This window comes from Cebus imitator, unplaced genomic scaffold (genome assembly GCF_001604975.1).
Source record: "Cebus imitator isolate Cc_AM_T3 unplaced genomic scaffold, Cebus_imitator-1.0 Scaffold120, whole genome shotgun sequence".
NCBI lineage: Eukaryota > Metazoa > Chordata > Mammalia > Primates > Cebidae > Cebus > Cebus imitator.
In genome coordinates, this window is record NW_016107435.1 from 3,534,621 (window position 1) to 3,598,201 (window position 63,581).

A 63,581-nucleotide genomic window follows, 5' to 3' on the forward strand; every position below is an offset into this window, starting at 1 on the left:
AAAGCAGATATACCGAGGGTGTAATTAATCTCCCTGAAAACGAACCATTACAAATCATGTCAGTGGACACAAGGATAAAAAAGAACCCAAACAAAAGAACTAGAAAAATATAAACCTAACGCCAAAGGGTGTTACACATTTGGTTCCCTTTACAGAGTAATATGAAACGATTTTTCAATAGACTCAAAATTTCTACAGCTGGAATCTAAGAGGCCCAGGCAAGTGTGGCTTATTCAGAAACCAGTCAGAGTGGGGAAACGCTTCATTGGGCCAAAATCACTAATACAAAGAAATAAAACTTTCCTGGTGAACGCACCAAAGAGCAAAGAATATGACTTCATAGAATAAATCATTCTAAATGGAATCTGTTTTCAACAGCCACGTGTAAAGTGAAATTGATTCTACCACAAGTAACTCAAAAAAACAAAGATTTGGAGTAATGGTAACTATATTACAGAGCTGCATTAGTATGTCATATCACAAAGCTTTTGCATGTATGTAGCTTTCTAAAACATGTTGCTTACAATCAACCACATACATCACACCAATATTTGCAGAGTGGAAATTTAAGGAGCTATAGATTGCTATTAGTTGGGTTAGGTATTTGCCTAGATTCAAGTTAGCTCTACTTGACACAACTGAAAATTTTAATAAATTTCATTAAATTTGAAAGCATAAAAAAAAAACAAGAATCCTGTTTTCTACTCTTTTTCCCTCTGACTCTCCACATTGCCCAGCACAGATGAATGATTTATCTTTTACTGAATAAATAAACCAGCTGGGAAAATGTCAGAGATATCAGTTAGCAATTGAAAAAGATATACCCTCAGATTCAAGCAATTAACAGATAAAGTAAGCAGTATTATTTTTTGGGTGGGCCAGCTTCCAAAAACTTTTAATTTTTTAAGTTAAAAGAAAAACTCGAGTCATCCTAAGAACAATACTATTTGAGTTACTCTCTACACAGGAAGGGAAAAAATGAGTTTAATTATAGACCCTGTTTTTCATATTCAAAAATAAAGTTTTTAGTTATTTTTCTTATTTCAAAAACAAATTGTAATACAAAAATTAGCCAGGAGTGGTGGCACATGTCTGTAATTCCAACTACCCAGGACGCTGAGGCAGGAGGATCCCTTGAACCCAGGAGGCGGAGGTTGCAATGAGCCAAGATCATGCCACTGCACTCCACCCTAGGCGGCAAAGAGAGACTCTGTCTCAAAAAACAAAACAAACAAACAAACAAAAAAAGTGCTCATTGGCCTCCCCTCTTAAGGAGAAGGAGGGGGAGGATGACAAAGAGAAGAAAAGAAAATTGAGTCAAGAAAAAGTGGAAAGAAAGTACACCTAAGACCTAGTTTCCCAGAGATAGCCGCTGGGGATAATGTTAGCATAGGCTTGTCCAGATTATTTTATTTGCTTGTACAGATTTTCCTCCAAATATATTAGTATGACCTTTTTTCACTCAAAAATGTAAATGGTGCCTTCCTTTATACTTTTATTTTCCTCTTTTCCTTCTCCTTTTTCTTCTTGAAAACTTGAGTTCAAGATCATTAAATTATTGAATGGAACCAAGCGAGGGAGGGTCCCTGTGGCTGAGTGTGAGGGTAGGGTGGGGAGGGCAGGATGTGGCAGCCCAGAGTAGGGTACATCAGAGGCAGCACGGAGAGGAGTGTGAGAAGGGTGGAAAGTGTCATTGGCAGGCTGGTGCAAAATGTCAGAACCCAAAAGGAGCCAGGCATGGTGGCTCATGTCTGTAATCCCAGTACTTTGGGAGGCAAAAGTAGGATAACCACTTTAGCCCAGGAGTTCGAGATCAGCTTGGACAGTATAGTGAGACCACTGTCCTTACAAAAAACTAAAAATTGAAAAAAAAATTACCCAGATGTGATGGCACATACCTGTAGTCCCAGCCACGTGGGAGGATCACTAGAGCCTGGAAGGCGGAGTGAGCTGAGATCCAAGATCATTCCACTGCACTATAGCCTGGGCAACAGAGCGAGATCTTGCCAAAAAAAAAAAAAAAAAAAAAAAAAAAAAAAAAAAAAAAAAAAAAAAAAAAAAAAAAAAAAAAACTTACTAAAAAATTAGACAAATTTTACAAAAGAATCCGAGTGAGGAGGGCACCAGCATGAGGGACAGCCTGCTGCACGGTGGCTCTAAAACAAAGGTTTAGAAAGTAGGTAGGATGAGGAGAGCATTTGTGAGGGGCTGGGGCACCGCTGGTGATGGTGAAGCAGGAGAATAGTTTCTAGGGGCAGGGAACCCACGGCCAATTCACACCGACTTCCTAGAACTAAATAAAAAGGAAAACCCTAACTTTCCATGCCCAAGTAACAAAAGGACCAGAGGCTACTCCCTTTGCAAACCACCCCTTTTCTGTGTGGCAGATAAAAACTTTAAAGTACCTGTGATTGGTCCCCTCTCACAACCAATCAGGTGGGTCACAGGCCAAGTCTTCATTTACATAGGAGTATAACTTTGTAACTTTACTTCAGCCTCTGATTGGTCACTTTCTGCAACCAATCATATATTTTCATAGCACGTAACTTTGTGACTTCAGCCTCTGATTGATCCCCTCCAACAACCAATCAGACTGATCAAGGGCCACTATTTCATTTATATAGGGTGTATACCAAGTAACCAATGGAAAATCTCTAGAGTATTTAAACCCCAGAAAATTCTATAATCAGGCTCTTGAGCTTCTTGCTCAATCCACTTTTACCCTGCGGAGTGTAGTTTTGTTTTCAATAAATCTCTGCTTTTGTTGCCTCATTCTTGCCTTGCTTTGTTTGTGGGTTTTGTCCAATTCTTTGTTCATGACACCAAGAACATGGACACTCTCCACCGGTGGGGAGGGTGTCCATGTACTCCACAATGGGAACTAATTTACATACATATGAGAGATTCAACTAATAATACATTGAGAACCAGGTGGTTTCTCACTGTTAGAGAAGAAAGGTATTAATACGGAAAAAAAAGAAGACAGGTGTGAAAATTGTGGTTGTAGATAGAAACTGGAGAGATCAGTGTGAATTCATAGATATACATATATATTATATATATTATACATTCTATAGTCTCAAGTAACCAGGGCTCCTTGAGAAATAGCTAATACTAGGGCTAGAGCAAGGAAAGGACATTATATTTATTTATTGAAGCTACTGTAACAAATATCACAAGCTTCATGGTTTAAAACAACAGAAATGTTTTCTCTCCAGCTCTAGAGGCCAGAAGTCCAAAAATCAATGTGTCAGCAGGGCTGAGCTCCCTCTGGTGGCTCTAGGGGAGAATCCTTTCTTGTCTCTTCCATCCTGGATTACACTAATACAAATATCAATGTTAATTTCTTGATGTTTAGGGTTATATGTTGATTATGTAGAAGAATGACCTATACCTAACCATAGAACACAAGTATCCAGGGCCATCAGGACATCATGTTGGCAACTTACTTTAAAATGGTTAAATAAAACAAATCTTTACTGTTTCTGCAATTTTTCTGTAAGATTATTTCAAAATAAAGTTGTTGTTTTTTTTTTTTTTTTNAAAAAAAAAAAAAGTATACGGTGGCCAGGCATGGTGGTTCACACCTGTAATCCCAACAATTTGTGAGGCCAAGGTGGGTAGACCTCTTGAGCGCAAACGTTCCAGACCAGCTTGGGCAACATGAGGAAACCCAATCTCTACCAAATAATACAAAAAATTAGCAGGGTGTGGTAGCACATGCTTGTAGTCCCAGCTACTCGGGAGACTGAGGGGGATGCTCACCTGCGACTGGGAAGTCAAGGCTGCAATGAGCTGTGATTGCACCTCTGCGCTTCAGCCTGGGTGATGGAGGGAGACCCTTGTCTCTAAATAAATACTTACATCTATCATTTAAAAGTACATTGTAAACACTTTTCGCATCAGCAGTTACATTCATGTCATATTTCAAATGTTTTTATACACTTGTATAGATCATAGCCTCTTGAACCAAATCTTCTATTGTTAGACATTTACCTTCTTTCCAACTTTGCATTATTTCAAACAGCAGTTTGTTGAACATTATTATAGTACCATAGCTAAGTATACTCTTAATTATTTTCTTCACATAAATTTCTAGAAGTACAAATGCAGGATCAGAAGGCGTTCTTTTGACACTTTGCCTACATATATTGCCAAACTACCTACTGAAATGCTAAATTCCTTTGCCATCAACAAACTTAGATCCTTGCTTTAAGTATAATGATAGGTCACTGCTCAGCCAGAATTCACAGCTTCTTAAATGCCCTGGCCAAGCACTCAAATTGTCCAGATTCCAGTCCCAACTTCTCATTCCCGCCTTAAATGCTTCTCCTGGTTAACATGGAGTCTCTATGCCAACCCGACAGTACTGCCCTTCAAAGTGTAAACCACGTGTGTGAGCTGAGAATGGGCTTTTGAGTTAGACCAAAAGCTAGTATTTGATGACTGGCTCAACTACTTATTAGCTCTTCTACTTTGGAGAAACTACTTATTGGTACAACATTTTAACCATATGACATGTTTTTATTAAACTCTAAGAGTAAAATAATTTTAAAATACGAAATTGCAAAGTAATGTGTATCAGTCCAGGTCCTCTAAGAAGGCGATACGAACGTGGTATTAAACATACAAGAATTCTATGAGAGAAACCTGTGGGAGAAAATGGCTGGGGAGCCAAAAAGGCCTGGAGATCCACCAGACTGACAGATTGACACAAGGAAGGAGGACCCAAGTGAAGAAAATAGGGAAGAAAAATTGAGTGGAAACATCCCAAACAGCCATGGCCATGCAATCTAAGGCAATCTCAGCAAAGATTTTGTGAAGTCCTCACACTAAAGTCAGCTGTCAGAAGAGTCTGTCTCCTGGGAATGAGTCTGCCTCAGCATCTCAGCCACACCCAATCACTGGCTTGGCGCAACCTCTGGGAAAAACGTCCTGGTGCAAGTGCAGCAGTGCACATCAGAGCACCGCAGGTCTGGACCTTACGCAGTTATGCTCCCTGCAGTTAGAGAGATGCAATTCATATGCTCACAATGGCCATACTTCATCTATTCCCTGTCTCTGCAGGTTTCCAGCCGGGAGCAATGCAACATTTAATCCCACTTGGGGAATCAACAGCTCAGACTCTGGAACCAATTCTGCCTCTCGGAAGAAGGAGATAATGGATTATATTTTTCTATTTATGAAGAGATTTGGAGGACTTATAGGAATAAATTGATGCAATTTTACCAAGGACCATAAGAGAAGGCTAGAATAAATGAAGAAATATACTACTTCCCTGAATGGAAAAATTCTAATGTTATGAAAACATTATTTCTCTTTAAATTATTTGCCATTCCAGTCAAAATAACCATGGGATTGATGGAATTTTTCAGCTATACATCTTAAAGAATAAATGGAAAGGAATGGTTCTAAAATGTGAGAAAGGACTAATAAAAGACAGGTTCTTGCAATTACCAGACATTGAAAATTATAATGTTTGGTCATTAAAACTGTGTGGAAGATGGACTGATGGAAATGATTAGAGAGCTTAAAAACAGAACTAACTACAAAAAGTGTTCAGTCTATATTAAATTAGGCTTTTAAAATCAGCTCTGAGATACTCGAATGAATAATTTTGGAAAAGCCTACTTGGAAAAACAAAATCAGATCCCTAAATCTCACCAAACACCAAAATAAATTACAGAAGGATTATAGGATTATATTTTTAATGTACAATAAAACTCAATAAAGTACTTAAAAATGTATGAGAGATTACTCATCTGAGTTTAGAGTGGAGAAAGCCTTTCTAAGCATACAAGCAGAAGCATACAACCATAACATTAAAGATTGATAAAGCTGACTACATTAAAATTTAAGACTTCTGCAAGTCAAAAACACCACAAAAGATTCTGGGAACATGGCGGTGGTAGATATGACATAGTTGTTGGTTCTTTCTGAATTGCCATGTAACAATAGACAGAGAAACTATTTAGCAATGTCAAAATCATGGCTAACATTAACAACAAACCTGGTTGAGAGGGTATGCCCACAAACCCCAAAATTCAAGCAGACAAAGAAAAACCACCAATAGCTACAATACCTGTATGGTTATTGACATCTTTGCAGGAAGAAGCAGAGAGAAGCCACCGGGCATCTGACAGTCTGAGAACAGCCAATAGATATCCACAGCAAAGAACAGCAGAACAACTTGAGAGCAGACACTGGAAGAGATTTCCCATGAAAATACTAAATGATACAAAAAGAAAAAAAAGCAAAAAAGGCATCTTTAAGAAATGGCTAACAGGTCTAAAAGAGAAGCAGTAGAAGATGACCCTGGAACATTTTGTTATACCAGTAGATATGGGTTGGCTGTGTCCCCACCCAAATCTCATCTTGAATTGTAGCTGCTATAATCCCCATGTGTTGTGGGAGGGATCTGGTGGGAGATAAGTGAATCATGGGGGTGGTCTTTTCCATACTGTTCTTGTGGTAGTGAATAAGTCTCACGATGGTTTTATAAGTCTCATCTGATGGTTTTATAAGGGGAAACCCCTTCTGCTTGGTTTTCATTCTCTCTTGCATGCCACCATGTAAGACATGCCTTTTGCCTTCTTCCATGATGGTGATGCCTTCCCAGTCAGGTGGAGCTGTGAGTCCATTAAGCCTCTTTTTCTTTATAAATTACCCAGTCTTAAGTATATGTTTGTCAGCAGCACGAAAATGGGCCAATACACCAGGTAAAAAGGAAGCTGTCAAAGACTACCAGGGTCTTGGCAAAATAACTCTGTGCAGCCAACTCAATGAGGACCCTACTGGCCAAAGATAAGAAAACTGGTTCTCAAGAAGGTTAATCATTGGAATGATTTGAAATCCATCAAATAAATTAAAACCCAAGAGTTCATAAGAATACTAACTAATTGGCCCAGGTGCAGTGGCTTATGCCCTAATCCCAGCATTTTGGGAGGCCAAGGTGGGTGGATCACCTGAGGTCAGAAGTTCAAGACCAGCCTGGCCAACAGAGTGAAACCCTATCTCTACTAAAAATACAAAAAAAGTACCTGGCTGGCACCTGTAATCCCAGCTACTAAGGAGGATGAGGCAGGAGAATTGCTTGAAACCAGGAAGTGGGGATTGCAGTGAGCCGAGATCACACCATTGCACTGCAGCCTGAGCAACAAGAGCAAAACTCCATCTCAAAAAAAAAAAAAAAAGAATACTAATTTATCTTTTTAAAACCCAAATTAATCACTTTTAGAGGTTGATAGGAAACCAATTAATTATCTTGGAGATCTAGTTAATAAGGAAAATGAATCAAGCATGCATTTTTCCTGTGCCGTATGAGCTGCATCCTATATGAATTATAGTGCTAGGGTAACCAAAATTATATTTATGAGAATATTTTAGCCAACAAGTGAAAGAGAAATGATAGAATTTGAATAACACCATTTTGTAACCCCCAAAGAATTATTAAATCTAGGCACAAAGCATTTGCAGCTGCTAACATCACCATCAGAGAGACTGTCAGACATCACGTGCCTCTTGATAAAAACCATCCAGTCTTGCCAAATACATCAAACCTAGTCTGACCCAGTCTCTGAATACAGCTGCCAATTTGCAGAAATGAGATGACATTTTAAATTTCACCATGAGTATGCACTCAGTAAAACCCAAATCATAAGAAGCTCTACAGATCAAATAGTCTGGTTTCTTCAATAACTAAATTGTTATGAAAAGAATGGGATGGGGCGGGAAACAGTATAGAATAAAAGAACCTTAAACAACATACTAATATAACAAGCACTGGCAGGGAAATTAGAATCCTTGTAGATTGCTAGTGGGAATACAAAATAGTGCAGCTGCTGTTGGAAAAAAGTTGAACAGTTACTCCAAAAGTTAACTGCAGAGTTACCATAAGATCTAGCAATTCCATTTGTAAGTATATATCCAAGAGTATTAAAAACACAAGTTCACACAAACACTTGCACGCAAATGTTCATAGGAGCGTTATCCATACTAGACAAAGACTGGAAACAATGCCAATGTCCAATAACTGATGAATGGGTAAACTAAGTGTGGGATATACATGCCATGGATATTATTTGGCCATAGAAAGGAATGAAGTACTAATTATATTATAACACAAATAAGCCTTGAAAAATGTATGCTAAGTGAAAGAAGCCAGATACAAAAAGCCACATGTTATATGATTCCATTAATATGAAAGGTCCAGAATAAACACATCCTTAGGGACAGAGGATTAGTGGTTGTTAAGGCCAGGGTGAAATGGGAATAAGAAGTGACTGCTAATGGGTATAGAGTTTCTCTAGGGAGTGATGAAAACGTTCTGGAGTTAGGTATTGGTTGTGGTTGCACAACTGTGAGAATGTGCTAAGAAACACTGAATTGTATGTTTTAAAAGGATGAATTTTATGGTATGCAAATTATATTCCAATTTTAAAATAACAAAGGGGACACATCTATTTTTAATGGATGATACCAAACCACAGTGTTTATGGATGCACGCTTGGGTGTTCAAACTATAAAAGAAGTTATTTTATAAATGCCAGTTAGTGGTTAATTGTTGGGGAAGGAGGGAGATAAAGATGAGCATACAGGGACTTTGGGGGAAACAAAACTTTTCTTTCTTCACCTGAGAAGTAATTACAAAGATGTTTGCTTTAGTACAATTCACTAAGCTATGTTTTCATTTTGTTTGGTCATCTATATCCGTATTTTACAACAAAAATATTATTTGTAAAACATCATAAGATTAAAAGGCATACTATGAAAAGTCCACCTATGACAGCAGATGATTAATAATCTTATTTTATAATAATCTTCAAAATTAATAGGGAAAAACTTAGTTCACTTTAAAAACAAGCAAAGTTCTTTCACAGAAGACCTACATTGACCAATAAACACATTTTTTAATGCTCAAACTTGCTTATTGTCAAGGAAATGCAAATTCAAGTAAAAATAAGAGTGTGATTGATAATATTGGAAAAGATAAAAATAAAATGGCAAACCTAATGTCGTTGAACATGGAGAGAATTGGCATTCTCCCACAATGCTGATGGGATTCTGGTTCATCATAACTTGTTTGGAGAATGATTTGGCAATATTCAATATTTTTTTTTCAAAAATCCTTTTTTAAAAACCTTTACTTAAATGACTTCACTTTTAAGAAGGTAGTCCAAAGAAACTATCATGAAAGTTTGAAAGGGTATATAAACAAAGATGTTTAGCAAACTATTATATAGTTTTAAAAAACTAGAAATAATTAAATGTCTAAAAATAAGGAGCTTGTTAAATTATCAACTCAAGGGAATAATATGAGGCCATAAAAATGTAGAACACTTAATAATGTCAAAAATGTTAGTAAGATGGTTTTGAAAAGAGCAAATTTAAAAGCAATGTCTAGTGCAATACTATTGTTTCCTTTCAAACATTTCTACCATTCCATGTAAAACACATAAATAACTGTGTGTAGAAGAAATGGGGATAGCTGATCTATCACAAAGTGAATATCTGTGTTACCGCCACCCACGCCTAGAAACAGAATCATTCACGCATCCCCAAAGTGCCCTCCTTCCATCTCCCAATCTCTACGCCCTTTCTTCTGTGCAAATGAACCCCATTCCTGATATGATTGTAATCATTTCCTTATTTTTCTTTATAGTTTCATTGCTTGCATATATATCAGTAAATGCTTTAGTTTTGTCTGATTTTAAACATTAGGTAAGTGGAATCATATAGTGTATATTCTTTTGTTCCTGGAATCTTTCATGTAACATTTTGGTTGTGAAGCTCATCCCTCTTGTTGCACATAGTAATTGTTTTTCATTGATGTGTACATATTGGAATGGAAAACCCTTTCTAAAGAGTTGAATGAATGGACCACAATTTATTCATTCATTCTGCTTGTGAAGGACATTTATTTTCCAGTTTGGAAATAATGCTACTACAAACATTCTTATTTTCTTATTTGAGCTTTTCCGTACTTTTCTAATTTCCTATACTGATTATATATTATTTTCAGAAAGTTTAAGTTTTACATAATTATAATGAATAAAAACGATCAGTTTTAGCAAAAGACACTGTCCAGGGAATAAAGTTTGAATGGTGACCTGTTAAATTTATGGTATACAGATAGAGTATCATTTATCTGAAATGCCTGGGACCACAGTTGTTTCAAATTTAAGATTTTTTTTTAATTTGGGGATATTTGCATATACATACTAACAGATCTCAGGAATAAGACCCAGGTCTAAATACAAAATTCACTTATGTTTCATATACACCTTAAACACATGGCCTGAAGGTAATTTGATATATTCTGAATAGTTTTGTGCACTAAACAAGGTTTTGGCTGTGACCCATCACATGAGGTCAGGTGTAGAATTTTCCACTCTGGTGTCATGTTGGTACTCAAAGAAATTTTGGATTTTGGAAAATTTTGGATTTCAGATTTTTGGATTAGGGATTCTCAACCTGTATTTGGATGATTTATGGAAGTAATTCTCAAACTATTACAAGGTGTTCCACAGCTAAAATTGAATAATAGTGCCCTTTTCCCATTTTCAGTGGTTTCATTTATTTTGTTTAATGCTTTAGTACTAAATTTGAAACACCAAGCTATTGACTTATATATATGTCAGTGAATTATTTATATGTCCAACAGGAACAAGTAGAGACAAAAGCTAAGAGAGAACTTTGAGCCATAATTAGGAAATAATTCTCTATATAAAGAATGTCTTCTTTGACTCTCATCAGAACTCATACTAATATAGCAGCTTCTTAAATAAACGTATCTCTGTTCTGATAAATCACAAGTTTCAAGGTATTAGATTTCTTGTATCTCAAATAATTGTCAAACATTAATTAAATAACTGTTCCCAGTAGTGTATAGCATAAAAAAATTAAAACAATGATGGATCTCAAAGAAATGCCATCTCATTGGAGAAATAAATCAAACTCATGGAAATAACAAAAATACGATACTGTATAAGTAATGCGGGGAGTCAAAGAAAACATTTAAAAGTAAGATGAAGCCATAAAAGAAGCCTAATAGAAGAGGAACATAAACTTCCAGAAAGTAATTTTTCCTCATTACGGGACTCTGCCTGATAATGCTATCACAATAGATGCTGCTATACAACAGTTACAATTTTTAATCTAAATTAATGCTATCTTCTTATTTTTATTATAATGACAAGTTGATGGTTTTAGAATGGTCTCAAAAGCTTTAATTCCCGAGGATCCCAATCCTTTCTCTACTAGATTTTGTGATCTATGTATTTCTTATTTATACACGCAGACACACCTTCTTTTGTCCTAGCCTAACCTGGAGTATAACTTGAAGAAGCCCTTAAAATGTTATTAAAAATTAATTTCCAACTATGACTCTCAACACTTCTAAATTCCACACAGCAACTTAGAGTCAGATTTCATAAATGTTAAATTAGAATTTTGACACATAATTTAAACGAAACTATACGAGAATGTAAGATTAAATAAACTTGGAATGTCAGGGGAGGTGGCAGATTAGGAAGCATCAGGGATCTGTCTCTTGATGGAGACAACCATTGTATTGGCAGAATCTGATGTAACTATTTGGGAATTCTATACTCCACTGAAAGACTTGCAGTTTCCAGAGGAAGCTGTGGTTAATTTTGATCAATTTCAGCCTAGTGCAGTAGCAACAATGAATCCTCCCACCTCCGGCCCTGTGGCAGGCAGCTGTGTTAGTGTGCCTAGAGTGGCTTTTAGGATACAGAGTGGACAATAAGGACTTTGTTCTCCAAATGTTGGAGATCTGTGTTCTGATCATGACTGGTGCTTCCAGTCACAGAGCAGCAGACACAGAGGCAGGCAGCCACTGTTGCAACTCCCACTGTCATTGTTTAACACCACTCCAGCCAAAGTGGCTACCAGCGGATTTAAAGAGACATTAAAAGACAAAAACTACAGTGTTAAAGATCCAATTGGCTTATATTTGTGACTCTAGAATCAGGAAGCATTTCATTCTACAAAATAGAATAAATGTTCTGATGAGTTGAGCGGAGGAACTAGGTTTTATAAGCAGAAAAGGGCTGAAAGCAAAAACAAGGAACAAAAAGCAGATTGGGCCAGGCATGGTGGCTCATGCCTGTACTCCCAGCACGCTGGAAGTCCGAGACGTGTGGACCATGTAAGGCCAGGAGTTTGAGACTACCCTGACAAGGTGGCATAACCCCGTCTCTACTAAAAATGCAAAAATGCACACACCTGTCATCCTAGCTACTTGGGAGGCCAAGACACAAGAATCACTTTAACCCAGGAGGCAGAGGTTGCAGTGAACAAATATCATGCCACTGCACTACAGCCTGGGTGACAGGGTGAGACTCTGTCTCAAAAAAAAAAGCAGACTGGTGAGTTTGGTAGAGGCAGAAAGCAGAGAAGTTCTAGGACGACAAGGGCAGATCCCCGGTGAAACTCCACCTCTGGCCAAAAAGCCTGAAACCTGTGGCCCAAAGTGAAAACTTCTGTCACCATCTGCCTGCTCTCTCCTCATTGGTTCTTTCTAAATAGTGTCTTTTTACCAATTGAATGTTGCCTTTCCCAAAATTACCTATGGCCCACCTCACCCCTGCCCAACCTGTGGCTATAAAGAACCCAGACTCAGCCAGTAAAGAGGAAAAGTGGCTGGATGTCAGGGAGAGGCAGCTTGCCTTCAGAGAAGTGGCTGAACATCAATGAGAGTCAACTTGACTTCAGCAGAGAGAGAGGCAGAAAGGCAACTTGACTTCAGGGGACAGCGACCCACCCTTTCCATTCTCTTTCCAGCTTCCCTCTCTGCTGAGAGCCACTTTCATTGCTCAATAAAAATCTCCACATCCACCTGACCTCATTTTTCTTGGACACTGGACAAGAGTTTGGGGCCCACCAAGTGCAGATACCCAAAATGGCTGTCATACTGGCTCTTTGCTCTCACTAGGGGAGGGCAGCTGCCTCATCATGCAATGAGGCCAAGGGGCTGCTGAGCTGGTAACACTCAGAGTTATCATATAGCATCAGAGCCAGATGTCCTCAGATGGTGGAGCTAAGAGAGCACTATGACATAACCTCTGGGGTTTTGGAGTCACAGGCACCCCCACCAGGATGCTGCTGCAGGACTGCATGGAGTTTGCTCCTGCCAGTGCCAAAGAAGCCAGCTGGTTCCCATGCTCATTCACTTGTGTGCTTCTTCTTGCAAGGTGTTGAGCATGGCAGCCTGAGTAAATGGGCCACTCCTGTTGCAAGTTCTGCAAAGGGGTCAAGGAAAAATTCTGCATTCATTTCCAAATTACTTTCCTTATAGGGTTCAGAAAGAAGTTTCTTATCGTGCTGACTCAGCACAACTGATTGCTGTGAATCTTCTGTTTCTTGGGAAAATGGCCTTTTTCAAAGTTCCGTTTAATTATATGGCACTTAGCATGAGTGACTCCATTTTGGTTCAGTCAGGTCTGCTGGGAACTAGAGCAGAAGTTTAATCCAAATAATGGCCTTCCATAAATTTTGTTTGACAAAGACAGTGCCTTTTTTTCTCCCTTATTTCTCCTTTTTTCTACATTTGGAAGCCAGGAATTTAAGAATGGACATTCAAAAGCAACTGCATATTTATGGCAATAGAGAAAGTTACCATAAATGCCTGAGACAGGCTCGGAAAAGATGTGAGAAGATCCTGAGTTTACATCTCAGGCTGATCTCACACAGAGGGTGATACCCCACCAAAAACAAAATTTTAAAAACAGCAAACAAAAACAAAAGAAAACCAAGAAGGAGAAAAATCTGTTTTCCAGAGTTATCATATTATAAAATCCAAATATGTAGTTTTCAATGAAAACATTAAAAGACATAAAATGAAACTAGCAAGTGTAGCCTATTCAAAGGGAAAACAAATAGACTGAAAGCATCCCTGAGGAAGTTCATATGGTTGACCAGAAAAACACTTTAAAGCAGCTGTCTTAAAGATGCTCAAAGAGCTAAAGGAAGATGTGGACGAAGTCAGAAATAACTATGGAAATATCAGTGAAGAGATAAAAAACAAAAAACAAAGCATAACTGAAAAGAAATTCTGGAACTGAAAATTATAACTGGAATAGAACATTCACTAGGGGAATTTAAAAGCTGACTAGAGCAGGCAGAAGAAAGAATCAACAAATGTGAATGTAGGAGATTGAATTATTGCCTCTGAGGAAAAGAAAGAAAAAAAATGGAAGAAAATTGAACAGAGCCCAAGGAACTTGAGGGACTACATCAGGTGGACAAGCACATGCGTTGTGGAAGTTGCAGAAGTAGAAGAGAGAACAGAGAAAGGGGCAGAGAGATTATTTGAAGAAATAATGGCCAAACACTTTGATGTAACATGTAAATCCACAAATCTAAAAAGTTCAACAAGTAGGATAAACTCAGAGATCTATATAAAAATGAATTATATTCAGTCAAAAGCCAAAGACAAAGAATCTTAAAAGCAGCAAAAAACAAATAATTCATCCAATACAAGTAATTCTCAATAAAATGACCAATAGATTTGTCATTAGAAATCTTGGAAACCAGAAAGTAGTGGGTTTGTATATTCAAAGTGTTGAAAGAAAGAATTCTATGTCAAGCAAAACTGTCCTTTAAAAATGAGGGAAAAATTAAGACATTCCTAGATAAACAAAAACTGAGGACATTCATTACCATTAGACACATCCTGAAATAAATGCCAAAGGTAATACTTCAAGTTAAAGTTAAAGAACAAAAGACAGTAACTTGAAGCCACATAAAGAAATAGAGATCTCTGGAAAAGATAAATATCTGGTTAATTGTAAGGCCAGTATTATTCTAATTTTAGTTTGCAATTCCATTTTTATTTCCACATGATTTAAAAGACAAATGCATAAAATATCATTAGTCTATGTTTTGGAGTATACAATGTATAAAGACACAGTTAGTGAAATTAAAGATATAATTAGTGAAAGGTGGTGGAGCAGGAGCTGTATAAGAGCAGTGTTTCCATGTGATTAAATAGGCATAATTTCAAATTATGGCCTGCCATGGCATGAAATGGAGTATAGTGGGGAGAAAAGACTTGGGAAATCTTATTTGATCACTATGACAATAAGTAGATTGGCAGTTTCGAAAAAGCTAAGGTTGGTGTTTTGAACTTTCAACTCAAGGCATGGGTTGAAATCAGAATGCTTCTATCATAGTCTCCAAGGAATTCCTTATCTCTGCTGCTAGGCTGTAAGTGGCTGAGGGTTGGTTGGGATACCTAGTCTGCAAGACGCACCTCATTATCCCTCATTGTCTCCAAGCAGGCATATAAAAAGAGTTAAATTCCAGGACAGAGTGTTTGTATGTACTTACAATGTATTCTCGTAGTTCACTTAGTGTTGCAAGGGAAAAAAACAGTAATTGCACGATGGAGAAATCAGACAGCACCTTGAACAAGTGAACAAAATAAACCTTGTCAATGATGGGCAAATACATTGTGTGCTTTCAGATATGATACCCTGAGAAGGACATGTCAAGTATGTGGTATTTCAGCCAGGAAGGAATGCACAAAGGAACCTAACAGTGAGGAAGGATTAAACAAGCTCAGAATGAGGAACATTCTATTTAAAAGAAAATGAGTTGAAACTACATTCTTAAAAAAAATCAAAAAAAAAAAAAAAAAAAGGCTGTGGAAATGTTCTAGACTAAAAAACACTAAAGGAAAAGTAAATGCAATACCTGACCCCAGAATGGACTCTACTAGAGGAGGAAATGCTGTAAAAGACATTATTGGTCAATTCAACTATTGGGATAGAGATGGTAGATTGGTGAAACCATTTTATTAAGGTTAAATTTACTGAAATTGATAATTATATTGTGGTTATGTAGAAGAATATCCATTTTCGTCTGGGTGCAGTTGTTCATGCCTGTAATACCAGCACTTTGGGAGGCTGAGGCAGTTGGGTCACTGGAGGCCAGGAGTTTGAGACCAACCTGACCAACATGGTGAAATCCCATCTCCATAAAATACAAAAATTAGGTGGGTGTGGTGGTGAGTGCCTGTACTCCCAGCTATTCAAGAGGCTGAGGCAGGAGAATAGCATTAACTGGTAGACGGAGGTTGCAGTGAGCCAAGATTTTGCCACTGCACTCCGGCCTGGGGGACAGAGTGAGATCTGTCTACAAAAATAAATAAATAAATAAATAAATATCCATTTCCTTTTATTATTATTATTATATTTTAATTCCTGGGGTACACGTGCAGATTATGCAGGTTTGTGCCATGGTTTCCATTACAGGGTATATAGCCAAAGGATTATAAATCATTCTACTATAAAGACACATGCACACGTATGTTTACTGCAGCACTGTTCACACGAATATCCATTTTCTTATAAAGTATATCCTGAAAGGTTTACAACAGCCATGATGTATCAGATTTATTCTCCAATTGTTCAGTAAAAATAGTTATTATACATACATATATATTTATAGAGAAAGAGAGCATCTGCACAAATAATAAAGCATATGAAATTAAATGGTAATAATAAGTGAATCCAGGTAAAGGATATGTATTTGTTTGTTTGCTAGGGCTGCCATAACAAAACACTATGAACTCGGTGGCTTAAACAACAGAAATGTATTATCTCAGTTCTGCAGGGTAGAAATCTGAGATCCAGGCACTGGCAGGGAAGATTCCTTCTGAAGGCTGTGAGAGAGAATCTGTTCCATGCTTTTTTCCTACCTTCCGGGTGATTTGCTAGCAGTCTTTGGGATTCCATGACTTATAGACATGTCACATTGATCTCTGCCTTTATGTTCACATGACACTTTCCCTGTCTCTTTGTCCAAATTTCCCCTTTGAAAAAGGGCACATCAGATTAGGGCCCACACTAATGACTTCAAGTCAAACATCTGATTAATTCTCTAAAGACCCTATTTCCAAATAAGGTTACATTTTGAGATTCTAGAGGTTCAGACTTCTACCTGTGTGCTTTGATGGAGACATGATTAAATTCATAACAAGTATATAAATAATTTTCATACAGTTTTTGTTCATGTAGATTTTCTGTAAATTTGAAATTATTTCCACGTAATTTAAAAAAAAAAAAAAAAGGAAAAGAAATTCCTGTATAGCCCAGCGAGTGAACTATGAAACCTATTCCAAGAAGAGATATGGTATATACCAAATAAGTTACAGGATTCTACTAATTTGTATTAATGGGGCCCTTGGAATTGACAATAAGGGTATTGGTCAAATGGGACAAATTATAAAATTAGGGCCAAATTTATCAATATAAGTGCATTTTCCAGCAATTCCAGATTCAATATGTCCAGTAGCAATCTAGGAACTGTTTTTTGTTTGTTTGAGACAAGGTATCGTTCTGTTGTCCAGGCTAGAGTGCCGTTGCATGATTATAGCTCATTGCAACCTTGAACCCCTGGGCTCAAGCAATCCTCCTACCTCAGCCTCCCAAGTAATCAGCCTTACAAGTGCATGCTACTGCATCTAGCTAATTTAATTTTTTTTTTTTTTTTTGCATAGATGGGCCTTGCTATGTTGCTCAGGCTGCTTTCAAACCCCTGGCCTCGAGCAATCCTTCCACCTTGGTCTCCCAGAGTGCTGAGATTATAGGCATGAGACACCATGCCCAGCCATGAAACTGCTTTTCAAATGGTCATGCTTTTGTTCCCAAACACTATGGGCTTACTCTGTGATTCTCCTGTTAGACCTTTTAAGAGGTTCCACACAGCATCCCTATTTGTCACAAACGCTATGAATTCTATTGAATGTGTAGTATTAGTTGCAGATCTCTCTCTTTCTTTGGTCCTGAAATGAGTATTTTTTAAAAAAGGAAAAGAAATTCCTGTATAGCCCAGCAAGCAAAGTATAAAACCTATTCCAGGAATAGGTACAGTACATGCCAAAGAGGTTTAATTGACTCACAGGTCAGCATGGCTGGGGAGCCCTCAAGAAACTTACAATTTGGAGGACCAAATGGCTCCAAGCCTGGCTGAAACATGGCCCAGACCAAGATGCTGGAATTTTTCTAGCATACTTTAGAGAAGGGAGTATGGTGACTGTATTAGTCAGTTCTTACACTGCTATAAAGAAATGCTGAAGACTGGGTAATTTATAAAAGAAAGAGGTTTGACTCACAGTTCTCCATGACTGGGGAGGCCTCAGAAAACTTAGAATCATGGAGGAAGGAGAAGCAGGCATGTCTTACAATGTGGCAGGAGAGAGAGTGAGTGTGTAGGAGGAACTGTCAAACTCCTATAAAAGCATCAGATCTCTTGAGAACTCACTCATCATGAGAACAGCATGGGGGAGACTGCCGCCATGATCCAGTCACCTCCTGCCAGGTCCTTCCCTTCACACATGGGGTTTATGGAAATTACAATTGGCCATAAGGTTTGGGTAAGGACACAGAACCAAATCCTATCAGTGGCTTAATGAGATGGAAATGTTGGAGTGAATTCATTATCTGCAGCTCACCCCACCCCTACCATACACGCCAGGAGGGCCCAGAAGTGTATTAGTGAAGGAATCATCAACATCCATAAAAATCTCTGTGCTGGGTATCATCTATGGGCCAGAGATGCTGGCATGAGATACTGCTATAGAACTGGGCTTCCTGATTTCAAATGAGATTAATGGGATTCCTGTAGAGTAGAAGTCAGGTGGCAGCACTTGACTATCAGAGGCAATAACCCTAATAGGTCACAGGAATACAGTGGCAAACAGAGCAATTTCACTGTCAGAGTTGGTAGCAGTAGCTAACAGATCATAAAGTTCCTAGGAATACAGTAGATGAGCAGCCTACAGATGTATGACTTGATTTATAACATCAGAGGTAGTCAAAGCCAAGTGAGCAGAAATCTGACGTGAGTAACCACCGTGGGAAGAACCCAATTCCCAGACTTCAGCCGTTTCATACATCCAGAGTTTCTTTGCTGAGGTGGAGGCCAGATCCCTTTTAGGAAGTCCTCTGCAACTCAATCACAATTTCATACCATACATCTTCCTCAAAGCCTTCCACAGGGGACCTCCAACCATTTAACAGGGTGACTGGCCATGAAAGGAATGGAAAACCCAGGCGTCCTGGTGCTATCACATACTGACTCTGAATTAATATTGACCACATTAGTCTACTGGTCAGGTGGTAAGTGTGTTTTGGTCCAGCACATCTCACCATGGGTCCGATGATGCTCACGGGAAATGATCCTGTGATTATTTCCCTATAGATACATTTCATAGCTAGCAAAAAGAATCCTCACATCCATTCCCTGACTAATAAAATAGGAGCTTGTATTAGTCCATTTTTACACTGCTATAAAGAGCTGCCTGAGACCGGGTAATTTATAAAAGAAAGAGGTTTAATTGACTCACAGTTCAGCATGGCTGGGGGGCCCTCAAGAAACTTACAATCATGGTAGAAGGTGAAGAGTAAGCAAGACACCCTCTTCACAGGGCAGCAGAAAGGAGAACAAACGGAGAAAGAACTACCCAACACTTACAAAACCATCAGATCTCGTGAGAACTCATTTACTATCAAGAGAGCAGCCTGGGGAAACTGCCCCCATGATTCAATTACCTCCATCTGGTCTCTCCCTTGACACGTGGGGATTATGCAGATTACAATTCAAGATGAGATTGTGGGCAGCTCCAAACCATATGAGAAGTATTATATAGTAAGGGTAGAACTATTATGTAAGAAGAGCAGAAACACTGTTGACAAAATAGTAAAGCAAAAGCAACACCTTATCCTCAAGGTGAATTGCGGAGATTAATGCCACCATCAGATCCTTGAAAGGTGGATGGTAAGTGGTTCCCATTATATCCCAGTTAACACACCAGATCATTCATCTTGAAAAACCTAGCTGGATCTTGGAGAACGGCTATGTCATAACTTCAATCAGGCAACGAAGCCAGCTAGAGATGCTGTTTTAGGTGTGTATCTTCCTTTTTAAATTTTTTGTTATTTTTTTTCAGACAGGGTCTCACTCTGTCACCCAGGCTGGAATGCAGTGGTACAATCACAGCTCACTGCAGCATCAACTTCCTGGGTTCAATCCTCCTACCTCAGCCTCCCAAGTAGCTGAGCACAAGCGTATGCCACCCTACCTGTCTACTTTTATATTATTATTATTATTATTGTTATTATTTGAGACAGAGTCTCGCTCTATTGCCCAGGCTGGAGTGCAGTGGCATAACCTCAGCTCACTGTAAACTCCACCTTTCAGGTTGAAGCGACCCTTCTGTCTCAGCCTTCCAAGTAGCTGGGACTGCAAGCATGTGACACTACACCCAGCTAATTTTTCTATTTTTAGTAGAAACAGGGTTTCACCATATCGGCCAGACTGGTCTTGAACTCCTGACCTCGTGATCCGCCTGCCTCAGCCTCCCAAAGTGCTGGGATTACAGGCATGAGCCACCGTGCCTGGCCTATATTATTTTTTATAGAGATGGGGGTCTCCTTATGTTGCCTAAGCTGGTCTCAAACTCCTGAGCTCAAGTCAGGTATGTATCTTTATACTAAAACAATTAAAACTGGGTGTGGTGGCTTTTGCCTGTAATACCAGCAATTCGGGAGGCTAAGGCAGGAAGACTGCTTGAGCCCAGAAGTTTGAGACTAGCTTGGGCAACATAGCAAGACTCTAATTTCTACAAAATAATTTTTTTTTTTTTTAATTAGCCAGGCATGGTGACGTGTGCCTGAAGTCCAGGCTACTCGGGAGGGTGGGATGGGAGGATTGCGCAAGCCCAGGATTTCAAGGCTGCAATCAGCCATGAATGTGCTACTGCACTTCAACCTGGATGACAGAGTGAGAAATTTAAAATTAAAAAAAATAAAATTAATATAGCTCCTGATACTTGGTATGTAACTTTTCCCTTGGCAAATGCCAGTTGAATGGGGCTCAAAGCAGGATAGTCTTCTAAAAGTACCAGACCAGATGTGATAGAATTCAAACTGCTTGTGGCAGACAGGGATGCTGTTTGGAGCTCTGATGTGGCGAACAGGAGAATCACAGTGCAAGCCCAAAACATGCCCATTTGAACAGCAGAACCTAGATTGTTATTGGAGCCTGGTGGAGACTGAACCCCTGATCATAGGCTATCAACTGATATGTGATCTGAGCTGCCCATCATGAGTTTGATATTATCTTAAATATCATTTATGATCCCACCATGAAGTTGGAAATATGTTTTCGACTATGCTATAGTACTATCATTCTATTACTTAGTGGAAATACAATATATATAAAAGGGCCTCATGAGGTCCGAACAGCACAAGATTTCATCAATATGGCTCAGAATCCCACGTGACTACAGCTACTGCTTTATCACCTTTCCCTGAACTCACATCTGTAGCCTCATGGGAGGACTGGTATACAGAAGGGTGTGCATGGCATACAGTCGTCTGGAAGCAGGCAGCCCATGAATGACAGCCATCTTCAGCGGTAACCCTAAAACACAATGAAGGGAAATATCTCCAGTAGGCAGGACTTTGGGCAGTTCATCTGGGTGGTCCACTGTGGAAAGACAGCCTGAACTATGGCTCTCCATTGGCGAGGACAGTGGCTGACAGACTGTCTGACAGGTCAGGGACTTAGAAAGAACAAAATTGGAATACTGGTGTCAAAGAGGTCTAGGAGAGAGTATGTGGACTCTTAGAAAGGGCACAAAGTGTGAAGACAGGTGCATTCTCTGTAAAAGCTCCACAGAGGATATCAATAGCAAAGAAGTATCTCACAAATCAGGTGGAAACAAGATGGCCCACCCTATGATGTCAGACTTTCACCAGCCATTTGGGGTTTGCTCAGTGTGTCCATGGAAAAAACAGCCATGGCATGAGGAATGCTATGTATGGGCTCAGCATGACACCTCACCAAGGGTGACATGCTTAAAACTACCATTGAGTGCCCAGTCAATGGAAGAAGCCAGAACAAGACCTTCAATATGGCACCATTCCCCAGAAAGACTAGATAAGTCACTTGGTGGAAAGCTGATTACATTGGACCTTTTTCATCATGGAGGAGGGAGTGATTTGTCCTCATGGGAATTCATACTATTATGGATTCTGATTTGTCTCCATAACACTTCTGTCTGTTCCACCATTCATCCATGTACAGAGCACCTTATTCATTACCACTGTGTCTTAATATGTTTTCAGTTAATCATACCTTGTGTCTTAGTCTGTTTTCTGTTGCTTATAATAGAATATCAGAAACTGGGTAATTTATTATGAACTTCATTGCTTACAGTTCTGGAGACAGGGAAGTCTAAGGTTGAGGGGGCACTTCTGGCAAGAGCCTACTTGCTGGTGGAGACTTCCTGAAGGGTCCCAAGGCAGTGCAGGGTATCACATAGTGAGGGGGCTGAGCATGCTAGCTTGAGTCTCTCTTCTTTTTATAAAGCCACTCGTTCCATTCCCATGATAACCCATTAATCCATTAACCAATAAATCCATGAATGGATTTGTCCATTCATAAGGGTAGAGCCCTCATGTCCCAGTCACCTGTTATAGACCTCACCTCTCAACATTGCCTCACCATGAGATTTGGAGGGGACATTCAAACCATAGCCCATTGTATCCCATGCAAGATCACCTCAGACCTAAGAACTCATTTTATGGCAAAAGAAATATAGCAAAGGGAACAGACTTAATCCATTTACTTGGTAAGACCAAGTAAACTGGCCTGAGAGAATGGTGGGATATGGTCTCCTGGAGGCTTAGTTGTGGTGTCAGCTAAGCCATATCCTTTAAGACTGAGTACCATCCTGTAGAGAAGTATATGCTTTAAATCAGCCAAAGGTAGAAGGAGCTAGTAGCCTCTCAAAAGATACTAATAATAATCCACTAATGGAATTTTCCCCAATTGCGTGCTCTAAGGACTTGGAAAAACCTCTAATTCCCAAGGGAGGAGGGTTTTCACAGGAAACATAGTCCTGCTTCCACTGAATTGGAAGTGAAACTGCCTCCTGAGCATCTGGGCTTCTTATACTTTGGAACTAACAGGCGCAAAAGAAAGGTGTTACTTTATTGTTCAGATGATTGATCCTGCTAAGAGGAAACAGCTGCTGTTACATGAGCGATACAGGAGGGGCTATACCTGGAACATAGAGGATTCACAGAAGCACCTCACGTCCAGTAACAGCTATTAACTTCGTTTGGGCTTCCTAGAAGTGCCTGAGACAGGGATCTGGAAGCATATGATTTATTGAGAAGGTGCTTTTCAAGAAAAACCTACAAAGCAGGGAAGAGTAGAGAAGAGGAAAGAGCTGAGTATGTGTGTGGTCTCAGACAGATCCAGCCTCGGCCCCATCCACCAGGAAGGGCTTTGAAACACAAAGTATGTCACATATTTGCCCCCTTTGAGGCAGGGTCACTAACGTTTTCACTGTGTATTACCACCTTGGGAGTGGCTAACTCATCCAGTAAGCTAAGGACAGTTCTCCATAGAAGCGAGCAGTTGTGGCAGTTAGCAGCCAATACTGACAGCTGGAGGGAGTGGTTGTACTGCCTGGCAAAGGCGATCGGAGCAGGGCACACAACATGTACTGTAATCACCAGGAAACAGCAGTAATTCAACACAAACACATATTCTACTGGAAGGTACCAGGAGAAACAGACAGAAACTATAGAGTGGGGATAGCCGATAACAGATTCTTTAGGAAAGCTAAGGGATTAGAAACACAGGTGAGGATTCTGGCGTTGAACAAAAGGGACTCTTTATCCCTTGAAACTTCACAGAATGAAATTTGTATAACATTAGAGGCTTTATGTATATTTGTAGGCAAAGGGTCAAGACATTTAAAATTCACCAAAATCTTATTGCTAGCCTACTACCAATAAGTGTCAGGCATATTTTAGGGGCTGGGAAGTCACAGCATAAAAGACAGGTCAGGTCCATGTCCTGATGGAACTTACTGTCTGGTAAACCATCAGTTATGATGACAGTATAAGGACTGGGGAACAGAGGAGGGGGCAGGCAGAATAGATTTCCCTGAGAAGTGTTATCTGAAACTCAATTAGTCCAATAAGGCCGGCAGGGGGCAGTGTTCTAGGCAGAGTGGAGGTGATATCAGCAAATACTACACATGAATGTGTGGAAATGACCAAGAACATAGTACATTGAAGAACGGAAACAATTTCTGGGTGGGAGGCTTCTAGCAAATGATGGGGCAGAGAGCTAGCTGCAAACCCCATGGAAGCACGACTGGAAACCATCAAAGGGTTTTAAGAATACGGATAAGGGCCAGGGGCATTGGCTCACACCTGTAAAACCCTGCACTTTCGGAGGTCAAGGTGAGCGGATCACTTGTGATCAGGAGTTTCAGATCAGCCTGTCCACACGGTGAAACTCCATTTCTACTTAAAATACAAAACTTAGCCGGGTGTGGTGGTGCAAGCCTGCAGTCCCAACTACTCAGGAGGTGGAGGCAGGAGAATCGCTTGAGCCCAGGAGGAAGAGGTTGCAGTGAGCCAAGATCACAACATTGCACTCCAGACAGGTCGACAGAGTGAGACTCCCTCTCAAACAAACAAAAAAGAATACGTATCTGGGCCCAGTGTGCTGGCTCATACCTATAACCCCAGCACTTTGGGAGGTCAAGGCAGGAGGATTGTTGGAGCCTAAGAGTTCAAGACCAGCTTAGGCAACATTGTAAGACCCTATCTCTACAAAAAATTAAAAAATTAGTCAGCTGTGGTGGCACACGTCTGTAATCCCAGCTACTTGGGAGGCTAAGGTGGGAGGATAGCTTGGGCCTGGAGGTTGAGGCTGCAGTGAGCCACAATCATGTCACTGCACTCCAGCCTGAGTGACAGAGAAAGATACTGTTTCAAAAACAAAACACATACACACACACAGACACACATGCACGATCAGATGTACAGTTTTGAAAGTCTCGAAAGATGAAAAGGGCTGCGGAGTTCAAACTTGGAGTTTAAGGGCCTGGGGCAGTGGCTCATACCTGTAATCCCAGCACTTTGGGATGCTGGGGCAGGTGGATGGCTTGAGGCCAGGAGTTTGAGACCAGCCTGGCCAACATGGCAAAAATGTGTCTCTACCACAACCACAATAATTAGCTAGGTGTGGTGACATGTGGTTGTAATCCCAGCTACTCTGTAGGCTGAGGCACAAGAATCACTTGAACCCAGGATGAAGAGGTTGCAATGAGCGGAGATAATGCCACTATACTCCAGCCTGGACGAGAGAATAAGACTTTGCCTCAAAAAAAAGTTAAAAATTAAAAATTATAAAGTGGATATGGTGGCAGGATAAGAAGGCAAAGACATGAACATATTGAATGTCTGAGCACAGGGGTTGGCATGAGTGGGAGAGGAATAAGCCCAAAAGGTGGAAGACACACTCAGAGTAAAATGTAGGTGTCAAGGGGATAGGGGTCCATGTAAGTAAAATCACGGAGAAGAGAAAGGAGGAAATTACTGAAAAGAACCAAGGATAGAGTCAAGGGCAGGGAAGTTAAGAGTTTATGTTAGGAAACTTGGAGTTTGAAGATGTTGAATTGGAAGGGAAAAACCAATGCAGAGTTTAATTCAAATCCCTGAACTGAGCTTGTGGAAACTGAAGCCGGGTGCTAGATGCAGGCCATGTTATGTGACTTAAAAGTTGTCACAGAGAAGAGCATGAGCTGGGTTCCTCGACACTCCGGTGAGTCAAGATCACAGCAACGAGGCTGAAAGACGTAAACTCACTTGGTGTTGTACCTCCCTTCTGTACTTTGAGATGCCAGCATAACACTGTACAAATGTTTAGCTGGGGACCATTCAAAATCAAGAAGCTGATTAGAAAATAACCACAAACCTTATGCTGTATTCTGGCAAAAAATCTAGAGGCCCTCTAAAGGTTAGCATCTAAAAATACATACAGAGGCTGGGTGCGGTGGCTCATGCCTGTAATCCCAGCACTTTGGGAGGCTGAAGCAGTTGGATCACTTAAGCCCAGTTCAAGATCAGCCTGGGCAAAATAGGGAGGCTCTAACTCTACAAAAAAATTAAAAATTAGCCAGATGTGGTGGCACACACCTGTAGTCCCAGCTACTCCAGAGGCTGAGACAGGAGGATGGCTTGATCCTGGGAGGTCAAGGCTACAGTGATCCATGATCAAGCTACCACACTCAGTGTCAGCCTGGATTTCAGAGCGAGACTCTGTCTCAAAAACAAACAAAACCAGAATTCCCTTATTTGGCCCCTACATTTAAAAATTTAATTTACAATTATTATTCCACAGAATACTAGGCTCAGGAACATTGAGTTGCTTTTTTATTCTTGGTAAAGACCAAAACCAGAAAGTTTAATGACCAAATCAGTTGTTTTTACCATTTGAAAATTCTTATACTTCATATGTTAACATCAATGAAACAATTTTAAAAATTCAAGCTAGCAATCTGCTTTTATGCTCTACACTTTATAAGATAAAAAGTAGAGCAGGATAAATCCTGCTCTGTTTAAATCCAATTTTCTACCCTCTTTTATTGCACAAAGCCAAAATAACTGTATCACTGAGTAATCCTGGCCTATAAACTAATCATACAGTTATGCTGTTCTGTGCATAATTAGGAGATATTAAACAGTGCTTCTGAAGCCCAGCGTGGTGGCTCATGCCTGTAATCCAAGCACTTTGGGAGTCGGAGGGAGGAGGAACACTTGAAATCAGGAGTTCCAGACCAGCCCGGCCAACGTGGTGAAACCCCGTCTCTACCAAAAAAACAGAAATAAGTCGGGCGTGCACTTCGTTGCGGATGCCTGTAATCCCTGCTACTCGGGAGGCTGCGGCACGAGAATCTCTTCGATGGAGATTCTCTTAGATGTTTTTAATCTCTCAGATGGAAAACGAACCTGGAGTTTTGATGAAAAGGACACTGATTCTGGCTAGAGGAGAAAATTATAACAGCGTAGTTATCTGTGGGTTGCACGTCCAGAACACATAAAACATTTTAAACCCTTGCTGGGTCAGGGATTTAGTCATCTTCGCAGCTCCCACGGACAGCATCCACCAAAGCGCTTTCCAAGTACTTCATTCCCCAGAAAATGTTTGTTGGAGAAACCGGTGAATACAGGTAAAGTAACAAAATGCGGACGGATTTCGGAAAGAGAAGGAACCGCGGAGCTCACGCTTTGCACGATCACCCCCACCAGCCCCAGGAGTTTTCGCGTAAATCGAAGCCGGGGAGTAAGTCGCAGGCAGCAGCCCCCAGGGAAGGTGTTTCAGGCCGGCCAGGGAGAAAAGACCTTCCCGCCGCCTCCCTGACACTCTCCGCTGTTTCTCGCAAACTTCTTCCGAGCCTTCCAGGCCGGGGACCGCCCGTCTCCCCGCCCCCGGAAAACCTTGCAATACCAAGATTGGATGAAAATGACTAGGTGGCCTAGCGCCTGCCCGCTCCCGCGCATGCTCCCTGACTTCACCAGGGTCATGCCGCAGCCCGCAGGAATAAAAATCCACTTCTCCGCATTTTGGAGATCACCTGGTAGCGGTTCAAACGCTTTGGCTTCTCAGAGAGGAGAGGACCGGGCGATCACGAGGAGCCGAGGGAGAAGGCTGCTCGCAAAGCCCGGAAAAGCTTTCCCGATCCACTTTGCGGGCCTCCGGGCGCCTCCAGACATGCGCAGTAGCCTCCCCAGCGGTGGCGGCGGTGGTGGCGGCGCTGGTGGAGGCTGAGTGTCCAGAGCCGGACGTTCCGGCCGCTTCGGGCTGGCCGCTGGAGAGCGCCCGGGTCATGTCGGCCCAGGGGGACTGCGAGTTCCTGGTGCAGCGAGCCCGGGAGTTGGTGCCGCAAGACCTGTGGGCAGCCAAGGCGTGGCTGATCACGGCCCGCAGCCTCTACCCGACAGACTTTAATATTCAGGTGAGGTCCTGGGCGTGCATGTGGCGGCCCTGCGGGGAGGTGCGCGCTGCTCCGGTCTCCCGGGCTGCGCTGGCCCAGAGCTGCGCCTGCCTTGGGGCAGCCGCCTCCTGCCCGGCCCCCTCCTTTCTCCCCTCCCACTCCTTCTCTCTCCTCCCATCCTACACCTTGCTCCTCCACCTCTCCCTGGCCTTGCTCCTACACCTTCCTGGAGCCCTATTCCCAGCACTTGAGAGACGGGGACTTCCTTGGGTCCCTGGGGCTCTGCGTGCCACCTGGCCTAGACAACATATGATCGCCACTAGCAAAAGGCCATTCGCTCGTTCATTCATCATAATGGCAGCCGTTTGTTCAGTGCCTGCGACTTTGGAAACGTTATCCCACTTAATCCTGGGAGCCAGCGATTGCAAGCGAACCCCAGGGTCACACTGTAAGCCCAGTGGCCAGGCTGCCATGTATGTGGCGCTGTGTCACCAGGTGGAGCTTCACTTTCAGGGCCTCCCTTCCTGCGGGAGGGGCCACCAGTGATGCTGGATGAGCGGAGAGCCTCCCGGGCAGGGGTGAGTGACCAGGGTGCTTGATGTGTGTTGCAGTATGAGATGTACACCATCGAGCGGAATGCAGAGCGGACCGCCACCGCCGGGAGGCTGCTGTACGACATGTGAGTGGGATGCTTGACATCACTTTTACTGCACTGAATCTCTCCATGAGGTTTTGTTTCTGTCTGCAGAAGTGGGAGTTGGGGGAAGAGCTTCAAGTTCCTATACATCTTCGATACCTAAAGCAAGCCTAGTAAGGAGTCCAGGTCTGCCATGAATTGCTGACATGGCTTTTGCAGAAGAGTCTAGTTTTTATTCTTACATTTTATCCTTGTTAAAACTTCTATTCCATAATTTAGTCTAGAAATAATATGTGCTCATTGCAGAAATTCAAACACTACTTGTAACAGAGAATACAAAGTGAAATTGCCTTCTAAACTCAACCAAAGTTTTGTGGGCAGTGTATCTATATGTATATACATAATACATAAATAGGTTTTGGAGGGAAAGGGGTTACAAAAATGAGACCATACTACCCCTGTTCTGCAGCATGCTTTCTTTATCCACTGTAATGGATCCCTTCCCTTATCAGTATGTAGAGATCTACTTCATTATTTTTCATGCCTGTGTAGTATTTCATAGCCACTCTTTTCTTGGTAGACATTTAAATAGATATTTTTAAATTATTTGGAATTATGTTCAGTGTGTGAACAATTTCATAGTCATATTTCGTCCTTTTTCTGTGGAATAGATTCTAAGACCTTTTCATAGTCAAAGGGTATGCAAATTTAAAAATTTGATACGCTACAAAATTAGTCCCTAAAATGTGCGATCCCAATCTGCGTTTCCATTAATGGTGTATAAAGAGTACATTTTCCCATACCCTTCCCAACATTGACTTACTAGTCTCTTTATAGTTCTTGCCACTGTGATAGGAGAAAATGGTCTCTTGCTATTGTTTTTAGATTGTACTACTCGTACTATTAATAAGATTCAGGATTGTTTCAACTATTCTCTTTGGCTATGTGTATTCTGTAATTTGCCTTTGCCTGTTTTTTCTTTCAAATAGTTTGTTTTATTCTTGTTGACTTTTGGGAGTTCTTTCTATATTATGGTTACTTGTCTTTTCACCTATAAAACCCCCTAAAGACTTATGTGAATACTCTGATTTTTATAAATCAAATAATTTTTATTTTTACATTTTTATTTTGGTTTGTTTTGGCACATCTAAGCATTCGCTTGGAATAAAGGAAAGTTTTTCACCAAATGCTACTGTATTTTTTTCTTTTGGATACTGTATAGCCTTTGACATTTTAATTTAATGTATTTATTTTAAAAATAGGTTTGTGAGTTTCCCAGACCAGCCGGTGGTATGGAGAGAAATCAGCATTATTACATCAGCCTTAAGGAATGATTCACAGGACAAACAAACCCAATTTTTAAGAAGTAAGGAAAATGGTGTATAAGTTACCATTTCTGGAATACCAAATCATAGATAGTAATTTCACACACCAAAAGACACACCTGGGATATTGGTAACCATGTGTATGTATTCTTCTCTACCAGAGTCTGTAATAATGTCACTCAGTTCCTTGACTGTTTCCTTAGAACCCCTTAAGCTTCTTTAAAGGATATAGGTTTATCAGTGAGACAGGGAATTAATTGCATATATTTTTAACAGGTTTTACAGTAACCAGATAGCCACTATAGATTAACCAGATCTCCGCAAAATAGGAGAGAAGCTTTTAGTAATTTAGAAGCTTTCTCTTTAAACTTCTCTGTGTTTGTTGCTGTAGCCAATCAAAGATTTCAAATTCTACCTAAAATAGCAAGTAGATGCTGAGGTCATTTACTTAAACAAGCACACGCTCTATCGCAACCTGCAGCAGGCACTCTTGTGACCATTCACATACATTGCTTTTTGAATTTGATCAGTCCTCCAAATATGTCACCATTATTTAGCAAACATCCTGTGCTTGATACTGTTGAGCCCCAGAGCCTGCCAGGTTGCAGGTGAAACTTAACCACAGTGATTTCACATGTATGTTTACTGTTCTGTACATGAAAATTCCTTACTCAGCACTTGTGCTGCAGTCTTTTCTGTCCGCATGAAACTTTTAAAAGTGAAATATGTTTTGTACAGGTTTGTTTGAAACTCTTCCTGGCCGGGTCCAGTGTGAAATGTTACTAAAGGTCACGGAACAATGCTTCAACACGTTAGAACGATCAGAAATGTTGCTTCTACTTTTGAGGCGCTTCCCTGAAACGGTGGTGCAGCATGGGGTGAGACTTGATTCTTCCCCTTCTCTGAATATAAAATATAACGGGTCATCAACAGATTTGTCGGTATGGCAAGGAACTACAAAGCGGAAGTTGCTGAAGAGCACTGGATAAGAGTGAACTGAAATAAAAGGTTCTTTGTTAGTAAAGTGAAAAGGACCTTTTTTCTTTTTACCAAATTTTATAAGTTTCCAGGAGAAGCTGTTTTATCAGGAAAATCACCAAGCTCTGACAGTACTATTTATTTGCAATCTATACGGTAAAAAGTTATGTTTTTCTGTTGTATTCTACAATGTGCTTTTGAATTTAGAGTACGGTTTATAGTTTTAATAGATGCGTTTTTCCTGTGCTTCTGCCCTATGGAGACTGTCTTCATTCTATTCCTGCCCCTTCCTGTCATCTGTAATATTTATCGAATGCCATTGGCAGGCATGGGTAAGTGCTAGGTATCTCTTATCTTCCTAAATCCCCTGAAGTAAATAGTATCCTGCTTTACAGATGATGAAACTGAGCATTTCATGTTTTAGTAACTTCCCATAGCCACTGAGGTGTCAGGATTCAAACCATTCATTTGATTCATTCAAACTCTGTGGCTTATTCTTTCCCATGCTATTTTTCTGGCGTCTGGTCCTGGTTAATCATTTCCATGCTTGCTTGTGTTCGTCTCCTAGGGTTGCCATAACAAAGTACCACAGACTGGGTAGCTTAACACAACAGAAAGATTCTCACAATTCTGGGAGCTAGAAGTCTAAAAGGCAGGTGTTGGCAGAGCCACGTTCCCTCTAAAGGCTCTAGGGAAGAATCTTTCTTTAGCCCTCCCTGGCTTCTGATGGTTGTCAGCAATCTTTGGCATTCCTTGGCAAGTAGCTGCATCACTCCTCCAATTTCTGCTCCATCATCACGTGCTCCTCTTCCTTTTCTGTGTCTTTACATGGCCTTCGGTTTGTTTGTTTGTTTTTGAGGCAGAGTCTCACTCTGTTGCCCAGGCTGGAGTGCAGTGGCATGATCTCGGCTCACTGCAACCTCTGCCTCCCGGGTTCAAGCAATTCTCATGCCTCAGCCTCCCAAGTAGCTGAGATTACAAGTATATGTAAATAGCTGTCTTATAGGGACACTAGTCATTGGATTGAGGGCCTCCCTAATCCAATATGACTTCATCTTTACTAATGATATCTAAAAAGACACTATTTTTTTAAAAAAAGTTAGATATATATGAGGTCACATTCTGAGGCTCTGTGGAGATATGAATTTGGGATGCTGTTCAGCCCAGCATACTTTCTGGTCATGACTCTGACCTTTTACCTTCTGTGTGATGCAATCTTTCACACTTTTCCACTCCTACTGTGGGTCATCCCTATGTGGTCGCAAGGAATTTGATACCAACCTCTTGGTGGAGTTGGGTAAGGGACCATCTACTATGCTAGGACATCAGTAATGGAAAGGTAGCCTCAAAACTCAGACCTTTCTGTCCAGTCCACACCAGACTATGTGACTGGCTACTCCTGAGAGCCTACCTTGAATGTGATAAGTTCTGTCTGTACTGATACACCTTCATGTAGAGAATAAAGTCAGTTTATTTCCTAGAAAATCTCTGCCTCTGTATTATCATTTGAACTCCAGTTCCAGTGCTTCCTTTACATTTCTATAGACATTTTGTTAATTCTTGTTAATTGTTAATGAGAATTTTGCTAATTCTGAGGAGAACAACCAAGACAGAGTGGTCAGATATTCAGGTGAATTTGGCCTTCTAGGCTGTGTTGCTAGTGCATTCTTTTATTTTCTAGTCTTTAAAATGTGATTATTTGTTTCTCAGAGAAGTTTGAATACACAAACTATGATAAGTAAAAACAAAAAATACCCTATTACTTCATATAATTCTGACAACTTACACTGTGACACATTTAAATGATTAATTTTGTTTTGAAATAGGTTGGCCTTGGGGAGGCACTATTAGAGGCTGAAACTATTGAAGAACAAGAATCTCCTGTGAACTGCTTTAGAAAATTATTTGGTAAGGAAAATTGTATTCTGTATTACTTCTGTGGTAAGTTAATATGCTGGGGTAAGTGTTGGTTCAGGGATAAGCTCATATATGGAAGGTAAAGGAGCTCTATGTGTTATGCCATTTAAGTTCTTATTTTTTTTCATTTAGAAAGCATTTTAGCCAGGCACAGTGGCTCATGCCTGTAATCCCAGCACTTTGGGAGGCCGAAGTGGGCAGATCATGAGGTCAAGAGATAGAGACCTGGCCAACATGGTGAAACCCCATCTCTACTTAAAATACAAAAATTAGCTGGGTGTGGTGGCAGGTGCCTATAGTCCTAGCTACTCAGGAGGCTGAGGCAGGAGAATCGCTTGAACCCAGGAGGAGGAGTTTGCAGTGAGCTGAGATTGCCGCACTGCACTCCAGCCTGGCAACAAAGTGAGACTCTGTCTTAAAAAAAAAAAAGAAAGCAAGCATTTTAAACAACTTCTAAGCTTTTGTTATATAAGATTTGATACCTCTGAAAGAATATGTGTAACTGTATATGTAGGTATGAAGCACAGTAATAAACAAATGTCTGAATTCAGTGGAAGAACTGGACCGTCACCTACTATAGAATTAACTGCCTGTCTCTCTGTACAACTCATTTTCAATACATGAGTCATAAAGGATTTTCCCCCTAAATGTTTTAGATACTACATCGAATGAACTCTAAAAGCTTTTGTATTTGTCGGAACTTTAGGGTAGACCACCTACTTAATTATTTTCTTCTTTTTCTCCTCCAACAGTTTGTGATGTCCTTCCTCTAATAATTAACAACCATGATGTTCGATTGCCTGCTAATTTATTATATAAGTACTTGAACAAAGCAGCTGAATTTTATATCAATTATGTCACTAGGTCTACTCAAATAGAAAATCAGCATCAAGGTAAGTAGGAATATCCTGTACTTTTATTTAAATAGGCTATAGTGAAATTGCAAATTCAGAAACCCCTCAATGTTCTGATTATTCTCCTCTGGATGCTTACCGGTTTGGGAGTGTTTCAAAAGTTGCTATCTAGAAAAAAATACTATGGTTAAGAGATGAGGCTTTTCTGGAACCAATGCCACCCATTGATCAAAACAATGTTCTGGCTGAGATGTACTATTATTGCATGGAACATTATACATGAATCATGATGAAGTAGGGGAAGTTACTTCCTGCTTATACCAGTGGCCTGTTGTGGGTCCTTGAGCAAAACATAAATGTGTTGGGATTCTGTACTCTCTGTATTTGCATGGGGAGTCAGACTTTGTTTATCAGGCACCACATCAACAGTAAGTCATAATGTTAATTGTAGGTTACTTTTTTCTTACATCTCAGGTGCCCAGGATACATCTGATTTAATGTCACCTAGCAAACGTAGCTCTCAGAAGTACATAATAGAAGGGCTGACGGAAAAATCATCCCAGATCGTGGACCCTTGGGAGAGGTTGTTTAAGATTTTGAATGTTGTTGGAATGAGATGTGAATGGCAAATGGATAAAGGAAGACGGTAATAAATAGTTTATTTCCAGAATTACCTATTGCTTTTTTTGGATCTTTATAAAAACAAAAACATGCTTTTTAAAACTGTGTAGGCCAGGCATGGTGGCTCACGCCTGTAATCCCAGCACTTTGGAAGGTCAAGGTGGGCAGATCATGAGGTCAGCAGTTGGAGACCAGCCTGACCAACATGGTGAAACCCCATCTCTCCTAAAAATACAAAACTTAGCTAGGCGTGGTGGCATGCACCTGTAATAGCGGCTACTCAGGAGGCTGAGGCAGGAAAATTGCTTGAACCTGGGAGGTAGAGGTTGCAGTTCACAGAGATTGTGCCACTGCACTTCAGCCTGGGTGATGGAGCAAGACTCTGTCTCAAAAAAACAAAACAACTGTATAATGCATAAGTATACTTTTTGGGTAAATTTTGTGACACTCAATACTTACGCAAAAGAGGGTAGTTTTTCATTTTATCAAAAGATTTCTGGCCAGGCACAGTGGCTCATACCTGTAATCCCAGTGCTTTGGGAGGCTGAGGAAGGCAGATCACTTGAGGTCAGGAGTTTGAGACCAGCCTGGCCAACGTGGTGAAACCCCATCTCTACTAAAAGTAAAAAAATTAGCTGGGCGTGGCGGTTTGTGCCTTTAGTCCCAACTACTCAGGAGGCTGAGATGAGAGAATCACTTGAACCCAGGAGGCAGAGGCTACGATGAGCCAAAATCACGCCACTGTACTCCAGCCTGGACAACAGAGTGAGAGCCTGTCTCCCGAAAAAGAAAAAAAAAAAAAAAAAAAAAAAAAAAAAAAAAAGAACAGATTTCTAACTGAAATATGAACTCTTAAGACGATGTTGTGTTTGGACCTCTCCTTGCTACTTCAGAGAAAAGAGAAGCTACTTAGCATGTTTGTGTCATGAAATCTTGATCACTGCCCTAATTCAGAAGGGAAGAGCTGCCATTTATATTGCACAGTAAGAATAATTTCACATACCTAGAGCAACGTTTGGTACATGTAATGGTACCACCAGAGCTTTTCTTTAGACCTTTTGCTGACCAGCCCAGAGTAATCGAGTAAGTTTTATCATTCCTTCTTTTTTAGAAGCTACGGAGAAATTTTGCATAGAATGAAGGATCTCTGCAGATACATGAATAACTTCGATAGCGAAGCACATGCAAAATATAAAAACCAAGTAGTATATTCCACCATGCTGGTCTTCTTTAAGAATGCGTTCCAGTATGTCAACAGCATACAGCCGTCTCTCTTCCAAGGTTGGTTTACAAATTTTAGAGTGTCCAAAAAAACGGCGGGGATGGTGAAGAGGATGAAAGTGTTTATCCACTGTTGTTGGATCCAAACAACCGTGGGGCAGTACCCGTCCTTTTTATAGTTGGCAATTTAGTTTTGTTTAGTTTGGCTTAATTGCTAGTTTCTATGTAAGTATGTTTCATTAGAAGTTTCTATATCAAAGGGTGTAATGGTACTGCACAACTAAATACAGATATCAGATGCCATTATTTTGAAGGTAACAGCAGGCTGGGCGCGGTGGCTTATGCCTGTAATCCCAGCACTTGGGGAGGTCAAGGCTGGCAGATCACTTGAGGTCAGGAGTTTGAGAACAGCCTAGCCAATATGGTGTAACCCCATCTCTACTAAAAATACAAATATTAGCCAGGCATGGTGGTGGGCACCTGTAATCCCAGCTACTTGGGAGGCTGAGGCAGGAGAATTGCTTGAACCTGGGAGGCAGAGGCTGCAGTGAGCTGAGATTGCACCCTGCACTCCAGCCTGGGTGACAGAGCAAGACTCCATCTCAAACAAAACAAAACAAAACAAAAAGCCAGCAGATATAAAAACATATTTAAGTAGATTTCATGAAGACATCACAATAGGCAAAGATTTAAAATATACATTTTGTATATCTAGAGTGTATGCATAAATACACTGTAGAAAATTTGAAAAACAGAAATAAAAGAATGGAATCACCCATAATTCTTCCAGAATAATACAACTGTCGTTTTTATGTATTGCCTTATAATGTTACATATATTTAGATTTTGTTTGGAATCTGTAACCATAATGTAAGTATAATTTGGTAGTCTTTTATGGTACTTTAATGATTCATGATCATTGTAAACAATTTGCAGATATATAACAAATACAAAGAAGGAACTGTCACTTGTATTCCACCACTGACAGAGAGTCTTTAACAATTTGGTATATATCTGTATGGTCTTTTTTTTCTATGTGCATCTACTTGTTTGTTTACCTAATTGAGATCACACTGAACATATTTTTCATGACTTTCTCATGACAGTTGAGTAAGCTTCTCTCTTATTTTAAGTATTCCTTTCCTTGCTGCATTTTTAAGTGTTGGTGTTTTTCCCCATCCTTAGGTCCTAATGCCCCAAACCAAGTTCCGCTTGTTCTTCTTGAAGATGTATCGAACGTGTATGGTGATGTAGAAATTGACCGTAACAAACACATCCATAAAAAAAGGAAACTAGCTGAAGGAAGAGAAAAAACCATGGTAATGCTTTCTTTCTTTCTTATTTATTTATTTATTTATTTTGTATTTTGAGATGGAGTCTTGCCCTGTCGCCCAGATTGGAGTGCAGTGGCATGATCTCAACTCACTGCAACCTCTACCTCCTGGGTTCAAGCAATTCTCCTGCCTCAGCCTCCTGAGTAGCTGGGACTACCAGCACCTGCCATCACGCCTAGCTGATTTTTGTGTTTTTAGTAGAGATGGAGTTTCACCATGTTGGCCAGGCTGGTCTTGAACTCCTAACCTCATGATCCACCCGCCTGAGCCTCCCAAAGTGCTGGGATTACAGGCATGAGCCACCATGCCTGGCCAGTGCTTTCAAATATAATTATTAACAGATTGGATGGGACAGTTTGCTAGAGATGAATCTTTGTAAAATATGGCTTTGGAGGTGAATCGATAAACCTTAGGTTTTAAAATTATACTATATATTAATAATCACTAAGTCAGTGGTTCTCCATTGGAGGTGATTTACCCTTCAGGGGACATTTGGCAATGTCTGGAGGCCTTTTTGGTTGTCACAGCTTAGTGGGGAGGGTCTGCTGTTAGCATCTGGTGGGGAGGGGGCAGGGATGCTGCTGAGCCACTCACACAGCACAGGACCACCCAAAAGGTCAGCAATGAGGCTACGAACCCATGCCATAAGTTCCTTATACATGTTTTGACCGAATGGCGTTGATTCAATTTAAAGAACAAAACCAAAATTGCATCAGACATCTAGAGCAGGGTGCAGTACAGGGTGCTGGCCTCAGAATGGAAAGCTCTGAAGCATTTAGGGCAGCAGGAACAGCCTATGGGGAGATGCAAAAAATATTTCATGAAGGAAGTCAACACTTGAAATCAGTGCTGAAAGATGAAGGGTTTTGTCAGTTGTAATTGGGGGTAGATTTTGTTGAAAGGGAAAAGTTTGCACAAAGATACAAGAAGCCCGAAAAATCTGTATTGTAAAATACAGAAGGCGTTACTAGGTAAGTGCAGACAAAAGTAATTTCTGACCAGGACCTTGCACTGGGGGAGGAGAGCTAGAGAGGGGTGACCAGTGCAAGGACGTCATACGCAGTGAACCAAAGATAACTAACAGTTATTCTTTGACATTATTTCTTAGACGATGCAGGCCTTAATTTTTTTTTGTTGCTGAGACAGAGTCTCACTCTGTCACCCAGGCTAGAGCGCAGTGGTGCGATCTCTGCTCACTGCAACGCCTGCTTCCTGGGTTCAAATGATTCTTGTGCCTCAGCCTCCTGAGTAGCTGGGATTACAGGCACACACCACCATGCCCAGCTAACTTTGTATTATTTTTATTATTTTTTTTTTGAGACAGAGTCTCACTTTGTCACCCAGGTTGGAGTACAGTGGTGCAGTCTTGGCTCACTGCAACCTCTGCCTCCTGGATTCAAGCGATTCTCCTCCCTCAACCTCCTAAGGTTGACTTTCATAAAACTGATATTTTTTAAACTTTGCTCCCAAGTAGCTAGGACTACAGGCGTGTGCCACCACACCTGTCTAACTTTATGTATTTTTAGTAGAGATGGGGTTTTACTGTGTTAGCCAGGATGGTCTCGATCTCCTGACCTCGTGATCCACCCACCTCGGCCTCCCCAATGTGCTGGGATTGCAGGTTTGAGCCACCACGCCTGGCCTAACTGTATTTTTAGTGGAGATGGGGTTTCGCCATATTGGCCAGGCTGACCTTGAACTCCTCCTGGTTTCAAATGATCTATCCTCCTTGGCCTCCCAAAGTGCTGGGATTATAGGCGTGAGCCACTGCACCCTGGCCTCAGGCTTTAATTTTATCCTAGGACATGCCAAACCATTATTTGGAAGCCAGTTAAATTATGTCACATATTAGAAAAAAAAGTAAACTATAAACAGGTGCTGTTTAAGTTGTATCTGTCAATGTAAAAAATCTAAATTTTGACTTTCATAAAACTGATATTTTTTAAACTTTGCTCCAAAACCACCACAAGCAAACATAAGAATTTAGCATCAGAAAAGAAATTCACTCCATTTTAAAAGTAAAAATGGAAATGTGTGAGAGTATAAAGACAAAAAATATATCTTAATTTTCAAAGCTAAATTGTTAAATTCAAAAAAATACTATGTATGTGGTATCCTTTGATATGAAATTCATGTAATGGGCAAAGCTGGCAGCAATAATGTTTCCATATAGGACTATATTTATAACTGAATTAACCACGTTCTCCACATTCTTTAAGCAGAGTTCAGACGATGAAGACTGTTCAGCAAAAGGAAGAAATCGTCACATTGTTGTTAATAAAGCGGAACTCGCTAACTCCGTTGAAGTGTTAGAAAGCTTTAAATGGGCCAGGGAGAGCTGGGAGTTGCTGTATTCCCTAGAATTCCTTGACAAAGGTAAGAAAGCGCATGTCATTGGTGCTATTTAAGGTTTTATATAAAATCATTGTGCTACTTGAAACGTCAAGTCACTTATGGCAAATTAAGTTGACTACAGTAGTTCATGCATTTTTTTTTCTTCTTTTGAGACGGGGTCTCACTCTGTCGCCCAGGCTGGAGTACAATGGCATGATCTTGGCTCACTGCAGCCTGTACCTCCTGGGTTCAAGCAATTCTGCCTCAGCCTAGCTGAGACTACAGGCATGTGCCATCATGCCTAGCTAATTTTTCATATTTTCAGTAGAGTTAGGGTTTCGCCAGGCTGGTCTTGAACTCCTGACCTCAAATGATCCACCAGCCTGGGCCTCCCAAAGTGTTGGGATTACAGGGATAAGCTGCCACAGCCAGCCAGTTCCTGCATTTTATAGCATTTTTTTCTGAGCAGGATACCTTATCAGTTGTGAATTTTCAAATGACCATCTACCTTTTAGCTCCTGCTCTGAGGGTATAATTCAGGTAGGGGTGGAGCTTGAGGGAGAGGTTTTGGACTTTCTGGTAAATATTTGTAGTACTGGCCTTTGTTCACCCAGTTTGTTTTGTGCTTCTAGGTCTTTCTTACTGCTGCCTTCCTAAAGCTGCATGTTTGGGGCCAAAAGATATTACTTGTGTATTACCAATAAGTGTTATGTGTTTCTTCTTGCCTTGAAATTCTAGAGCAGTGTTTTAGAAATCAAAGCAAAGTTACTATATATTTTTGGTAGTTTGCCCTCTCTTACTGGATTTGTTAGTTTGTTTTCTTCTTCTGTGCTATAGCTATATATATTTGGTAAATTTGCTTTTGAATTCTCACTCAGAATTTACAAGAATTTGTTTGGCCTGGAAGACGGATACTTGGCTTTGGTTAAGAATCTTCCTCACTGATATGATCATCTATCAGGTAGAGTATTAAATGTATTTTAGGTTCCTGTGTCTGTACGGGATGGTTATCGTGGCAAACCAGCTTTCACATGCATGATGTGTCATCTTCCCTCTTGGGCCAGCCTGCTTACACCTGTTCTGACTTGAGTGGCTGAGTGGGTATGGTCCACTTTCCTTTCAAAACAATTTTGGGCTGGGTGCATTAGCTCATGCCTGTAATCCCAGTACTTTGGGTGGTCAAGGCTGGAGGATTGCTAGAGCCCAGGAGTTCGAGACCAGACCTGGCAACATAGCAAGACCCTGTCTCTACAAAATAAAAAACTTAGCCAAGTGTGGTGGCATGTGTCTATACCTCCAGCTACTCAGGAGGCTGAGGTGGGAGGATCACTTGAGTCCAGGAAGTCAGAAGTGCAGTGAGCCATGATAGCAACACTGTACTCCAGCTTGGGTGACAGTGAGACCTTGTCTCAAAAACAAAATGAAACAAAAACTCCAAAATGACAAGACTGTACCTTTTGTGTTACTTTGGTATATCCAATCATACCTCTCTGTAGAAGTAAGATTTTCAATTTTCAGTAAAAGAGGATTACTTCTCACCCTCCTCCTCTCTCCACTGGTAGAGTCTGCCTGGCTGTACTGTTCTCCAGCATCTTAGACCTAGGACGGAGAGAGTCGATAATTTACCAATGAGCTGCTGTTGGAATGGGCAGGTTGCTGCTTCTGTCCTTCATAAAGGAGACGTGGTGCTTGTAGCAAAATATTTCTAAAGAAATGTCACATCCAAAATGTGCTGGATCAAAGGGCCTGGTTATTTTCTTTAGTCTGAAGACCTAACCCCAGAAAGAAAAATCTTCATCCTTATAAAGTAATGCTGTAAAGAACTCCCAGCTGACTTTAATTAAGTTGATTTGATTCTATTGCTAAGTCTCCATTTCTTCCTCAGATGATCAAACCAAGCTACCTTCTTTGTATAGTTGCTTGCTCATTGCTTAATGAACTCTGGAAGGGTTGTTTTTTTTTTTTAATTTCGTTTTTTAATGCCGTCTTTTTTTCTCCTTGTTTTTCGATCTTTCTTAGGGTCAATATAAAAAGGCAATAGCCAGCCTGCATCACTTAGCAGCTCTCCAGGGATCCATTTCTCAGCCACCAATCACAGGGCAGGGGACCCTGGAGCATCAGAGGGCGCTCATCCAGCTGGCGACGTGCCACTTTGCATTAGGGGAGTACAGAGTGAGTACTGCTCACATGCCGGCCGCAGGGGCACGGGGCCACCGGGGCTTTCTCCTTTGCCCAGTGTGGCTTTTTTATTCAGTGCAAGTGTGTTTCAGTTTGATCTTTCCACCTAGATTTATTGCGTAATCTGCTAATGAACATCACAATGATTTGGTTTTATGTAATTTTCTCTTTACTACAACTTCCCTGAAATTAGGCATCAGTACTTTTTAAGTTTCTTGTTCATTGTTCCATTTGTTGGAAGATTTTTCTTTTTATTATTTATCTTTTCATTATTATTACTTCCTTATTATCTTTTCATTATTCTGTTCTGTTGTACTTGGAAAAACAAGGCCATTACTAAGTGGGAAATGGAGGATTTGTGTTTAGCTTACTCAAACCTCAGATTCTCTCTTTCAATGGTAATAACTCGCTGGGCGTGGTGGCTCATGGCTATAATCCCGGGACTTTGGGAGGCCTAGGTAGGAAGTTTACTTTAGCTCAGCAGTTCAAGACCAGCCTGGCCAACATGGTGAAACCCCGTCTCTACTAAAATACAAATAAATATTAGCTCGGCGTGGTGGCAGGTGCCTGTAATCCCAGCTACTTGAAAGTCTGAGGCAGGAGAGTCACCTGAACCTGGGAGGTGGAGGGTGCAGTGAGCCAAGATTGTGCCTCTGCACTTCAGCCTGGGCGACAGAGGGAGACTCTGTTTCAAAAAAAGAAAAAAAGTCATAACAGCTGATAGGAGTGTTGCAGGAGCAGATATATAAATGGGCGTCTTTCCTCCAGGAGATTTTGAGCCCTGCGTACTACAGGGTGGGGACTGTGTTTTTATCTTTGAACTTTCATGATACCTACCACAGTGCAATAAATGTTTGAATTCAATTAAAACGATAAGCATGTTGTTCTGTGTGCAAGGACTGTATAAATTCAAGGCCACAACATAACACAACAAACGGATTTATTCCCACCCCTCTACATATTGTTGATCACTTTGTGATTAAAAACCCTAAATTTTTTGGCTGGGCGCCATGGCTTAAACGCCTGTAATCCCAGCACTTTGGGAGGCTGAGGTGGGCGGATCACGAGGTCAGGAATTTGAGACCATCCTGGCCAACATGGTGAAACCCCGGTCTCTACTAAAAATACAAAAATTAGCTGGGCATGGTGGTGGGTGCCTGTAATCCCAGCTACTCGGGAGGCTAAGGCAAGAGAATCACTTGAACCTGGGAGGTGGACATTGTATTCCAGCCTGGACAACAAGAGCAAAAAAAAAAAAAAAAGACTCCATCTCAAAAAAAAAAAAAATCCTAAAAATTTTTTTTAACTTGAACTCTGAAATATGATTAATAATTTGTCATGATGATTTTTAGAAAGGAACAATTTGAGAATGTGTGGAGTATGTGCATTCAAAATTGAAAATGCCTTTCCACCATTATTTATGTATCATCTATCAGTTACTTAATTCTAAGTTTTAATTAATTCCTTTTAAGAACTTAAAAGGTAGCACGTATTTACTCACACCAGTATACATATCTCATGTAGAGTTAGCTGCACCGTGTACTACTTCATTGTAGTAGGCAATATAAACTAGTAGATTTAATTAAACAAGATAAACTTCTTCCCTTCGAGAGCTTAGTTCCAACCTCTGAGTACATCACTATTAGGCCTATAGGCAGTGTCAGACTTAACATGATTCTCGACTTCCTGTCTTTAGCCCAGACTCAATATGTCCGGATGTAAGTGTCCTTAGTTCTCTAGCTGTCTTAGTCTGCTTGGGCTACTATAACCAAATAGCATGAAAGGTAAGCCTTGTAAACAACAGGAATTTGTTTCTCACAGTTCTGGAGGCTGGGAAGTCCAACAACAAGGCATCAGCAGATTCAGTGTCTGGTGAGGTCCTGCTTCCTAGTTCATAGAAGGGACAAGAGAGCACTCCAGGGTCTCTTTGATAAGGACACAAATCCCATTCATGAGGGTTTTGCTCTGATCATCTACTCACCTCCCAAAGGCTGTACCTCCTGATGCCCTCAGATTGGGGGTTCAGTTTCAACACACAAATTTTGGTGGGAACACAGACACTCGGATCATAGTACTGGCCCTGAGACACAAAACTTTCAAGTCATGGTGGACTCTCACTCTAGCTAATCCTTTTGATTCTTCCAGTGTGATACTAATCTCTTTGCTATATTACTTTGTGTTTCTATTGTCACCACTATAATCCAGCCTTTTAACTGAGTTTTTGGCCTATAACCCTTTTTCCAACCCTACAAAATTATGGTCATTGCTTTCTAATATACTGCTTTCATCATTCCACTTAACTGAAGTACTGGCTTTCTTGGTGCTCAGTGTTGAACCCCGCTGTTGGGTGAGGAGTAAAAATAGGGTGTGGGGAATATGGGATCCCTGCATTCAGGGGCATATGGTTTGAGTTAGGGAAAAAAGTATAAGGTGTAAGTCAATTAAAAATCAAATATTAATCAGTAGGCCCCAGTCATAGGCACAATAGGCATTCAGGGAACGGTGCTTTCTTTGTTGGGTCCAAAGAGTCAAGGAAAGATTTCTAGAAAAGATTGGCTGGAGATGGGCATTGAAAATGGCAGCTCACAGCTCTGGAGTACAAGTCTTGGCTAGCTCTGTGATGTTGTCAGGTTACCTCACCCAGGCCTATCCAACTCGAGTTCAAGTTCTCAACTCCCAGGCTGCCTGTCTCTAAACTAGAGCTTCACAACCCTGTGGGCATAGATGGGTTCTTGAGGTGCCAATATATGGATCCTGCAGCCTTTGGGGCAGTCAGCCATGACCTAGGGCTGCTGAGGCCACCCAGGGTCAACTGCTGCCAACCCTGACCAGCCTCACACAGATTACTTTCAGGGTGTGCCACAATGTGAAAAGAGTTGGGAAGCATATGTTTAAAGCCCCACTTCTGGGGGTTGAACAGTGATAACACATGGACACAGGGAGGGGAACATCACACACTGGGTCCTGTTGGGTGTTTGGGACAAGGAGAGAGGGGCCTGTTGGGGAGTGGGGACAAGGAGAGAGAGCATTAGGACAAATACCTAATATATGCAGGGCTTAAAACCTAAATGACAGGTTGATAGATGCAGCAAACCACCATGGCACATGTTTACCTAACAAATCAAATGTTTGGCACATGTATCCCTGAACTTAAAGAAAAAAAAAAATTACCTGGAGACCCAAAGAAGTCTCTGGCCTTTTGCATAAAAGGAAAAAAAAAAATAAGTTCCACTTTCTTATCTGGCAAATGGAAATAATGAAAGGGTTTGTTGACACAGAGGAAAGGCTCATTGCATGAAATTGATTGTTGTTAGAATTGGAGTAGGTAGCGAAGGAGTGGTGATGCTGAGTGTCGGGATCAATGCCAGCCTGCACAGAGGCAGTCGAGGCTCCTCTCCTCCACCAGCACTGCATCTGTCCAGCATCTCATCTGTGTCCCAGACCAAACCTCTGGACCTCAGGCAAATCACCTAAACCCATACACAGCCCTTCCCCCCATCTTCCTTTCCTGCTCTAAAGGCCTCTTTTCTGCATTCCAAATCCTTCTCTTTAAAGCTTAGAACAAGATAACCTTCCTGCCTGAAGCTTTTCCTGCTCGTTTCACCTGTGTGTCTTTTCTCCTGTGTTTTAGGTTATGCTCTGTATCATACCCCTTAGACTTCTGCTACATATTTTATTGTTAGTTTTTCTGTGCAGTGTGTTAGTCAGTGTCTTTTGGGCAGGGACATCTTTTCTTTTGGCTGCTGCTGCGCTGTTGAACACCTCAGTACTCAGTGCTTGGTTAATTTTTAAGTTTTGTTTTTTAATAGCAAAGAATGGGTTATTGTTCCCTCAAAGGTCTAGTACATAGATTGAGTCTTATTGTTCACTGCTGGGCAAGTAGTGATCACATAAAGAGATAGAAGTAGAGACCTCCATGTACACATTGTCTGACTGTATGCTGCAAATATTTTGGTACTTCGTTTATTTGATTTCAGTTCAGAAAGCTTCAAGTTAGTTCCTGTTGGTGTTTTCTGCTTTAGATGACATGTGAAAAAGTCCTCGATTTGATGTGCTACATGGTACTCCCCATTCAAGATGGAGGCAAATCCCAGGAGGAACCCACAAAAATAAAGCCTAAATTTAGAAAAGGTACAGTGACATGTTTTATTATGATTTTTGTAAAAATAGCTTAAAAGCCAGGCGCAGTGGCTGACACTTATAATCTCAGCCACTTGGTGGGTGAGGCAGGAGGATAGCTTGAGCCCAGGAGTTTGAGACCAGCCTGGGCAACGTGGTGAGACTCCCATCTCTTAAAAAAATTTAAAAAGAAAAGAAAAATAGTTTTAGGACCCAAGGCTGAACAATGTTTTACAGTTCCTAATGAGATAATACTGCTGCAGGGCTTGCCAAATTGTATAAAAAGTTAATCCCTTTCCAAGTTTTTCCTTGGCTGTGATTTCATGAGCAGCTGTAAATGTCTTTCTTGTAAAGCTGTCTTCACTTCCTGAGTTTGTTATCTGTTTGACGAGTTTCAGTGAATTCTTCTTCCTATCTTTACAATTTTAGGAAAATGTGTACATGATTAATTAGGGGGTATCTGTCAGCACATCCCTCTGAAACCATTCTGAGCTCCAGCTCAAGCTTCATATTGCTAGAAAAACGAAATGTACAACTGATGTAAGTTTGTTAGAAAAAGATACATAAATTAAATCTGAAGAAAACAGATGACTGGAAAGAGTAATGCTAACCGCAGAAATCAATGAAATAGAAAACAAAATAGAGAATGTTAATAACACTAGAAGGTTTTTTTGAAAAATATATAAAATTGATAACCCCCTAACAAGATCGATCAGGAGGAAAGTGAACATAAATTACCAATATCAGAAATGAAAAAGGGAATGTCACTACAGATCCTACTGAAATCAAAAGGACAGTAAAAGAATACATTATGAAAAGCTTTATGCCAATAAACTCAGCAGCTTAGATGCAATGAAAAAGTTTCTTAAAAACACAGTTTACCAAAATTGACACAAAAATGAAATAGAAAATCAGAACATTCTGCTGGGAACGGTGGCTGACACCTGTAATCCCAGCATTTTGGGAGACCAAGGCGGGCAGATCATTTGAGCCTAGAAGTTGGAGACCAGCCTGGGCAACATGGTGAAATGCCGTCTCTACTAAAAATACAGAAATTAGCTGGGTGTGCTGTAGTCTCAGCTACTCTGGAGGGTGGGGTGGGAGAAGCATTTGAACCTGGGAGGCAGAGGTTGCAGTGAGCCGAGATCACAGCACAGCACTTGTAGCCTGGGCAACAAAGCAACACCCTGTTGAAAGAAAGAAAGAGAGAGACAGACAGAGAAAGAGAGAGAATGTTCCTTTAGCTATTAAAGAAATTAAATTTGTTATCAAAAACCTTCCATAAAGAATTCAGGTCCAAATTGCTTCATTGGTGAATTCTATCAAGAATTTAGGAAGAAATAGTACCAATTCTACACAAACTCTTACCAGAAAATAGAGGGAGATTCCTAATTCATTTTTTTAAGGCCAACACAATAACCCTGATAGCAAAACGAAGCAAGAGCATCACAAGAAAATAACTTTAAAGGCCAGTATCCTTCATGAATTATAATAGGTGCCAAATCCTTAACAAAATATAAGCAAACTGAATACAGCAATATAGAAGGACAATATATTATGACCAAGTATTCCAGGAATGCTTGGGTGTTTGAACATATAAAAATCAGTGTAATTCACTTCATTAGCAGATAGAAGGAGAAAAGTCATGACTGTCTTAGTAGATACAGACAAAATTCAATATCACTTCATGATAACAAAAATCTTAGCAAACTAGGAATAGAAGGAAACTATTTTTTAACATCAAACTTAACTGTGAAATATCGAATGCTTTTGCCCACTAAGATTAGAAACTGTACAAGGATGTCTGCTCTCTCTACTTCTGTTCAATATCCTGGAAATTCTAGGCAGTACAGCAGGCAAGAAAAGTGAATAAAGCATAAAGATTTAAAAGACTTCACAGATGTGACTACCTTTATTCATGGTTACATGTTTTGGCCGGGCATGATAACTTAACGCCTGTAATCCAAGCCCTTTGGGAGGCTGAAACAAGAGGATCACGTGAGCCTAGGAGCTCAAACCACCGTGGGCAACAAAGTGAGATCCTATCTCTACAAAAAATTTAAAAATTAGCCAGGCTTAGTGGTGTGCACCTGTAGTTCCAGCTACCCTCTATAGGCTGCGGCAGGAGGACTGCTTGAGCCTAGGAGGTCAAGGCTATGGTGAGCTATGATTACGTCATTTCACTCCAGCCTGGCAACAGAGAAAGATTTCCCTGTCTGAAGAAACCAACACAGTTACACATTTGGCTATGTAGAAAACTTGAGGGAATCTGACAAGTTCCCAAGGCCGGGTGTGGTGGCTCACGTCTCTGATCCCAGCACTTTGGGAGGCCAAGGCAGGCGGATCACTTGCGACCAGAAATTTGAGACAAGCCTGGCCAACATAGTAAAACCCCATCTCTACTAAAAATGCAAAAATTAAGCAGGTGTATTGGCACACACCTTTAATCCCAGTTACTTAGGAGATTGAGGTGGGAGAATCACTTGAATCTGGGAGGCGGAGATTTCAGTGAGCCAAGATTGTTCCACTGCACTCTAGCCTAGGCAACAGAGTGAGACCTTGTCTCAAAAAAGAAAAAGAAATTTCCAAGACACTTTAGTGTATAAAAAACTCAGTTCAATCTATATGCTATTAATAAGCAGTTAGAAAATGAATTTTTTAAGATACCATTTCTAATAGCATCAAAAAAAATCCATAAAATATTTAGAGGTAAATTTAATGAAAAATATGCAAAACCTCCACTTTGAATATCACAAAACATTTCTGAGAAAAATTAAAGATTTTTGAAAATGGACAGATCATATTTCTAGATCAGAAGATTCAATTATTATTATGGTGCCAGTTCTCCCCTAATGTATCTATAGATTAGATACAATTTCAACCAAAATTACAGCAGACTTTATGGTTTTGGGAGGTTTTTTGGTAGAAGTTCACAAAGTGATTCTAAAATGTCAGTGAAAATATTATATAATCTAGAACAGTCAAAACAGTTTTAAAAAAGACACAAGTGACTTATACTACGTAATAACAAGATTTAATATCCAAGCATAATAGTCAAGACAGAGTTGACAAAATATTGATATAAGAATGGAGGATCCAGAAACAGACCTACATATTGATCAAATGATTTTCAATGAAGGCATCAAAGTAATTCAAATAGGGAAAGGAAAGACTTTTCAACCAATTCTGCTAGAGCACATTACTTTGTATATGTTTTAAGTTTTCTATAACGAATGGTTAAAAAAAAAATCTAGCCCAGGCTTCTTCAAAAATTAAGTATTTCTGTAGAACAGAAAGTTTGTTGTTGAAACTCATGACCCTGTAGATGAAGACTGCCAGCTGGAGAAACACTGATCTCAGGTGTACAAGTAAGAGGCAAGGTTTATAATTATTAGATAAATGACATGTTCAACTTGGTAGTGCTAACTTAATTTCTATGACTTTATATGCCTTCCAGAAACCAATTAGGTGGATAAGAGTGACCTAGCTGACATCAAGACTTATTTCCAAGTTTTAGTAATTAAGATAGGGTAGTATTGGCACAGGGATTGACCAGTGGAACAGCATAGAAAACTGAGAAATAGATGACATTAAAATTCAGTGGGGGAAGAATGAATTTATTCAGTAAGTGGTACTAGAACAGTTTATTTTCCAAATGTAAAAAATGACAATAAAATAGTAACATTTCCCCTCCTTCACACTACATAGACATCCTCTAAATTTTAAGGTTGAAATGTGAAAGCAAAAACTCCAAAACTTCTAAACTTTTAGAAGAAAACTTAAAAATAGAAAGATTAGTAAATTTGATCACATTAAAATTAAAATACCAGCAATGGCTATTACAGTCAAAGTGAAAAGATAAGCCATAGACTGCCAGAAAATTCTCTATCACACAGAATCAACAAACACTTAGTATCCAGAGTTTTGAAAGAGCTCCTTCAGACCAATAGGAAGCAATTAACCAACCCCCATAGAAAAATAGGGAAAGGACAGGAACAACACATTCACAGGAACAGAAATCCAAATGGCCAAAAACTATTTGAAAAGATTCTCAACATTAGGCATATGGGCAATTCAGATTAAAACAGTAACCTACCATTTCACACACATCAGAATGCAAAAATTGAAGAGATAACAATGACTGTTAGAATGTGAAGGAACACAGTGCCCATGTGCTTCTGGAAGGTGTACAAAGTCGTGCAACCATTCTGGAAACCAACTTCACATTAATTACCTAATTATTATATATACCTCGCCTCCTAGTTAATATACCTTAGATTAATGTTTTTCAAGCTATGAGTCTTCGTTTACTGGGTCATGAGGTTCAACCCCAATTTTTCTTTTACAATAAGATAGGATTTAATAATATTTTAAAAGACATCTCAGATAAGAAGAGAGGGTATTATTTAATGCACCTTTAGTTTTGGATATATCACATTATGTAAGTATGTGTTTACAGGATCCCATGTAAAAAATGTATTTATTTCTTGCTACTTGCCTGTGAGTAGAGAAAGATAGCAGCCATAGAGAACACAGACCGTAAAGAAAAGACTGGGATCTTGCTTTGAAAGCCATTGCTTACAGTAATTTCCATAAATGTACAAGAATACGTAAGAATGTATATTTAACATTGTAATAGTGAAAAACTGGAAGTGTGAACCTCCACCATAAAAAGAATGGATGCCTCATTTACGATATATGTAGACAACAGAATACTATGTAACACTGAAAATGAATGAACGGGAGCTACATGGATTGATATGGATCAACTGATAAATCTGAACCACGTGAAGTTGAGTAGAAAAAGCAATTTGCAGAAGGATGCATATACTGTGACACCGTTTATATAGTAGACTGAAAGCATGCAAAACAATCCAGTGTTGTTTATAAATACAAACTTCTGTGGTAGAAGTGTGTAATATTCATAGGAATGACCACCACTGCCTTCAGAATTATGGCTACCTCTGGGATAGAAGAGAATGGGATCAGAGAAGGATACACAATAGGCTTTAACTGATTTTGTGATCATTTATATTAGAATTGTTTAAAATTAAAATATTAACACTTCATGAAGCTGAGTGGTAAGCACACCAGTGTTTATCATAGTCTCTCTATATAGTTTTCTGTATATTTAAAATATTTTATCATTCAAAGTATTTAAACAAGTTTAGGAAAGAATATCGATAAATGAAATCTAGAGACTATCAAAAGCCAATTTCCCCATCATAAAGTATAATTGTGTTTCAACTATAATTGAATTCATGTGACAGTTGTGTATCCTTTTGTTTTCTTATTTTTGTTTTTTTTTTTAATGAAAACATCATAAACATTTGCCTTTCAAAGCCGTTTTCTTTGATAATAATGGACATTAATGTAACATTGTGGACTTCTGTTAGGTTTGGATCTGAAGCTCCTGCCTTGTACCAGCAAGGCTATCATGCCATACTGCCTGCATTTAATGTTAGCCTGTTTTAAGGTAAGCTTAAACTTGATGAGCTTGAAAAAAATTTAATTTCACATATTACTCTTATGACTTGAAAACGTGAGAGCCTTGTTAAGGATTGTTAGTTTAGTACTTTCAAGGGCAGGCCAGTACAATTAGAAAAGCTCATGGGCTAGTAATTAACAAACCTTAATTAAATAGTGACTACACTAGGCAAAGAGAAGTGGGAAATTCTCCCCATCCTCGAAAAGCGTGATAGTGGGACAGATATGCAAATAACCTGGACCGTTGTTGTGTTCGGTAAATATTTTATGAATATAAATATATTACCTACAAAGATAGAGAATACAGCTTGCGGTTGGGTTCACAGAGGGATGATGAGTTTGTCATTGTAAAGATATGCTAGATGAAGCATGTGAGGTGTTGAGATCAACACCGGTCACAACCCAACAGTGTTGGGAAAGTTCCAGGACTTGAAAGAACACCAGGGCCCTTGGCTGCAGGTAGAGAGCAGAGCCTTAGAGCAGGGAGGCCTAATCGTTTCAAGGTTTGTTGGCCAGAGTAAAACATTGGGTCTCCACGTTAGTGCAGTAACTCCCAAACTTTACTCATCATCTCTATCACTTGGGACAACAGAAAAAATATAAAGTGTGATTTTATGCATAATAGCTCATTTAAAACAAAACCTCCTTTGACCATTTCTCTAGTTCACGTTAGTGCTTATTTCCTTGTAGCTCACTGCCTTTCTTTCTCCCCAGTCCCATGTTCTCTCTGAATAGCTCTCTCCTGGATGGCTCTTGCCCACCTTCTACTCCCATCTGCTTCCCTTCAAAGAAATCTCCAGATTCATTTCTCCGTTACACAGGATAAATCAATGTTCTCTACCCATATGCAAAAACTTCAGTCCCACCTGTATCTAACTCCCATCTACATACACTGCCAGTGGCTGTGCACAGCCCAGAGGGAGTCTGAGGCTTCTAACAAAAGATGGTTAGAATCCACCCTCCTTAGGAGGCAACTGTGATGTTTACCAGCCATTTGGTTATGACTTTGTTTCCTTCTTACTCTAATGACCTTTATCACACATTTGCATATAGATCATGTTTTCAGAAAGTGATGTTTGGTGTATTTCAGATAACCCTGTGACTTCCTTTTCCTTCTGTCTTGTATAAATCTTTGTACTGCAGCTTAGAGCTTTCACAGACAACAGAGACGACATGGCACTGGGGCATGTGATTGTGTTGCTTCAGCAAGAGTGGCCACGGGGCGAGAACCTTTTCCTGAAAGCTGTCAATAAAATTTGCCAACAAGGAAATTTCCAATATGAGAATTTTTTCAATTACGTTACAAGTATCCTTTTTTCTTGTTTAAGCATAACACATTCTGATTTTCTTTAGAATGAATACATGTTCAAAAATGAATGAACCGTTCTGGATAGAAATAATGATTTTTACTATTTTGGAGGGGAAGAGAAGGAATGGGGACTAAAACCGGGGCTGTAGGAGTTGATCTTGTGAAAGTTGTAAATGACATGATTCAAGAATTGGGAACTCACAACCCTCTTCCATCCACTGCTAGCTGGCTTCTAAGAAGGCCAAGATGCCTACAGTGATAGCCTACAGGTTGCTGATAGGTCCAGCTTGGCTGGTTTAGCCATGGATATGTTAATAGTTCCTCTTCCATCTTATCAAAGCATGCCTCCTGTGGCCTCTCGGGACAGTGGCTGTGCCCTGCAATCTCTTGTTAGGGCACCCTGCCACAGCTGTCTTTTCTCCCAATGAGTACCCACCAAAGATGCTGCACAGCCCAAGAGCTGCTTCTAATGTTAGGTAATGCTCTACTTCACACTGTTTATTAGGGAAAGACCTTTGAGTTAAAGGTTATTTATCAGTTTGAGTGTTTTTACTTCATTGCTTATCTTACCAATTATTTTTGAATTGCAAGGAATGTAAATGATCTTCTTGTTCAGGTGCTCACAGCAATAGTTTTTATTTTTTTTATTTAATCTTTTTTTTTTTTTTTTTAAGACGGAGTCTCACTCTGTCATCAGGCTAGAGTGTAGTGGCGTGATCTCGGCTCACTGCAACCTCCACCTCCCAAGTTCAAGTGATTCTCCTGCCTCAGCCTCCCGAGTAGCTGGGACTACAGGCCCACACCACTATGCCCAGCTAATTTTTGTATTTTTAGTAGAGACAGGATTTCACCATGTTGGTCAGGATGGTCTCCATCTCTTGACTTTGTGATCTACCCGCCTCGATCTCCCAAAGTGCTGGGATTGCAGGTGTGCACCACCGCACCTGGCCAGTTTTTATTTTTTTAGAGTCAGGGTCTTGCTGTGTCACCCAGGCTCAAGTATCATGGCATGATCATAGCACACTACAGCCTCAGACTTCTGGGCTCAAGTGACCTCCTGCCTTAGCCTTCTGAGCAGCTAGGACTACAGGCGTGCACTACCCTGCCAGACCAAAATAATAGTTTTTCACCATTTTTAGGACAGATATCTTTTGAGAATCTGATGAAAGTTAACGTAATTTTTCACTAGAAAAATGCGTATATGAATGTCATCGACATTTTGCATAAAATTTGGGTGACTTGCAGAAGCTTCCTCCCCTGATGCATCTAAAAATCCTTGCACCCCAGCTATGAAGAAGTAATCATTTTATTTTTATGAATGTCATGTTCTGTAACACCAAATGACCCTCCCTACTTTTGCCACGTCTCTCATTTCTTATTAAGAAAACAAAAAAAGTTTGCTCTTGGACCATGTATTTAATTATCATCCATATGGAAAACATCTCCTCATGCCCTTTAGCCTGGCATGTCTCATGCCAAGAATTATCAGTACAGGGGAGTTTGGTGGGTATAAGAATCATGTTTTGGAGGCTGCGTGCGGTGGCTCACACCTATAATGCAGCACTTTGGGAGGCTGAGGTGGGCAGATCACCTGATGTTAGGAGTTCAAGACCAGCCTTAGCAACATGGAGAAACCCCGTCTCTAGTAAAAATATAAAATTAGCCTGCCATGGTGGCAGGTGCCTGTAATCCCAGGAGGCCGAGGCAGGAAAATCGCTCAAACCTGGGAGGCAGAGGTTGTGGTGAGCCGAGACTGTGCCATTGCACTCCAGCCTGGGCAACAAGAGCAAAACTCTGTCTTAAAAAAAAAAAAGAGAATCAGGTTTTGGAATCCGACAGATCTAGGTTCAAATATGGAATCTGCAGATAGTGGGATGGTGATGGGCAAGTTATTCAATTGCTGAGACCCCATTTCCTCATCAGAGAGAACTGGTACCATTTTTTTTAGATGTGGTTAACCTGATCTGGCCTGCAGATATTGATATGCTGGAGGAATTTGCCTACTTGAGAACTCAGGAAGGTGGGAAAATTCATCTGGAATTACTACCCAATCAAGGAATGCTGATCAAGTAAGTATGCTCTCTTTTGCTCTTCCATGCTGAGTGCTCACCTTTTGTGTCTTTGTATGAAGTATTTGTAAATGTCTATACCTATCAAAAATTTAATACAAAGGACTTTGAACCTGGTCTCCGTTTTGACAGTCAGTTTGATTCTGGGTACCTTTTGAAAGACTCGCACTTCCTTAACTACATTTCTCAAACACTTTGCTTAAATTGGGGTATTTTTGTCACATTTGCAACTTTTTCACAGGCAAAAGTCTCATTCATGATAACTTTTCCTTTAAAAAAATTTACAGGGTGATTCTGTAAATTTCTGATTAGGCACAGAGTGCCTTTAATTAAGAGCAGCTGAATGGCCGGGCAAGGTAGCTCACGCCTGTAATCCCAGCACTTTGGGAGGTGGAGGCTGGTGGATCACCTGAGGCCAGGACTTAGAGACCAACTTGGCCAACATGGTGAAACCCCATCTCTACTAAAAATAAAAAAAAAAATTTAAAAAAATTAATCTGGGCATGGTGGCAGGTGCCTGTAATTCCAGCTACTCAGGAGGCTGAGGCAGGAGAACTGCTTAAACCCAGGAGACAGAGGCTGCAGTGAGGCAAGATAGCACCATTGCACTCCGGCCTGGGCAACAAGAGCAAAACTCCGTCTCAAAAAAAAAAAAAAACAAAAAAAACAGCTGTACTTAATTAAAATTGTGCTGGGTTAGAAAAATTCTTTAGAAAAAACTAGACTTTTTATTTATAAACTATCTAGGAAGCCCTCCTATGCAATCTTCATTACTTACATAATATGAAGTATTAATAAAATAGACAGGTGTAGTGCCTCTGAGAACACACCTGTCAAGAAATGATGGTGCCAGTGGTTGGTCTCCATCATCCTCCCCTCACCCACGGGATGTTACTAAAATTCTGGGTTCGCCCAAATTAAAATGCCAAATTAGTGACCATTTATGATTTTTAAATAGCTCATAAATCTTGCTTCTCTCCTTCAATCCTCATTGTAGTTTGGGTAATATATCCTCTCTGCTGTAAATGCCACGTGAAGTTTTATTTTCATACTTCCTCCTTTGCTTCCTGCACATTCAGTGTGTCTGTAAGTCAGTGTTAGAGTTTCTCCAAGAGACCGAACCCTGAGCGAGAAGAAAGTACCGCTAAAGCTACAAACATTTTTCTTTTTCCCTCAATTGTGGAAGAAACTAGTTTTCAGTTGTTGAAAGCAAAACCACGTCTTGCTCTATCTTGATAGTCTTAGAAAAATGTCTAGAGAAAGAAGAAATGTTCATTTTAGATTTCTGTAACCTTAGTAATTTGCTGCATAACAAACATTTCTTTTTATGTCTAGCAGGAATAGGGTCTCCTGGAATCCATTCTCAAGAATGGAAAGATTAAGTTTTATTTTTTTCCTTTCATCTTACTGTTATTAAATTTAAACTTTTAAAATAAAAGAACAATGTTCTCTTTAAAAATACATGAGCCCTTTCTGCATTGGGTTGCTTAAGCAGGATGGACAAGGACTGGCATCTTCCCATCTCCATTTACTTTTCTAAGATCGTGAATCAAAACTATGGGAAGAATAACTCTGTTGTTCCAAATATTCTTAACAGTGTTTGGGGATAAAGATTACCTTTGGATACGGGAGCCCAGGTAACCCCTTTTGTATTGTGATTTGTTTTCTAGACTTTGAAACTGGGTATACAAATGCACCCTGAATAAAGCTGTTTAGTTAATTTTCATCAGGAGTCACCATAAGAACAAATTAATATAGAGACAGCCATAGTGGTACCCAAGTCTGTGTAGATAGGATTAAACCTACAGATGACTATCACTTTACCTAGATAATGCTTAACTGTTTGTGCAAGTGTGAGAGATGGATTGTCAAAAAATCAACAGCTGAACCTCAGTCTTCATTGTACTGAACCGTTCTTCTTTTACCAGTTTTTACTGAGCTGAACAGTGACGTAAGTCCATGCGGACAATCCCTAGGATGAGGAACGAGAGCAGGGGAGTGTTGGGTACTAGCTAGCATCACAGGGAAAGGTGTTTGGAACTGTTTGTGTAAAGGACACCCATCACGCACTTCTAACTTTTAAGGGATGACACTAGGCTCTCCCACGTTGATCGGCATAACCCTTACTTTCTTCTAACTTTCTATACAAGAAGCTGCAGTTTCATCAGTTTGGAAGCCAGAATAGGGATTATTCCCTAGTAATCTGACCTTGTAGAGATTTGCCCAGTCTTCACTGTGTGAATCTCAAAGTTAATTGCTTATGCCTAAATTAACATGGTAGAAGCACACTGCTTAAGACAGAGAGCTCTTCCTAACTGAGGAATGGTTGGAATCTTCATTAAACAATGTCAATTCCTTTTCCCTTTGGGTTCCAAACAAATTCTCTGAAGCCATTCCAGACCTTTTGGGTGGTCCCTCCAGATGAGTAGCAGAGATGTTGTGAGCATGTGCACTCCTCCCCTGGGGTAAGGCTGAGTCCGCCTTAGCTGTGGCATCTGGGATGCAAGCAGGTACAGTACCAACATGAGGGCACCCGGTGCTTGACTCAACGGAGGGAGAAGCTCTTTATCTGTTATATAGACCTTTTGCTCTTAAGTATTTTAAGATAGAAAAATGTTTCTATGCTGATACATGCAGTATCTTAGTTGTATTAGAGTGGATTAAAATGGAAAACAATGTCCTACTTATACTCTGAATAGGGTCAATGATAATGTTCAATGAGGTGATCACCAGCTAATACACTAAATCTTTGTTGTTACAGAATTCCGCACAGCCATGGGTCCCGGACTCTTATTTTCCCCTCATCTGTTCTCAATACGTTTTTGAAATTCAAACTCACCTTTTTTTTTTTTTTTTTTTTTTTTTTTTAAATCAAAAACTTTGCCAGACCCTTTAATCCTCTTGGAAAGTCCTCTCCAGTGGGGCTGCAGTCCTGTTAAAGGTGGCTACCAGACATCACCAGGCTGAATGCTGGGACTGGTACACCATGAGAAAAGTGGAAATTAAAGAGGCTGGCTTTGAAAATGTGTCTTCTCAAAGGCTGCCCCTGCCCCCTATTGCCATTCAGCTACATTCCATCGTCCTCTTTCTCCCTGGCCACTTTTTATACCACATCACAAGGGGGCTGAGCTCTGGGACCAGGAACTGAGACGACTCTGGACATGCACCAGCAGCAGCAGGTGCAGTGAGGGCTGGCTAGCTTCTCCCCAGTCTCCTTAAACACCCAGCCGTGGCCAGGGGCTTGTTGAGGTTAACAAGTTTCTGTTTAGTCTGCTTCCAGTCTTGTGTATTTTCTCTGGAGTGTTGTTTTTGCAGTGCAGGGTGAGTCGGTGTGGGTGTTTGAATGCTGCTGTTTGCTGTTTTTTTAAGGCCTTCTAGCCCTCCCATGGGGTTGCTGCAGCAGGAATTCTTACCTGTGCTTCAGCCCAGCATACAGACTGCTGACAGGTACCAAGTGGAATAAACGCCCGCTCATAGTGTGCTGTTTGTCAACATGTTCACTGCCCATGGTTCTCAGCTCTTTGTTCCTCAGTGCTCTTTTTCATGCTTTATTTATTTTTTACTTTGTTCTGCATTTTGGCAAACCATCTGGTTGTAATATTGTAACATTTCTTATTTTTATCCATAAGTTGCCAGTGTGTTTGTGTTCGATTTAAAAATCATTATGGATCTGGAAAAAAAAATGAAAGCTATATAAAACTGTATCAATTCAGTGCACATTAGCTCAGGTGCACTATGATTCTCTTTTGACAAAACCTTAAGGCTTTCAGTCATATATATTTAAAGATGCTGACATTTATTTTAAGTACATTTTTGTGTATATTCATATGAGTGACCAGTCATTATGGTCCTATTAGCAATTACTTGCCTGGGATCTAAATAGGCACAAGTATGGTTTCTTCCTGCTACTGATGTTTTTTTGAGACCTTACCTTTCTGAACTGAAACTATGTGATAGGCTAAAATGTCACATTTATTAGCTCGTTTATCCTTTTCTTAAACCACAAAAGCTTACTAATTCTCTTCTTCATCCTAACACCGGAGTGATAGAGGCTCTAATAGAAATATAACTGAGTTGTGCCACTCTGTATATATGGAGATAGTACAATTGGACCCTGATCTTCAGGATGTAGCATTTAGTTATTTATTTATATTAAATATAATATTTAGTTATATTTTTAGTGCTTTTAAAAGCAGGGTTTATTAGCCAGGCGTGGTGGCATGTGCCTGTAATCCCAGCTACTCGGGAGGCTAAGGCATGAGAGTTGCTTGAACCCGGGAGGCAGAGGTTGTAGTGAGCTGAGATCATGCTACTGCACTTCAGCCTGGGTGACAGAGCAAGACGCCATTTCAAAAGAAAAGAAGGAGGGTTTGCCTTTAGCTAACTGCCAATGCCAATAACCTCCACTTGGTCAGAGGGTCGGCCCTGGTTTGAAGTTGCAGCCTGGGACCCAGAAGAGCAGTATCTCAGGGCAGCATGAGTGGTTTACATCAATCCCAGTGGGATGCTGTGTCCTAACTATGGAGCCACCCACCCAGACTTGACAAGAGACATTCACAAAGAACTGCACATTTACTCCACACCACATTTACTCCATGCCGTTTTCCCCGGTAGCTCTTTAAAACATCCATGAGCATCAGAAGATTCTGTAATAGCTTATGTAACAAAGCTGGTTTTTTCCTTCTGTTATTTTACAACTTGGTGACTCCTGTTGTCCTTACTTTATATGGTAATTAATATAAGTTTTTTAAAACAGAAACATTTTAGAGTAATTTCAACACTTTTATCTAGCCCTGAGTCATAAAAATCTTTGGTTTCAATCCGTATAACTTTGTGCGAGGGAAATTAGACAGCAGGGTGGGAAACAGAGGTGACTTCTTTGTCTAAGTCCACCAAATTGCTGAACTAGTAGATAAAACTCCCTTCCTCTTAACTGAACTGACTGAGTTTTACTCAATTTTTCTTTTCCTTTCTTCATTTTGTTTCTTCTGTTTCCTGGGATTTCATGTGTGATTTCTTTTTCTAAAGCACAACGTTTGGGGTGTAGAGACCTTTTTGGCCTGTGTCCCCACCACTCCTTCCATACACGTGCAGGTGTCCTGTGAGTGCCAGAGAGCCTATGACCATGTAGTCCACTGCTTCTGGTCCTCAGAGATTCTGCCTCTCTCCTGACCTGTGCCACATTCTGTGTCGGGACCCCAGCTCCCCCTTCATTTTGTCCAACACATGAGAGTCTAGATGGGCACAGCATTTAGAGGAGCTGCCCTATTCTGGTGTCCTGGGGAAACAGATGTGCTTGTGACCCCTGCTGTGCAAGAGCCCTGAACCTTTCTGGGAGCACCAGCTGCAGGGGCCATGGGAGGGGCTCACTTGCATGATGGGCTTATTCAGGTCTCCTTCCTCCTTGCTGCTATTTCTGGAGGGTCTCCTGGCCTGGCTGGACACAAGCCCTCTGTAGCCAGTGTGGATTGGACCCATTTGTCCTTAAGTTACTGAATTGTGTACTAGTCAGCAGTAGGGAAGCATAACAGAGCTTCCAGGATTCAAAGGCAAAGCAGGTAGCATTTTATTGGACAATTAAATGTTTGGAATAATCTTTTATAGAGTGGGTAAGATGTCTGACTAGTTTTAAGTCTTTCTGAAAAGGAATGGGTTGGAACGTTTGGTTGGTGGCAGCTATTCTTTTGTTCTTTTAAAAAATATCTTAACTTAGATATGGGGCAGGTTTTATTCCTACCCAAGTAGCAGTGATCAGTGATGCTGGTGCTAATCCCTGGTCTTTGTCTGTTTCCCTGTCACTGACCTCAGGCACCACACGGTAACTCGAGGCATCACCAAAGGCGTGAAGGAGGACTTTCGCCTGGCCATGGAGCGCCAGGTCTCCCGCTGTGGAGAGAATCTGATGGTGGTTCTGCACAGGTTCTGCATTAATGAGAAGATCTTGCTCCTTCAGACTCTGACCTGAGTGGAGACCTTTCTGCCAGAGACAGCTTGGGGCTGTGTAATTTTAGCTGAAGACACACAGCAGTAACTGACATGGCACACAACCGTGGTCATTGTTGCTGTTACAAAGAAGAAAACCATCTGAGTTCTAACTGCTCGGTTGCTTAAAAGTAGTTCCCAAGAGTCTGAGAAGCTATTTCTATTTTTAAGAGTCAAGTCATTTTTTTATAATTTTTGTAAAACAAAAGACTTAGTCTGTTTTGTAAATAAAAGTCATCCTAAAATTTGAAGTTTTTAAAAATTTCTTTGAATTCTTACAAGTTTTTGAACAGAGGTGCATTTTTCTTCTTTTGTAAGCATATAGCAAGGGGAAAAATCCAGCATAATTGAATTGAGTAATGAATTTTACTAAGATGGATACTTAAAAGACCTATGTCTTTCATGACCTTAAGATTTATTTTCCATAGTTAGGCTCTGGTCAGTATTACATAGCAACATAGTATTAGATGTTTTCACTCAGGAAGTCTATTTTTTAGAAATAAGGTCTTACTCTATGCTTAGGTTAGAATGTAGTGGCACGATCAGAACTCAGTGCAGCCTCAAACTCCTGAGCTCAAGCAATCCTCCTGCCTCAGCCTCCCAAGTAGCTGGGACTACAAGTACACACACCATGCCCACTTTTTTTTTTTTTTTTTTTAATTTTATATAGAGACAAGGTCTCAATATTTATACCCAGGCTGGTCTCAAACATCTGGCCTCCATCAATCCTCCCACCTCAGCCTCCTAAAGTGTTGAAATTACAGGCATGAGCTACCATACCTGGCCTTATTTGAGAAGTTTTAACACCAAAAACATTTACGTAAAAAATGAACTTAAGCCTGTCCTCTCTCCACTGACGGTCCCCTGAAGAAGTGGTGCTCAGGGCTGCTGAAAACCCCAGGGCAGGAAGTGGAGGCGAGATGCGGCAGAGCAGCCTCCCCACTGCTGTCTGGTCCCAGGAAGGCCCTGCTGCTGTGCCAGGGCAGCCTACTGGCTTCTACCCGGGAGCTTTGGAGCCAGGTGGCCTTGTGTGGTTTTGCATCCTGGCTTTGCCCTGCCCTTTACTTGCTATGTGACCGTGGACAAGCTAACTTCTGTGTGTGTCAAGCTCTTTCTCTGAAAACGGAGCCTAATGGTCCTTCCCTCGCTGGTTGTTGGAAGGATGAAATGTTGCTTCATGTGAAATGCTTGGGAGAAAGCCTTGAGTGTAGTTAGTCCTGGCCTATATTAGCTGTTAGTTTAATTGTTTTTTAATTAGGCTAATTTTATTTTTCTTTTGCTCTTCATGAAATAATAGAGCAGACAAACATCAACAAAATTTGTTTCAAGGGAGTATGTAAGAATGAAAGAGCTAAGAAGTTTTACAATTACTTTCCACAAAATGTCTTAGAAATCTTTTCTAAATAAAGATCCTTTTTATAGCTATATTAAAATCAACAAGATGGTTTAACCAGGGACATCTGATCTCAAAAAATATGAACTAATGTGTTTTGCAGTGTTTATCAGTGTAGTTTGAGTTTATTACAAATATACAAGCTATCCTTTTTTTAATCATGGGATGTGCTGTGGCTTAAAAGCCCCCAAATTAAACACGCTCACCTTTTGGTTTTCTAACACTGTATTAGGGTTCTCCAGAGGGACAGGCCTAACAGGATAGATGTATATATGAAAGGGAGTTTATTAAGAATTAGCTCACATGATCACAGGGCCAAGCTCCACAACAGGTCGTCTGTAAGCTGAGAAACAAGGAAGTCTGTAGTGGCTCAGTTCAAGCCAAAAGCCTCCAAAGCAGGCAAGCTAACAGTGCAGCCTTCAGTCTGTGGCCAAAGGCCTAAGCCCCTGGTCAACCACTGTTGTAAGTCCAAGAGTCCAAAGGCCAAAGAACCTGAAGTCTGATGTCCAAGGGCAGGAAGCATCCAGCACAGAAGAAAGATGAAAGCCAGAAGACTCAGCAAGCCAGCTTATCTCACCTCCCAACTACTTTGTTCTAGCCTCACTGGTGTCCACCTAGCTTGAGGATGGGTCTTCCTCTCCCCATCCACTGACTCAAATTACTCTCCTCTGGCAACAGCATCACAGACACACCCAGAAACAATACTATATGAGCTATCTAGGCAACGCTCGATGCAATCAAGTTGACACCTAATGTTAACCATCATGAACACCTTCCTTAGCTCAGTGTTTGGAGGGCAAAGCACATCACAGCAAGACTTTCTAATACCCAGGAGGCACGCCAAGGTGGCCGAGAGGAGGCAACACTGGAATGCAGCTCCCAGTGAATGAGATGCAGAGGGCTAGAGGACTTCACAATTCCAAGAAAGTTGCTGGGTTCCTTTTGGTTGAACTGGTAGGACTCTGAAAATAGCCCAAGGCAAGCGCCGCCCATGGAGGGCAAACTGAGACAGGGCGGGGCACGTCCCCATCTGGAATGTGCAGCCAGCTTGGAGGGTCAGGGACTTCCCCTCAGTACTCCGATTTGGATCCTGTGCTTACCTCATCCCTCCTGCAACAAGAGCCCTGCCAGACTGAGGGGAGCAGTGGGGTGTGGATGCAAGTCTGAGCGAAGGCACCCGCCTGGTGCCACAAGTTGTCAGCATGGATCTGGGTGGAAGTTTGGACCAATGCCAATGGGACAGAACAACCCATCCCACAGAAAGAGGCAGAGTTGAAAGCAGGGAAACAGGCCAAAAGGCCTGCCAGGCCCCACCCCACAAAACTCAAACTGAAGCCTACACTAGAGAGTTTGGCAGCGAATACACCAGTTTGACCCCAACCAGGAAGATCCAGCTTGGGGAAGGAGAGACACCATGAGGAAGTCGGGGCCAATCTCACAGGCAAACAAACTCCAGGGAAGGATCACCCACCCAGCAACCTGACTGAATCCGAGAGCCCCGCAACGCCCTCTACAGGCCAAAAAAGATAAAGCTCCAATCACAACAGACAGGATGTCCACTCAGAGATTCCTCCAGAAATCACCAATTTCAAAGATCAAAGGGCGATAAATCCACGAAGATGGGAAGAAACCAGTGCAAAAAGGATGAAACCATCAAAGACCAGAACACCTTCTTCCCCTTCCAGGGATCACAACTCCTCACCATCAAGGAAACAAAACAGACAGAAAATGAGTTTGACAAATTGACAGAAGCAGGCTTCAGAAGTTGGGTAATAACAAACTTCTCTGGGTTAAAAGACCATGTTCTAACCCAATGCAAGGAAACTAAGAATTGTAAAAAAAGATTAGATGAAATGCTAACTAGAATAACCAGCTTAGAGAAGAACATATGACTTGATGGAGCTAAAACACAGCACAAGAACTTTGAGAGGCATACACAAGTTTCAACAGCTGAATCGATCAAGCAGAAGAAAGGATATCAGAGA

General features: G+C 40.7%; 1 protein-coding gene across 4 annotated transcripts; it reads left to right on the top strand.

Annotated features, from left to right (window-relative positions):
- The first annotated feature begins 27,337 nt into the window (after positions 1-27,337).
- Positions 27,338-60,465, top strand: INTS10 (integrator complex subunit 10). Of its 4 annotated transcripts, none has more exons than XR_001828444.2 (18): positions 27,338-27,859; positions 28,450-28,517; positions 29,738-29,841; positions 30,539-30,678; positions 32,605-32,686; positions 33,448-33,588; positions 34,024-34,195; positions 35,282-35,451; positions 36,577-36,710; positions 38,948-39,101; positions 39,938-40,020; positions 41,079-41,231; positions 45,260-45,368; positions 50,753-50,832; positions 51,987-52,149; positions 54,128-54,221; positions 56,983-57,400; positions 60,030-60,102. XR_001828444.2 is itself a non-coding variant. In XM_017539697.2 (18 exons), the coding sequence occupies exons 1-17, from the start codon at positions 27,731-27,733 to the stop codon at positions 56,688-56,690; spliced, it is 2,055 nt and encodes a 684-aa protein (XP_017395186.1). In that variant the 5' UTR covers positions 27,338-27,730; the 3' UTR covers positions 56,691-56,731; positions 60,030-60,147. The 4 variants fall into 4 exon arrangements, 3 of the variants coding, with proteins under 3 accessions (XP_017395186.1, XP_017395184.1, XP_017395185.1); XM_017539697.2 differs by lacking the exon at positions 56,983-57,400 and adding an exon at positions 56,612-56,731 and having other exon boundaries at positions 60,030-60,147; XM_017539695.2 differs by lacking the exon at positions 56,983-57,400 and adding an exon at positions 57,591-57,668 and having other exon boundaries at positions 27,618-27,859; positions 60,030-60,465.
- Positions 60,466-63,581: the final 3,116 nt, after the last annotated feature.

Bases quoted from the DNA above. Each gene is read 5' to 3' on its own strand.
- INTS10 (XM_017539695.2), top strand. From the start codon at position 27,731: ATGTCGGCCCAGGGGGACTGCGAGTTCCTGGTGCAGCGAGCCCGGGAG. The intron at 27,860-28,449 runs GTGAGGTCCTGG...TGTGTGTTGCAG, and splicing joins CGACAGACTTTAATATTCAG to TATGAGATGTACACCATCGA. The intron at 30,679-32,604 runs GTGAGACTTGAT...GTTTTGAAATAG, and splicing joins AAACGGTGGTGCAGCATGGG to GTTGGCCTTGGGGAGGCACT.